This window comes from Apium graveolens, chromosome 1, assembly GCF_009905375.1.
Source record: "Apium graveolens cultivar Ventura chromosome 1, ASM990537v1, whole genome shotgun sequence".
Taxonomy (NCBI): Eukaryota; Viridiplantae; Streptophyta; class Magnoliopsida; order Apiales; family Apiaceae; genus Apium; species Apium graveolens.
Window position 1 is genome coordinate 22,907,771 of NC_133647.1, and position 52,259 is coordinate 22,960,029.

Genomic DNA, 52,259 nt, shown 5'->3' on the forward strand with positions numbered 1-52,259 from the left:
ATTTCAGGAACTTAGTCAATGTCGCGAAAGAAACTTCTGCTTAACCAGTTATAAGGATGAACTTTGAATTTGGAAAGACGGGGATAACAAAGGCACATGTAGGAGAACTAAATATTGTGAGATTGTTGAATACTATCCAACTACGTTAAAAAAAGTTTTGGGTGGTTCGGAACCTACCCGCTTATGTATCCAGGTGACATAGAGCTACAAAATTCTCCTAATGGCTTTGTGTATAGTTAACACAAAACATGTGAGATAGTAGTCAAAAGGCTTTTTATGTATTTCATGGAACAGAGCATAAGATTCTCACTCACTAATTGCAAACATTTTTATAACACATCTGATTAGCAAATTTTGATTCATAGAAATTCTGACAAAAGATCGGTATTTGTTCAGTCAGCAAATCTTGATTCTGCCTCAGTCAGCAAATCCTGATGAACAACAAATCATGATTGCTCCTTTGTTACAAATACACAAAAATAAAATTCATGATTCATTTTGGTTTTGAGGTTTTGCAAAATATCCAGTATAACTTTTATATTTTGAATTTAGACATAAGCTTACATTCTTAGAAATATAATAATTTAATCTTTTGGATTTATACTTTCAAAATTTTAAGATAATACATTGCATAAATTTAAAAATCATAATCACATGTGCTGAGAAAAAGTAGAAAATTATGATTTTGTTATATTTAAAAGTGGAAAAAGTTATTCAAAAGTTATTTTTTAAAGTTTTTAAAAATTTCACAAATTTACATTATTAATTACACCAAAATAGAAAAAACCTTATTAGTCGTACCATATGCATTATTTAACAAACAAATATGTAATTTACGATATTCTTTTAAATTATTCGTTCGAGCACATTTTCTTATCACGATGAAATAATTACATTAATTAAAAAAAATTACTTGCACCATGCGAAGCGGGCAAACCATCATAGTCTAAGGATATTTTCTTATCTAACATGTGGCCTTAATTATTTATATGTGTCACTAAGCTGGTGAGTTAGTGATGACTAATCTAGGTTAATAAAATCATATAAGTGAGGATGGGGTTATTTGGTAAGAGGAGAAAAGAGGGGTAATAAAATAATAATACATAGACAACTAAAACATGAAGATAAATAGGTAGATTTAGGGGAGATTCGCGTGGTGGTACTCTCAGAGAATAATAATCAATACGAGGAGAAGACAAAATCTAGGTTCATTTAGCTGTGAATGGCATTAGAGTGGGTAAAGTACTATACTGAAGAAGTTAATCATTACCTATATCATTCAGAATGGTCTAAATCAGGCAAGTTATTGTTTGTATATCTCCTTGTTTGTCGATTTATACTTGGCTTATTTCGCTAAGTACTATGAACTGATTCTTAATTCATACTTAGCTTTTTCATGATTCTCTGTTCATGAATCTATTCACTGAGCTTAATTTTTTATTAGCATTAATATTTTGTTCAGACAAGTGAAATAAAAGAGGGGGTGCATGTTGATTTCCATAATCTTTGTATCTATTTATTGTTGCAATAGATTATGTATGATATTTATAACTTTGAATTTCTAAAATAGTTGAAGTCAAATTTCAAATATCTTGGTGTTAGTATATACTGAGTTGGACAACTCTAATGTTGTGTTTGTTTGTGGTGAATGAAATGCAATGGAATGGAATGAGATTTTAAGTGGAAAATGATTAAATTTTCTAAAATTTCCATGGTTTCACCCATTCAATTCATAACCACCTACATTATAATTAAACACACCCAATTTGAGATGGAATGCTCCATTCCTTACTAACCCCATATTCTTCACAATTCTTATCATAACAATTTTGTTCATCTAATTATTTTTTCCAAATTTTTCCTCCAACTCCCATTTATTTCCTTTACTTATATCCATTCCATTCCATTCACCCCCAACCAAACACGACCTAAATATTAGAGGCACAATCGCTAAAACTGCGGATGTTTTAGCCAAATTTGGCTTTATTGGTTGGGAGCAATCAATTGGAGAGTTGCATGCAGCGAGGAGCACTACAGTTTGATCACCTGTAGTGAAGTGAGGAGATAAATAGTCTTTATGATCGGAGGATCACTCAGTTACATTTTCTAAAAGAATAAACAAACAAACTTGTATTCCCCCGTGGGAGGGAAAACACTTAAACTATTTAACTTAAGGAGTCTTTGTATGATTGTTTCTTGGCTGAAAAGTACTTTAAATTTCTTGCGATGCTTATAAGATGTACATTTTTAATACATAGAATCTTTCCATTTCGTTTGTAACTTTATCTTCAGAATAGTAACTTGCTGAGCTTTTCCTTATGCTCATATATATTAGTTAAATATGTCCAGCTAAGTTTGATAGAAGTGGGGCATCAACTTAAAGCAATTGAAGGGAGATTACAGAGTACTCTGCCCCGGAGTGTTTTGGTTGCTCAGGTACTAATCTAAGAAGGTATTATATGTGGAAAGATGTAGTACTAGTGTGGTGTAGAATAATTTTTCCAGAGTGTTAGGAATCTTTTGTTTAAGCTGGTCAAATCAATCTTTGTAATGGTATTTGTAATAATAGTTGAATCCATGTGTAAGTATGACTTTTAAGCTTGTGTAATTAGTTTTTTTTCTGAACGATTGTTTGTTTCCTAGAGTTAAAATGGAGATAGGTGTAAGCAAAGAATCGGTGGAAGTTCTGACTTAATCTTTATTACAAACTAATATGACCTTAAATTTATATTCTAAATGAGTAAGTGATGGGGTGTTACTAGTTGGTATCAGAGCCATCCTTTATAGTTCTTAGGATTGAGAAGCCTTGGACTATAAATATATAAAGGAAAGTGATATTTTAGGGCTTAAATCTCAAAGTAGTCACTGAACTCGAGGTCATATATCAAAAAGACCACGCTAGTTATCGGGGACTCATTTGTATCATTATAGTTGTGAGTAATGACGATTCCGATAATTTGACTTGTTGACCTAACAGAATGGTTTGTAACTCCCAGATGGCAGCTGACTAAGTTATACGTATAAATATAATACGTAAATGGCACTTACAGCCGTCAAATTCAAATTGTAAACTAATATTAGATTAATTAACAATTATTTTGCATAGTCTTAAAATGTTTAAATTTTATTTTAAACGAAAAGATTTTTTTTATAAAAAAATTTCTTAATCACTTCTGAAATATAGATTATTTATTAAAATTTAAGTTTTTTTATTTTTAAGTCACAATCTTTCTTTAAAAATTATATATTCTTAAAAAATTAATTTTCTAACACGAGTAATATTTCTATATTTTTTTATTTTGTTAGAAGTTTTTTACTTCATAAATATATATAAAAATTCAATTTTCCCTATAGGAAACTATGAACTGGGCTAATTAAATTTCTGACTATATCAATATATATATATATATATATATTTAAGCTTAAGTACTAATAATTAGTATCAATAAACATCACAAATTATAATTTTGACAGATATATTTATGAAAATATATTGTTAATTTTAAAATAAAATTTAACAGCAAATTGTAAATACAAAGATCATGTATACTTATTGTATACACAGGAAAAATATATGTACATTCTTTTAAGATTAAAATTTTAATCTTCTTGACATAAAAAATTATTAATCATGAAAAGGTTAAGACACTTCATATAGTTCTGTTTCTCTTGAATTGGTAGTAAAGGTTAGTCAAGAATGATTCTAGAAAGAAAATAGATAAATTTTTAGATGGGAATATTGTGTTTTTTAATTTGAGATTTATGTTTTTAGAGATGGGGGAGATGATTATATACATATATCTATATATATTTGTGTGTATTTGTTGAAACAGTTGATTGTGGGGTGATTTGAAACCCATATCATCTTTCACGTGTGTCCACCTGAATTTTTCGTTAAGGTCAAGACACTTCCGTTAAGTCAAACTAACAGGTTTAACGGTGTTGTCATTACTTATAATTATAATGATACATACGAGTCTCCGATAACTGGAGTGAGTTTTTTGATATATGCCTCTCACTTCAGTGACTACTTTGAGATTTAAGCCGATATTTTAGTCTGAAAGTTAAATAGAATATGACAGACTATTTTTTTTAATTTATGATTATTTCCAATAAAATAATTATCCAGTGAGACTAATTGGTTTATCGATCATTATCAGGTTCGGCTCGAGCCCGATAAAAAAAATCAGGCCCGAGCACGAGTTCAACCGAGTCTTAGTTAAAAGCCTGAAACTCGGTTCGTGAAAAGTTCGATAGGCTCAATAAGCCTAAATTGATTTCACCAAATATTTACAAAAATTCTAAATATGATCGATTCGGCCCGAGTTCGATTCGATTAAATATATATAACATAAAAAGTATTGAATATTTAAATAAAAATACATAAAAAAAGAAAAAAATATATAAATAAAAGAGACTCGATAAGCCTCGCGAGCCTTACACGCCGAGTTGAACTACATGTAGTTTAGGGTTTAATCGAGCCGAGTCGAACACTGTTGGGTTCGGCTCGAGCTCGATTAAAAAATTTGGGTTTGAGCTAGAGTTCTACTAAGCCTTATTTTCAAGCTCGAATCTCGGTTCGTGAAAAGTTTGATAAGCTCAATAAGCTCGAATTGATTTCACCAAATACTGATAAAATTTAAAATAATCGATTTGGCTTGAGTTTGATTCGATTATATATAAAAATAAATAAATATTGAATATTTAAAAAATATATAAATAATAAAAAAAGTTATAATTAATAGAGGCTCGATAAGACCCGCAAGTCGTACGAGCCGAGTAGAACTACATGTAATTTGGATTTAATCGAACATTGTCAGGTTCGGCTCGACCTCGATTAAAAAATTCGGGCTCGAGCTCGAATTCGACCGAGCCTTAATTTCAACCTCGAATCTCGGCTCGTAAAAAGTTTGATAGGCTCGATAAGCTCGAAATCTCGAATTTCAGCCAAGAAAACAAGAAAATAAATATTTTCCAGAAGGTCAGCGCGTCCGCGCTGTAGTAGCGTGTGGCCGCGCCGAAGATGCAGAATTGCAGCGCGCCCGCGCTGGTGAAGCGTGCGGCCGCGCCGGGTCGATTTCCAGGAATCCTGTTTCTACTACAATTCTGATTCTCTGGACTTCTAATCTGCATGGGCTTCTATATAATGACAACTTATGATTTTTTTTTATAACAAGACGTACCAGAGCTTAATGAGAAGACGTAAGAAGATCGTATAGCATAATTCAGCCAAGGAGACGAGGATCTAGTTTATTCTTGTGATTCTTTATTTTAAGTTGTAATCTTGGATGATAGTTTTCTTAATTGTTGAACCTATACTCTTGTTTAACGTACTTGGTTTATTATTTATTCAGTATAAAGACTACGTTTATTATACCATACTTTCATCGAAACTCACGTTGATGATGAGTCTGATTATGGGCTAATCGTTATCGTGGGGTTCTAGAGCATTTACTTATGGATTTCTTTAGTTAATTTGTTTCGATACCTTAGTGTGTGGTGATTGTATAATATCCTAGTATTGGTTGTGCTTATTCGTCTTATGAGCGTCGCGAACTTATAAGATAGTGTGTTAATCTCTAATGAATCGAAAGTGAATTTAGGGGTTCAGAACTTGTCATGCTAGCATAGGGTCATGTATTTGATATGCATGATTCGTAGGTAATTTTAACCATCTTACTTGCCCTATGTAATCACGATAGATAACTTGTGCATTAAACCGTTATGTTGTCAAATTCTATAAACATATAGGGTCTCAATATAATTGGTGTTTATTCAGCTTATATCTTTTTTGTGGATGTCTAGTAATAGGGTATTCGTACAACGAAAGTTGGCGTTTACTAGTTCTGTGTTATCTGATTAGTGTCATTACCATTGCATGCTAAGGTTAAGAACAAAAAGGTTATTGAATGAAGTATTTAATGAAGTTAGAATCCTATGTTTGTGTTATATAACTAAATCAACCTTAATTCTCTTAGTTAATATTAATTAGTATAATCTCTTAGTTAATCTTAGTTATAAACAATCCCAATTTGTTATCATATTAGCATTGAATAATAACCATAATATTGTTGCATAAGTACATTGATTAAAGTTAACCTAAACCAGTCTCTGTGGGAACGAACTAGAATTCTATATTACTTGCGATCGCGTATACTTGCGTGAATATTAGTGCATATTTACGTCCTAACAATGAGCTGCGAAGCCCATCAAGCAAATAACATTTGACGGCTCAAAATAATAGTTTTATATCTTTTAAAAAATATACAGTTTAGACATTCTGCACATAACATCTATCACATAGTTACACACAACGTATTCGATAACAAATATCAAAACGATACACACAACATATTCTATAATTCACATAATCAAAATTCTTAATTAATCAATAAGTCTTTAAAATCAAATTCTTTTCTTTAGTCCCACAGTCCTAAAGCACTCATTATGCCACACTTTGCTAGTAACCTGTATCTTATACTTTATGCCACACTTCCCAAGTGACCAGGTTCTTACTCTTATTCGATGGGAGGCTAGTTTACGTCCCTCGTCAAGTGAAACAGAAGCTTGACAAGGTATCGATATGTTCCGGAACGTGCGCAAACTAGTTCTAATTCTATATATCACACTATCCAGTGATCAGATTCTAATTCTTATACATGACTAAGACCGGGGATTTCCAAAAATTTGTTATCTTATTAATCACATATTCATATCATACTTATGATAACTAAACAAATATAGAAGAACATCTAATCACACATAATAAGGCACGTTACACAATATATAGGGAGCAATAAAGAGTCAGTTACGTAATCAAACAGATAATTCATGTTTTAAATATACGAAAGTAACTTACCTCAATCATGCAAACAAATAATTCCCGTTAGATCACATAGTCAATCCTTAGTAACCCATCAAACAAGAAACATCTTAAATCTCGAACATCTCCACGATTTCAATTCTGATCAGATCCATATTTAGCCTTTTAACCCTCTAAACGATGTCTTCTTGAAAAACACGAAACGTGAAAGTTGTAGAGAACGAAAAGACTTTTCAGAAAAGTCCAGAATCAACGAATTCCGATTTACGATAATTTTCTACGAATTTAACAAAACTGCTGATTTTAGGTTTAAAAGCCCTCCAAATTTTAATAACAAAGACTAGGGCACTTACGGACAATTAATTTTAAATCGAAACTAAAATACATACAATTTACTAATCCAAACGTCTATTATAAAGGCTGACTATATATTACGAAAGCACAGCTAAAAGCGGAAGTTTAAAAATCAATCTACTCCAATACTAAGTCCTCGAAGTCCAATCCTATCAACTCAAATCTTAGGCGAAACCTGAAAGTGTAAGTAATGAGCTATACAGCCCAGCAAGAAAACAGTCGATCCAACTAATAGGCCAGGCAACTTGTCCACATATAACAAATAACAATAATATATACGATACGATATATGAAATAAATACTTTTAATAAACTTTCACATTCTTATTCGATGTAGACAATACAAATAATTAAATAACAACAATAATTGAAAACACATAATCAATGCCACGACCACTACAACCCGATAATAACGGTCCTAAATTTTCACAAAACTGTCACAACAATCCGGTGACAACGGTCCTAAGTTCTTATTCGATATTTTCACAAACCATGGCATAAATCACGGATATCAATAAATCTTAATAACAAATTATTATCTTAAGTCCCACAATCCTAAATCACGCCTTATGCTACACTTTGTCAGTGACCGACATTTATACTTTATATCACACTTCCCAAGTAACCGGGTTCTTGTTCTTATTCGATGGGGGGCTAGTTTACGCCCCTCATCAAGTGAATTCGAAGCTTGACAAGGTATCGATGTGTTCCAGAACGTGCGCAAACTAGTTATATATTCTATGTATCACACTATCCAGTGATCGCAATCTTATTCTTACTTATGACTAAGACTGAGGATTTTTTTGAATACGTTTTTTAACATCTACATATCAATTTCATACTTACGATAATCAAAACAAATATTCGAGCACATAAATCAAACAATATAAGATGTGTTACACAACAAAAACGGAGCAACGAATAGTCACTTACCAAAGAGTTAAGAACATGTAAGCAGACAATATATATACGTTACACAAAAACACAGAGCAACGAATAATCACTTACCTCAATCACGCAAATCAAATAATCCACGTTAGAACACACAATCAATCCTTAGTAATCCATCAAACACGAAACATTTAGAATCTTGAAAATCTCCACGATTACAGTCCTGCCCAGATCTGAATATAGCGTTTTTAACCATCTAAACGACGTTTTCTTGAAAAACACGGAGTATGAAAATGGAAGAGAACGAAAGGACCTTTCTAAAAAGTCCAGAACCCACGAATTCTTACTTACAATGAATTAACTATGAATTTTACAAACTACTGATTTTTTTGTAAAAGAGGCTACGAATTTTAAATTTAAAAACGAGAAAGACGAATATGATATATTTATAACGATACAAAAAACCTATTTCTTAACCACCAAGTTATCCATAATAAAATCTTATCCAAATTTTAGGCCCATTAGAATATTCAATTTTTAAATCATAGTCCTTGTTTAATTTTAATACTTATTTTATTATTTTATTATTAATATAATTCTAAAAATTACCGGATATTATAATAATTGAATGATAATTCGAACTGGTGATAGGTACCAAAAATGTCATAAAATTATTGAAACAAAGGATATTTGGAGCATTTTTAATGTGTATCCTTTATTCATACTAAAACACACAATCATCTAGAGAAAGATCTCGAAGTGCAACACAATTTAGCCGCAAAATGTGATGAATTGAGGGATTTCTTGCAACTATGAAGATGTTAGTTTTATTAGTTTTGTACTTTTGTGTAGAATATAGTTTGTAGAGGGCACTTTTTTCTTCAGAAGTTTTTTTTTCATAGACTTTTACTTTTGAAAGATTTTGACGAGACCTTTTTTTGGTGGATTATCTTTTCAAATATTAATGTTTTATTATCTAAATCTTCTGAGGACATCTATGCATGACTTTCGATTAGATGATAAGTTTTGTGATCGTAAGATATGCTCTTATTGTATTTTGGACACAATTATTAATGTGATACCCTTATTTTTGTCATATGCTATTATTGTATTTTGGACACAATTATTAATGTGATACCATTATTTTTGTCAAAAAAAAGAAGTAGCGTACAAAGTTAATGTTTAAGAGTCTCATACAATCCTCAATTTGATATTAATGGTGTAATAACAAATTATAATCACACCAATAATTAATTTATTAGGGATGGTCATCAAACCGCATAAACCGTTTGCACCGCACCGCAAAATGCGGTTTTTAATTTTTTGTGGTGCGATTTAAGTTTTTGACAAACCGCGCAGTGCGGTGGTGGGGTTTGCGGTTTGACATTTTAACATTGTGATTCAAACCGCACCGCACCGCAATTTCATATATATATATATATATATATATATATATATTTATAATATATATAGATATATATATTATAAATTTATTTCTTGTTTAATATAGTTTTGTGTTATAAAACTAGCTTACATATTACAAATTATCGATATATTTTTATTTTTAATCAAAAACATATTATTTTTAGCTTCTTATTAGCTAAATTTTTATTATATTTATAGGTAAATATTATTTTTTTAATAAATAAACCGCACCGCACCGCATTTTTGTGGTGTGGTTTTTGAGATTACGCGGAGCGGGTGCGGTTCCGCACGTGCGGCTTGAGGTTTGAGGAAAAAACTGCACCGTCAGCACCGCGATCACCCTTATAATTTATACCAATGTATATATAAATAGTTACTAGCCTAAAACCCGTGCAATGCACTGTTGTTATAATTAATTGTTATTTTTTTTATTCTATATTAATAATATTTGTTAAATTGTTAAAAGAGTTAGTATGTCTAAATAAGTAAATCCAATATATATTTCGAATAAGAGTTATTTAAAAAAGAACAATATTGCTTACTGATATATATAATTTTACTTATATATATAAATATGTATACAAATAATAATTATGTTCTAATTAAAAGCCAAATTTTAGCCTAACTCAATAGTTCGGATGATCCTTAGACCATCTTCAAGTCATCTTCTATATCTACCCAAATATCATTTCGACATACTGTCCTCGCTTATATATAGTCTAATGTTAGAGATTTCATAATATAAGATAATTATGTCAAAACAATAAATTAAGTATGTGAGTTCAATCAAATAGTTTATATACCGTGCAATATACATATATTTTTTATGTTTATCTTTTTATAAGTATTTTAAGTTTTAATATTTGGTAGATAAATTTTATTTCAATTACAATATATTTTATAATAAAAGATTTCATTAAAATTTATTTTTAAATAAGCAGGCTCATATTTAAGTTAAATAAGCATTCATGATTTATACCAAATTAAGGATTGAAAATTCAAGTACTTATATATAATTAACATTAGGGAAATAATTATTTAATTAACATTAGGGAATTAATTATTTATTGAATTTTTTAAACACTTTAGTTTAATATTATCTAATAATAATATAGAGAAGGGTACATTTGTAATTAAGAATTTGTTTTACGATGATTTGAAGTCTTGAAATTCTTTGTGCCTAAGTTTTCCCGAAATGAAAGGTCTTGTGCTAGTTGTTCTTGTTCACTGGACATGAGTGGTCATAGTATGGATCAATTAAATTAATAAAAGTAGTAGTCGATTAAACAAATAAAAGTAGTAGGCGACTTTGATATAAAATAGTATTATAATTAATAAAGTAATAGAGGAAATTGACTTTAAATTCAATTAATACTAGAATTGATCGACCTAATAATTTTAATTAGAATAATTAAATAAGGATAATTAAATAATTTCAGCAACTACCGACCGACCAACTACCAAACTTTTAATGTTTTGTATATTATAATATAACTAGCATACTTGCTACTATGTTTTGAAGTTTATAATTTTCAAATATATGTTTATTTTTTATTTCAAATAATTTTCACAAAGTGTGGTTGATACTACAGTCGTTAGAAAGAGTTGCATTAGAACTCCATTTGCAACATGGACAGCAAGTGAATGGAGAAGCAGACAACTGAAGAGTGGTGCTTTGATCTCCAAAATGTTCCCAGATTGTAATATAAATTATTTGAGTTTCATTAATAAACCCTAACCAATTCAAAATAAATTATGGAAAATAGAATACAATCACAACACAGCTGCAAAAAAGTTTGATTACACTTGTACAATTCACCTTCTGGAGGCAAGATGATAACAATGAACTTAAGCCTTCTGAAGCTTGACAAATCCACAACAATTTTGCATCCCACTCTACAAAAGTTAAACACAGTGAACTTTATTTGGAGTCCCCTTACCACAAATAAATAAATCATAGTAATACATAAAATGAACTCACACTGATTCCATATATATTTATATAGTAGCTTAAATTAACTGGAAGTGATGGCAATGCATATGAAGGGTAAGACTAAACATTATTCTGAGATGGAAGTACCTCGGTAACTGCGGGTCGAGATCTTACCATTCTATTCCTGTAAAAAGGACAAAAGGGAAAATTAAGATCATTACGATAAAATTACAAGTTGACATCCCAGAATAGAAATTTTAAGAATTTTAGACCAAAATTTATGCAAGTAAATCACTGGAAAAAGTCCACCGAGACTGGCAACTGATTGATCACTCGTGTACTCAGTACTCACCGGAAGGAAATATGCCTCTCAACCACCTTTTGCTGCTCATCATCAAAGGTTATTCATTTTTTACCACAGACAATTGAATCGTCCCCATTCCCTATATTTGTACATTGAAGGAAAATATATATTACAGTCTAAAATTCAATCATACGCAATATAAGGAAAAAATGCATTAAAATCTACCTTGAATAAGGATACTGGATTCTTCAGAATAACAATTTAATCTCCAAAAGACATGCCCATTGATATCTACTAAAATTGGCCTTATTCTAACAGTTTGAGATCTTTCTTTAACTACACGGAGAGAATACATAGTCAGACACATACAAAGATAATAAAAACTTAAAAAACAATTGTAGACCTTAAAAAATGTAAAAGAAAAATAGCCGACCCAATGCCAAATTTACCTAAAAGATATATTGGCAACAGACTTTCAGGCTGTGATTCAGCATTTTATTACACATTTCACAGTATGGTGTTTCTCTCATTCAAGTTATTTTAATAGCTCTAACTTAGAGGCATTTTAAAGGTAAAGAAGAGGTTAAAGTTGCTCATTTTACATTGTATCGGACACAAATCTGGAGTTTAAACTTCCGTCAGTATTTTCAAATTTGTAATTTTAATACCAAGGATCATTTGTTCCCAAAGATACTTAGCAAAAAAATAAAATGTTCCCAAAGATGGAAACAAGAGGTGTTGTATTTGTTGGACCTATAATAATGAAATGTAATAAGTAACAATGTCCAGGTCCTATAATATAGTTTTTACCTAAAATACAGGTAGCAAAGAATGTGCACACAATTAGTAAGGAAGAATATACCTAATCCAGAAAATAATTATTTAGCCTATATAGTATTCATGACATTCAGAAAAGGTCATCTGTAAATCCCAAGTTAATGGCATCAATTACCCATTTAAACTCTGGTAGTTTGTTGAAATAATAAACATACCTTTAGGAACCATGTTCATTGACTTAGCATCTCCTTATGAGCTTGAGCTGCTTCACTCTTGATTCAGCTGACCATTTCGTCATGCTCGGAGATTGAAGGTAAAGCTCCGTCCCTTGCAATAATTACTTCCGTAAGTTGGTCCATCACTTTCTGCTTCAAGCTCTTCTCCTGCAAGTGCAAAGACATTTGAAGTTATCTCCGGTGCACAGGACCAAAAATTTAGGTGATCCACAATGTATTAGTTACCTTATCTTTTGCCGCAAGAAGTTTTTCTTTTGCTGCTTTTGCTTTTTGAGCAAACTTTAGTTCCTGATTGTTAATTCAATCACTTATCCGTTTTTTCTTTGCTGCTTTTGCTTTTTTGAGCAAACTTTAGTTCCTGATTGTATGGTGTTTCTCTCATTCAAGTTAATCTCGATCCTTTCTGTACCCAAGATATTTAAAAGATACTGTGATTTACCGGTCAACGGGTCCGACTCCCCAAAAGGGGCTTCTAACTGTGCATCTTCCTCGAAGTCATTATCTACTAACAAAACATATAATACACGACTTTTATGGGAAAAAATTACTAATTCTTTTGATATCCATGTTTAGGAAAATAATTAGTATTCAATAATCTGAAAACCTGGTTTATTTGTATTTCCATGAAATCAATATATAACAGACCTTTAAAAACTACATAAACAATACTTTTAATAAACACAACACATACATGTAATATTAACTTCATTGTACTTAGTTTATTGGGGAAAAAATGAAACATAAAAGTACCTGTAAATAGTTCTGACTTTGGCAGTGAATTTTCCTCAAAGTCATTTCCTGCTGATAGAGGTTAATACTTTGATAAATATATGCATTAAAAAAATGGAAAATAAACATCAAGAAATACAAACCAGAGTGTAGGTTTCTTTTCCTGTAATCTTCACGCATTTGTGCATCACGCTTTATCCTGCATTTGTCAGCATTAATTCCCAACATACTTTTCTCAGGAATAATCTCTAATTTTTTTTTAAACATTTTAAGGTTAACACTTATAATACCAGGCATTTAAATTATTTCAAAAGACAGTTAAATCTTGTAATACCTCGTCCTCGCGTAATTCCTGTAGCTTTTGGTTATGTTCCAGGTACTTTTTCAAACGATTCCCATTACCAAAAATCCTTTTTTCATCAATTCCGGGTTCAAAATCACTTATTTTATTATCTGGAAGCTTCATGATTTGGTAGTTCTGCCAAGAAAAACATCAAAGCTTAGTTGCGCAGATAAATTGAACAAAGTAAATTTCTGATAATATACTTTAAACTTCAGCCCTTTTTGGTTTTTTTAGAGGTAAAGGGTAGCCGCTGCTAGTCAGAGAAGTTTAAACTTTTTAAAAAGTGTATTATATTTTTTTAAAGATATAATACACTTTTTAAACTGGCTAATGAAATTTTTGAAATCGAGAATCAACTTTCTTTTAATTTATGTTATATTATCTTAAAAACTTTATATTTTTTTATCCGATCATATCTTTTGAACACGAGAAATACTGGTAATCTTATGTAAGAAAAAAAGAATGTTTTCAGAAGACCACAATAACAACTTTAATAAAATATACATTGAAATATTGGTAATCTTATGTAAGAAAAAAAGAATGCTTTCAGAAGACCACAATAACAACTTTAATAAAATATACATTAGCATGACAAGAAAACAATTCCAACAATCTTATGCCCGAGCACCGCAAAATTCAGGTGGGCCTGAGTTTTTATTTCTAACAAATTATATGATTTTCTGTTAATATGTACCCTTCCCTTGCAAGACGACTCTCCCTTATTACCCATGTCGGGGTTGCATTCAGTCGGACTACTATATGTGGCATAATTAATCTACTAAATTTATAGACTAATTATAAATATTGGTAAGCATGGGAAGCATCACTTATTAGTCTAATTATAGAATGTCTCATCAAAATAACCAATGTCAGCATCAACATCATTTATTAGCAAGCATGTTTTGACATAAAATAAGAACCGTGAAAAAGATGCAACACTAAAGCAGATTAGCAATATTGATGCAGAAGATGTAACTTGTAGAAAAGTAATATATATTATCCCGGTTGCATTACTCTTCCGGTATTATTAGTTCAACTGATTATACTGGAAGGTCTTTTCTTTCTTATACACATGAGCAAATAGAAGAACCAAAGTCCTATTGGAGGCCATTTAAGAACTGCTTATGGAGCCCAAAGTTTCTAATCATCGTTAATAAAATGACACTTGTTCTTTGTGTTTAATTTTTATAAACTATTAATACGATGTTCTTCTGCGAAAGGAAACCAATAAAAGAGCGATAGACATTGATATTGCTATAATTTGACTCTTTCCAGCACCGTAAATGTAAGTCACACATATTAATTTGTTCACTCAAAATAAACTTTCTCTATAGAGGACCACGAGCAAATAACTAGGCGAAAATTTGAATGAGCAAATAACTAGGCGAAAATTTGAATTTCTACCAACTTCATACGGTAGTTGGTATATATACAATGTTAAGGCTTAGAATTAAACACTAAAGTTTAATAAATTACATGATGAAAACAGTTGAAACAAACCATCAAACACTTAGAAGTCAACTACAAACACCATACATCAACAATACAATCAAATTCAGTTTAAGTTTCTCAGGGGACTTTTATCAAAAAGGTTCTGACATTGCTAAAACCCCTTACGTAAAACCCATATTTAACCCTCACTTAAAATATCAAAAATAAATCACGGTGTCATTCAATTAAAACAACAACAAAATAGAAAAGTTCACGCTAATGTAACAACTATTTTCATTTTCATTATTAAATAAAGGAAGTACGAATTTAACAAAGAGGCGTCACCTGGAGGTGTGTAAAGAACACTTAAGGGCGTGCAAAGTTGAGAATCTGGCAAAATCAAAAATGTTTTTAGTTGGAGTTCACAGATATGCAAGAGCCGTGCAGGAGTCTCCGGGGTAAGTTTGCAGCCGGATAGGAGAGTCTAGCACATTTGGAATTGGATTGGAGAGTTCGATCAAAAGTGTTCCAGCAAGCTGCGTGCGTTGTTTTGTTTTATTTTTAATAATAATATTTATCATTAAAAAAGAGAGATAATCAAACTAAACAAACCAAACTAACTAAAATAGGGTTTACCAAATTATATCATGTTTCGGTTATTATAGTATAAATAGGAATATATATATATATACCCAAATATCATTTCGACATACCGCCCGCTTATATATAGTTTAATGTTAGAGATTTCATAATATAGGATAATTATGTCAAAACAATAAATTAAGTATGTGAGTTCAATCAAATAGTTTATATCAAGTGCAATACACATGTACTTTTTATGTTTATCTTTTTTTAAGTATTTTAAGTTTTAATATGTGGTAGATAAATTTTATTTTCAATTACAATATATTTTATAATAAAAGATTTCATTAAAATTTATTTTCAAATAAGCAGACTCATACTTAATTTAAATAAGCATACATGATTTATACGAAATTAAGGATTGAAAATTCAAGTATTTATATATAATTAACATTAGGGAAATAATTATTTAATTAACATTAGGGAATTAATTATTTATTGAATTTGTTAAACACTTTAGGTTAATATTATCTAATAATAATATAGAGAAGGGTACATTTGTAATTAAGGATTTGTTTTAGGATAATTTGGAGTCTTGAAATTCTTTGTGCCTCGGTTTTCCCGGAATGAATGGTCTTGTGTTCAGGGGACATGAGTGGCCATAGTATGGATAAATTAAATTAATAAAAATAGTAGGCAATTAAACAAATAAAAGTAGTAGGCGACTTTGATATAAAATAGAATTGAAATTAATAAAGTAATAGAGAAAATTGACTTTAATTTCAATTAAAATTAGAACTAGTAAATAAAGCCGCGCTTCGCGGCGGCGTGTATTTTTTTTAAAAAATTTTGGTATGATTTATTATTATAATTTAGATAAAAAATAATTTGATCCGCCCTCCCGTCAAATATAATACTAATTAGAAAATGCATGCTTTATATATACAACCTTTTCTATTTCGAATATCCTTGGTTAGTATAAAATCGAAAACTTAATTTTATATAAACATGAATGTGTTTTCTAGTTCGAATAGGTTGACACTTAACCTCTCGCATCTCATCTTTATTAAATTATATTACATTTTTTTATAATTCTAAACTACTATTATTTGATTATACGGGTATTTTTAGACCTATAATTTGTTAACAAAATGATCTGAACCCCTCTCATTTATAAATAATGATACCTTTTCTTTAAAATCCGAAGTCGTCTCCTTTATAAATTAATTAGAATACACGCGACTTTTACTCGAATACATGAATATTATAAGAAAAGAGATCGATGACTTGTACATTAATTTCATTCGTGCATACTATTTTTTAAGCCACTAACTCTATTATATTTTATCGCCTTTGACTTTTCACATATCAGGATCTTTCTATCTCATGAGATATTAATATGAATTTATATTACAATTTTGAATAAAAAGTGATTTGAGCTGGCCGGTCTTCCGTCAAACACAAACTGACCAGTAATTGCTTGTTTTCACTATATAAATTGTTTACTTTGAATATCCTTATCTAATATAAAATCAAAAACCTAATTTTAACAAATATGATTGTATTTTCTAATCTAATACGTTGACACTTAACCTCTCGCATTTCATATTTGTTAAATAATAATATATTTTTCTTTAAAAATCCAAACTATTCTCATTTAATTGCGCGTATTTTAGAGATTGATTTAAAAATGATCCCAACCCCTTTTGTTTGTAAATAATTATCCTTTTCTTTTTAAAATTTAAACTTTTGTCCTTTATCTAAGATACATGTGAATTTAACTTTTATATTTATACATGAATTATAAAAAGGAGATATTCAGAACTTATACATTAATTTCATCGGGTGCATAATATTTATAAGCCGCTAAATTTAATCTATTCTACCGCCTTCAACTTTTCACATATCAATATCTACCACAATTTAAATAAAAATTAATTTTAGTCGCCATCCCGTTAAGCACAATACTGATCAAAAATTGCCTATTTCGAATAGATAACTTTATCTAACTCGAATATTCTTATCTAGTATAAAATCGAAAACTTAATTTTATAGAAATATGTATGTGTTTTCTAGTTCGAATATGATGCCACCTAAATTTTCGCATCTCATATTTCTTAAAAAGTAATACATTTTTTTTATAAATCCAAACTACTCTTTTTAGATTATACGTGTACTTTTATACTTATTTTTTTAAAAAAATAATTCGAATCCTTCTTGTTTATCAATTCAATAAAAAAATTTACACAGTATTTTTAAATATAATCGAAATTGAACAAACAGTTAATATATCATTATTCAATCTTTGTTATGACTCAACTATCTTGAGCAATCCACCGTAGATGATAAAAGCCTTTTAAAAAATATTAGGGGCGGTTGCTCAAGAGGAGAGATTATGAATCAGTTTTGAAGTATTACTATTATATTAAACCATGATTTACGTTGTCTTTATAATATCTTTTATATTTTAAGAAAAATTTTAAAGAAAAAAAATCTGAAAAAAATTATAATATCATAAAAATTAATAATCACGTTAATTTGAAACTCAATTAAGTAATAAACAATAAAACAAAAACTTAATCATAATAATATTTTTTATAATCCCACTATTACGCAGAAAATATATTTTTACTATCGATAAAATAATATTTTTTTCATGTATCAAGTTTATTATGTTAAAGAGTTTTAACGGTACTGTACAATTTAGATATGCATATACAATTAGAAAACATACTTTCAAAAAGAACAATAAAAAATTAAGGTTCATCCTGAAAATCTCGTGCAGCTTTGGAACATTAGTTCTAGAATATTAATTCAAGGAAACATGTCCATTGTCCTGCGTATTTCAGAAAAGAAGTTAACCATTGCATATTAATTATTCACGTGGATCGATTAGAAATTATAGAAATTTAAAAATGTATATACTTTTTCGCTTGTTTCTACCTTTTTTATTTATTTTTTTAAGAGTTGGCGTGAGACCCTTGTTCGTTGGTGTTTTTATCAATTAGGTCAATTTTTGTAAAATTGATATCGGGTGACACCTTGTATAGATGATAATTTTATCGATTTGATTCATAGTTATATGTAGATTTGTTTGGCTTTATTTTTTTAGGAAGGATGAAATTTTATTTCAGCATCTGCGATGAGAGAATATTTTAGCAACAAAATTTTAGGCGACAACTATTATACATAATATATATAAATTGTGACACTTATGTTATTTAAAATTAAATGTAAAATTTGTCCAATTCTCGGAGAGCTATAAAAAAGATGAAAATGTTAATTTAATATTTTAGACAGACTTATTGAAGCACATAACCTTATAGTTCAACAAATTTAATATAATTATTATTCTATGTTATTTTAGCCATTTTAGCTAATATCATTGAAAATGCTCTAACTTATATTTTTGCATATAAAACATTTAGGGTAATAATTAAATTAATAAATCTATAAAAAATAGATTCGCCTTTTATTTACTTATGAAAAATAGAACGACCTTTAAAATTCTGGATATCCTAGGAACCGAAAATATTATCAAAGTTATCCTTGGCGTTCTCTAGGGTGGTGGCCCTAAATAGTATAAAATATCACTTCTGAAAATAATAGCCCAAAATGTCAATTCATAACGACACTTAGTTAAACATTTTGATATAATGGTACTTCGTGTACCGTTTTGTTTTTTTAATTTTTTTTACTTTTAGCAAGTAAAACGGTACACTAAACACCGTTAAGTCTATTCCTCTTTTTTTTTTTAAGTTAGATTTGAGATGGTGTTATGTTTTGGAACCCAAAACACTACATCATGTAGCCGCTTTGACCCCAAAACATCACTTTATCTAATGTTTTATACATATAATTTTTTTAATAAAAATTATTTTTAATCTCAAATAAAAAATTATTAATTCCTAAAATACTAAAAAAAATATTTAAATTATTTCTAAAAACCAATAGGGGATTGGTGAATGCTAAAATGTTAAAAATTATTAAAATTAAGTTACACTTTTAAATTTAAAATTGTTTATTTTAAAATTTACATTTTTGGCCCTAAACCCTAGATTAAATTAGGGTTTAGGCTCTAGGGCTTAGGGCCCTAAATCGGTATAAAATTTATTATTATTTTTTTAATATTTCTAAAACCCAAAAGGGGATTGGTGAACCCTAATTATTAAAAATTGTTAAATTTCGGTATAATCTTAAATTTTAAAAATATTAAATAAAAAGAAATACCGAAAAACGTAATATTAAATGATGTTTCCGGACCCCTAAATAATACAACAAAAACAACTCAAATAACAAAAAGAAAAAAAACATAAAATGTTAGTTCATCTAACGTTTTACCATTAAAATGTAAAAAAAAAGTAGCAAAACGGTAATTCGTATACTGTTTTGTCCTGTTTTCAAAATATTACACGATACCCCGTTATAAAGTGACATTTTGGGCCATAATTATGAAAAGTGACAATTTGGACATTTTTTACTAAAATAATGACATTTTGGTCCATCTCTCGTTCTCTACACCGTGAGCTTAATAAACTACGAAATTTTTAAAGAAAACATCGTTAGCAGCCAAATTTCAACCGCAAAATATTCAATGTGATAATAGAAAAACTTAAATTAAAGAAAACTTGTTTTATTACAAACTTTTAAAAACAAATTGGAAGATAATTAAAATCAAATTACCTGTAAAAAAAACTTATGAATAAGAGAGATATGAATATAAGATGTGCAATATTCATATGTAATATGGATGTTAATGAATATATAATATAAAATTAAACAAAAAAACACATCAAATATATGGATTCACCTCAGGCTAAAGCGTTAGCTTGCGTCTTTGTTTACCGGCTGGAAGGTCGAAATGGGAGAATTTTCTCATCAAGAGTCATACGAAAGTAAATTGATTTTAGTGTAAGGATTGACTTGTCTCTGATATTTTTACAGGAGGTATATGTATCCTATTGAATATGGATTTGAACTCTAATTCTCTATTAATTTTAATATATGTTAATAAACATTTTAGTTGTTAATATTTAAAAAAATTTAAATTCTAACAAATTAAGAGAATTAAATTAATATGATCTGCATGCCTGCACCTATGCATATAGTGTTCACCCCTGCTGCGTTCACCTTTTTTATTTTTAATATAAATTCTAACTATTCTGCTCAATAAATTCGAACACCTATTTTATATATAAAATATTTTTAAAGGATACAACTTTTTTTGAACTATTCTCTTCTATAAATTCGAATATTTATTCGACTTCAGATATATTAACACAACAATTTTTTATTATTTTTAAGCATTTGAAATTCTAAAGCTCTAAAAAAAAGAAAAATCGAATAAGACGATGTAGAGCGTCGCCTAATCAGATGCATATCCTCCCTTTCGCAATCCGAATATTAAGAAATTGTAGGACAAAATCATAATTATGAAGAAATTATTTGCAAAACAATTATAAACCATAAATCATTACAATTTTACAAATTAAAGCGATTTGTGCACTTTTTTTTTATCTCATGCCATTAAACTCTTTAACTATATATTTAGAAATTTATTGTCCGGAAAATTATCCTACTTAAGTTACCAAAAGTACACAATACAAAATATAAACCATAACTAAAGATAAGAATCTACTTGCACATGAATCCACCCAAATCGTACAACTACTGAACAGGCCCCAGGAAACTGCCATCCAAGTTGGCAACCATCTGAAACCAATAAAAAACCCTTAGTCTCATATTGAGTATAGTCCCGGCAAAAATACTACCAAATTAACATATAAAAATCACCCAGAATTGAGAAACTAAAATCTTAAAATATTAGAATGAAAACCGATAGAAGTATATACTAAAAATTAGAATGTAATACATACACATCCAGTCATCCATGCATGCTCCTCCTTCTCTTTTTATTTTTCTTATTGTCTTGCACTCTTACTGGTCTAAATCGGCAATCAAAAAAATATCTTAGAAATAAGTATTATTATATAAAAATTACGCACATGCAACATTCATGAATGCTAAATCACATATATATGGATGCTAGATGATTAAATTGGCGAATATATATCAACCAATTTTTTTTTGAGATAATAATTACCGTAGTTGATACTTTGGGCTTGAGAATCATTATATTTACATATATAGGTTGCAGTCGCAGAGTATAAATGTATTTAGAATCCTCGTGGAAAAGTAACTCTTGTCCTTCATAAATTCTAATATCTAAGTACTTCTAGGATCTTAAAAGATATTTTTTATTTTTAATATTTAAAATTTTAAAACTCTATAAAAATTAGAAAAATAAATTGAGACAATATTAGAGCGCCACGTAAACTCCCGCGTATCCTCCTTTATATATATATATTGATTGATCGACCTAATAATTTTAATTAAAATAATTAAATAATAATAATTAAGCAAGTACCGATCGAACAACTACCAAATTTTTAATGTTTCATTTATAATATAGTTATGAATTATATTGTGGGCCGTGCTTTACTTTCAATCATCTTACTCCACTTCATAAAGGATATAAAATAAAATCACAATAAAATCTATTTACTTATTTAGCAAAAAAATTTATATTTTCTTTGATATTTGAAAATTAAAAAACAAAACGAAAACTAAAATACAAAAAGAAAACATATAAATTGAAAACAGGTCTTGTCTATTCGTTTGCAACTAAAACACTCTAATGGAGAAGCAACTCAGCAGTAGCAGATCACGTGACCTCGACAAACTCCTCCTCCGTTCCGGCAATCTCGTCGGTCCCACTTTCGATCCCGGCACTGACGTTAGCCTTTTTTACACTTTTTTCTTTCAGGACTTATGTCAAACACCTTGTGTGCACTGCGTTTTTTGCTCTTGTTTTGTGCTTGAGAGGTTAAAGTTTTTGATTTTTTATTGTTGGGTTTTGTAGTTAAGAAACGATCTTCAAGAGTATGCTAAAGTTTTGGTGGTTGGAGCGGGTGGACTGGGTTGTGAGTTGCTTAAAGATTTGGCCTTTTCAGGGTTTAAGAATCTTGAAGTTATCGATATGGACCGTATTGATGTTTCTAATTTGAATCGTCAGTTTCTGTTCAGGTTTGGTAGTAATGCTTTTTTTTTTCTGTACGTTGTGGAAATTATTGGTTGTTTATGGTTGTAGCAGTTATTCTGCAAGTTACGGAAAAGTAAAATGTACTGTTATTTTAGAAAAGTATAATGTACTTCTATTTTAGATGATCAAAGATTGATTTTTAGACTGAATTAGGTGCCCGTTTGGGAAATCTTAAAATAAGTAACTTATAACTTAAACCGAATAAGTTATTGATAAGTGATAAGTTGATAAATACTTATAAGTTATACAAGTGTTTGGATAATTTAACTTATAAGTTAGATTTTTTTATTTAAATGAACTAAAATAAATAATTTTTAAATATAATTAACTTAATTCTTATATTTTAAGTTAGATTAACATTAAAAAAATATATTTTTTAAAAATAAAATTGATAAAAACGAAAAATCAAAAATAAGTTGTGAAAAAAATTACGTCGTTACTAACATTAAACTTATCAGCTTATAATTTGTAAATTCAACTTATAAGTTGGGTCAACAAACACTCGTCAATAAGTTGTTGCGGGCTTATAAGCCAATAAGTTGGCTTATAAGATTTGCCAAACAGTCCTTCTCTTAAGGTATTGATTATTACTCCTACTTAGTTTCGGAAAGTGTTTAAAGTGAGAACCTACAACTAGATGATAGGGCTATATATGTACAGTTACCATCTAGCGAATAATAATCCATGGTTCAGATTTCTTTTATATCCGTTCCTTTTTTCCTCCGAGTACCTAATAGGATTAATATCCAGCTGGTAGTCTTTCGTGGTATTATTTTGTTGTGTTAGTATATAATTAGTTCGTATGTAATACTTAATATTTTTGTGTATTAATGGATTTTGGAATCCTCAAGAATGATCATTGTTGCAGGTTTCATGATGTCGGAAAGCCAAAGGCCGAGGTGGCAGCACAACGAGTTATGGAAAGAATCAGTGGTGTGAATATTGTGCCACATTTTTGTCGCATTGAGGACAAAGAGCTGGATTTTTACAATGACTTTAGCATTATTGCTCTTGGTCTTGATTCTGTTGAGGCCCGAAGCTACATAAATTCTGTTGCTTGTAGCTTTCTAGGTGAGTATATCATCCTGCAGATTTTCTGCTCAAAATTCTGTCATTGAAACATAGACATTTTATATATTTTCAATTAGTAGAGTCTATTCGTAGTACAATGTTGTGACATAATATTGTATATAAGTTTGACTATGGAGAAATTAGAAAGTAGACGGATATTTTAAGGCTGGAAATGTTGTCAACTAATTGTTGCTTTGATCTCTACATTACTATTTCAGGTATAAATTATATTTTGTGCAACTTTTTCATGGACAGATTGGGCACATATTGATAGAATAATACTTATCTAGTCAATTCCAATATGTATCTCTTCCTTATATAAGCTCTCCTGCACTAGAATATTGTTCTGGACATAATGACATGGGTCATTTGTGTTACTAATGTCTAAATTACCAATTTGGTGTATTACAGAAGATAATGTATTTTCTTCATTAGATTGTTATTAACAACAAAAGAACTTGAAGGATTAAGAAAAAAAGGAATGCTCTATGTCCATAAAATACAGTTAAGATGCACGTGTTGCAAGTCAATTACTATTATGATGTCCTTTCACATCATTTTGATAAAATTATTAGTATTTAAATTTCATGAACCATTTTCTTTCAACAACATTGTGCTTTAGTTTTTCGCCCCTCATCACGTGTTTGTAAATTTAGAGTATGATGCTGATGACAACCCACGAGAGGAAACAATAAAACCTATGGTAGATGGTGGAACTGAAGGGTTTAAGGGCCATGCAAGGGTTATTATGCCTGGGGTTACTCCATGCTTCGAATGTACCATTTGGCTCTTCCCTCCACAAGTCAAGTTTCCTTTATGCACTCTTGCAGAAACCCCTAGAACTGCTGCTCATTGTATTGAGTATGCCCATCTAATTAAGTGGGATGAGGTAGCATACTATGTGTCTGTGTTTTTATCCTTAATACTATAGTCTCCTTTTCAATCTTCCTTTTTTTAAGGAGGCAACTTTAGAAAGATTGCACTATAGTACTATTTTTTCATACTTTCAGGTCCATGATGGTAAAAGTTTTGATCCAGATGACCCGGAACATATGCAATGGATTTATTCAGAGGTTCGTAAGTGCATATATATAGTTATTCTCCTCTTTGCTGTCTAAAATAAGTCTTTTTCGTTATTCCAACATATACTCAAATTAAAGTAGGCTGTGAAGAGAGCTGAGCTTTTTGGCATTCCAGGCGTTACCTATAGTCTTACTCAGGTACGGTTTCAACAGCATTTCACAATCGTTTTCAGAAAAGTATGATCTATGAGATAATGGTACAATTTACATTGAATTCTAATATCGTTTGTATTTGTGTATTACAGGGTGTGGTGAAAAACATCATTCCTGCTATAGCTTCCACTAATGCAATCATATCTGCAGCATGTGCTTTGGAAACTTTGAAGATAGCATCTGGATGCAGTAAAACACTATCAAATTACTTAACGTACGTGAATTTAATTATATCTTCATAGTCATCGTTTCAAAAGGGTTCTCTGACAGAGTAGTTTTCTTTGTGCCCTCACCTTGTAATTGCATCCTTATATCCCTGTTGCATTGATTTGAATTGAGCCCGTGGTGAATCAAGACTTGATCACACAAAGCCCATCGTTTGTCATGTCACTGGATGTCTGAAATGTTTATTTTTCCAATAATTTGTTGGCGAGACAAAGTTTAGTGCATTTTAGAAGTGTAACACTGGTAATCACTGTATCCTACAAAAATTTTGCATGTGTTGACTTTTATATTCGATATTATCTAAGTATGCTATCCTAACTTATTTAGAGAGAGCATCTCGAATCTCCGTTACACCACTTAACTAATTATGCCTTCAAGCTACGACTACTTGTTTTTCTATGTATCTTTGCACCTGAGAGAGAGTGAGAGAGTAAACAAAATTCTTCATTGTTCCATTAGTCTTCCACTTTATGGTAGAAAGTATTTGTAATTTCTTTTTCTCTGGTCAAATATCCTTAATTGTTTCATTAGACTCCACTACAGTTATTTGTAATATCATTTTCTCTTGTCTTTAAAATTTGAAGGGGTTGAGCAAAATTGTTCTTGCTTTTGTCGAGGGATTCATTTTGATATTCCTACTCCTGGAAAGCAAATAAAACCTTCAAATGTTTTCAAATCTTCGCTTGATTTGTTTACAGATATAATGGTGTTGACGGCCTTCATACGAAAGTGACTGAGTTTGAGAAGGACAAGGATTGTCTTGTTTGTGGCCCTGGTATTCTTATCGAGCTGGATAGTACAATTACCTTAAAAAAGGTATTTTGTTTTCGCTCAAATTTTGACATTTCTGGTGATTTATTTCTAGCTAGAGTGCAATTTATCATAAAGTTAACTATGAAAGAACCATTTCATAACCCAAGCAGCTTCTGCTTTTTGGTTCCGGTATAATGCACCTTGTCGTTTGTGAAATACTGACTTTGGGAATGAAACTCTGGCGATACAAGCATTTAAAACTAACAAGTACTATGTGCCATCATAGGCCATGTCCATCTGTGGAATAATTTAAAAAAAAAAACATTTTTGCTCTGGCAGGGCAGGCAATGGCTCTGGAAATTAGATAATAAATATATGATCAGTGATGACAACATGTTATCATAAGATAAAGAGATGAGACTTTTTATGTTACATTTTCTTTTGAATTACATTATGGGATATTGCCCGTGGCCGCGAGTATAGGTATATTCTTGATAAACAAGCTCTCCGATCTATTTTGCACAACCTGTTTACTAGAAGTTTTAGTTTGGAACTGAAAATTATTTTGCAGTCCTTAGTCCCCAAGCATGTTTTTCTGTGTCTTCTTGTTATGAGTAAGTGTCTTACAGAGAATAAACCTACTCTATTACTGTGACTGTTGGATCTGTTGGATGATAATCTCTATTTTTATCCTTTCGTCCGTTTAATTCCAATTTGGTGGATGGCTGTTCTCTTATGCTGTCTTGTCTATAATAGTTTATCGAGCAATTAGAAGATCACCCGAAGCTGCTTTTATCTGGAGTTAGCGTTTCATACAGGGGTAAGAATTTGTACATGCAGGCACCTGCAGTACTAGAAGAGATGACTCGTTTAAACTTGGATAAACCACTGTATGAGCTGATGGATAAATGTGCCAAAGATATTGTCCATGTCACTGGAGCAGCAGGCAAAAGTGGCTCAAAGCAATCATGTTTAAGGAAATTACGAGTTGTTTTCAAGGGAATTGATGGGGTAATCGATATGGATGTTACGAATGACGCATGGAAGTAATACACACTAACCGGTTTCAGACCAAGTTAAATATCTATTCAGCAAAACAATACTTATATTAACATGAGCTTAGTCAAGATCCCGATGCTGCTGAAAATTTCGAGACTTTTAATTGCCTGTGTAATTATTGATGTAGTATGTAAAGAAATTAATTCACATTGATTAAATTAGCCACATTGGTTTCGGGAATGATGATAAGAGATTTTTTTTTTGAACTCCTATTTCTACATATGAGAGTATTTTTCTGTTAATTTATCTTTTTCTCTTTGTAGCTTGTTTGTTTATAATTGTAATTACTTGGCGACTTAGTACTTCAGAACCATCAGAATTTCCCAAAGTCAGAAAGTAAAATCAAAGCAATAAACAGGGATCAAGATTAAAAATCGTGACCCTAGTAATTTTAGCTAGTAATTAGGGGCATCATGTGTTCTGTCTGTATGTTCACTCAAATCACTTTTTTCTGTCACTGTAAGGCTACATGGCAGCATCTGAAAATACGGGTGAATAGGTGATTATGGCTAACTAATATTAGTTTTAAATTTTACCCGATAATAATTTATTGAAATTTTATAAACAGTTCAATAATCTGACAATGATAGTAAGCTGAGATGACTAAATGCAGTGCATAAAATAGTATGCAGAAAAGTAATAAGAACACAGAAGAATTTTAGCCAGGTTCGACCCTTAATCCCCTATGGTCTACGTCCTGGTCTCTTACCAACTTGATACGAGAATATATTATTGAATCACAATAAGTTAACAATTACAAGATATAATAATATATCTCTCTTTATCCCAACTGCTGATAATGGCTTGCTGAAACCCTATTTAAGAACCTGCTCTCTAAGTATTATACTACCCCGTAGTACAAATTCCTCTAGCAAGTACCACTAAACCCTTGTTTCCCTTAACCAACTTATCCAGCAACTAATCAATACAATTTGAATAATACAAATCAATGATAAAATTTACAACTCAAACTATAGACTCTCTAAGATAACAAAACGTGTATATAATTAGAGCTCAAGAGAGTATATTGTTAATCAATAAGTTCAGGGGTTGTGAGTGTTCTTCCTTGCAATTAGTTCGCTTTGAAAATCTGCAAGAATGCTCATATATCAACATACATTAACGTTTGAAACAACCTCAACAAATTACAACGCCTAGAATCTAATTCTACCGTTTTTTATCGTTGGGATGGTTTCCAACGTTCATGTATACGTTAGATAGAAGAGAAACAAAGATGTTCAACGTTCAGGAAAACATCTCTTCTATTTTGTAGAGTATAAAACGTTTTAACAGTTTGTAGAAGATAGAGTTTGATAGAAAAACAAACTCCTGTAATTTAGGAAATCAATTTGAATAAGTTAAAATGATTTATACTTGAGCTCTATATATATAATGCACGTATATTATATTAGAGAAGTCCTTACAACTGATATAAAAGAAGTTCCTATAATATCTCCATGAAATTCGACTTCCTTGTTGAATCTGAATTGTGCATCTTGGCTTGTTGTTATTCTGAATAATGTGATCATAACTTGCTGAGATAGATTATAGTCGTATGACAGCTTGCTGTCATGATACTTAAACAGCAAAGGCATTAAGCTGATATATCCTGCAAACATTCTCAAATACCAACATAATGGCTTGCTGAGTTGTGATCATCAAAACTAAGGAGTTACAATCTCCCCCTTTTTGATGATTATACATCATTAGGAGAATTATAAAAACTCCCCCTAAATCTATGCATATCTCAGAGTTAAGCAATACTTTATAACATATTACTGCAAATAATTAAACTGCAATTAACACAAATGCATATCCAACACAACCAACATAGCAGCATATCATTACATCACCAAGTCTACCAAAAATAAAATAAGTCTTAAACAAAAACAACAATCATAAACCAAGTAGAAAACATAAACCAACAGATAGTCATAGTCTTAAACAAGTCAACAGAAGAGACAAGTCTTAAACAAACATAAGCATAAATCTCCTAAATTTCTCCCCCTTAAAGCATAAAAAAGATTCAGGTTGAGGGCTGATCAGAATTATAAGATAAAAGTAAGCAGCAATAAACAGATAATGGCATGTCAAAATTAATAAATCAAATTAAACACAAATTATGACATTTGTTAGGAATATATGTGCATTAGTTTGATGATATGTTTAACAAAACACTTAAGTAGAAATCTAGTGTTTGTAGCCTCAACGGATAAGACCACTTTGGCTATCCGTTGATGGTGTAGCTTTACTTAGAAATAAGTCTAGTGTTGTAGCACATTTCAGTCTCTGAATTTGAGATATAATTCTTAAATGTTGAGGGAAATTATAAGTCATGTTGACTACTAAAGGATATGCAGATAGGAAGGCCAATTGTAAATATTTCCTGCCTTGTAATTTTGTATAAATGAAATGGTGTCAACGGATAACTTAAAGACCTTCAACGGATGAGAAACAAAGCTTCAACGGATGTCTCTAAAGCTTCAACGGATAACATCCTTCAACGGATGAGTGCATCAACGGATAGAGCTTCAACTGCTAACACATCAACGGATAAAGCCATCAACGGATGAAGGCTTCAACGGATGTTCTGTTAAATAGCAGTTGACAAGTGGTAGTTGTACCTACAAACAGAGGCACATGGGTTGACAGAGACAACTGAGATGTGGTAGCCTATTTCAGGAACATCAGAAAAAGCAGCCGTTCTACTCTAGTATAAAGAGGCAATAGTCAACAATGCACTGGAGTAAAAATGGAGAAGAAACAAGTGGAGAACTTATTTTATTATTGTACTTTTTATCTTTGTCTTCACTTGTAAACTTGGTGTTATATAAACCAAGTAGCAGCTAGTAATTAGAATAGAGTTTTTTCAGAGCTGTTTAGAAAAATCTTGAGAGAAAAATTATCTAGTTTGTACTAGGATGCAGCTGTGATCAACTTCTTGAATCACAGATTTTCTGAAATACCATCTCTGGTGGAACAACAAATCCACCATAAAAGTTTTTAAGGTCTGTTGTGTTCTGTACTTTTGTGTTTGAATATATATCTGTCTGTATTAGCTTAAAGCAATTCACACACTTGTTTATCTTAAACACACAGCCTTTGAAACTGCTCAAAACTTGAAAAAGTTTTGAGATTTACATTCAACCCCCCTTCTGTAAATCTCATTGTTAGTTCACTAGGAATAACAATTGGTATCAGAGCAGGCTCTTGACACACAAAGAGTTTAAAGTTCTTGGAAACTAACAAAGATGAGTAAGAAGGATATTGGAGTAAAAATCCCAGTTCTTGACAAAGACAGTTATCACCATTGGAAGGTGAAAATGCACCTTCATCTACTCTCCCAAGATGAAGGTTATGTAAACTGCATTGAGAATGGTCCTCACATTCCCCACAAAGTAGCCACAGTTGCTACAGCCACAATTATTGTTGGTCAATCCATTCCAAAACCTAGAGCAGAATGGACAATGGAAGACACAGAAGAAGTCCACAAGGATAAGAAGGCTATGAACATTTTGTTTAATGGTCTTGACAAGGATATGTTTGATAATGTGATAAATTGCACAACTGCCAAAGAGGTTTGGGACACAGTTCAGCTACTGTGTGAAGGTACAGAACAAGTAAAAGAAAACAAAATACAGCTTCTCATTCAACAGTATGAGTATTTTCATTTTGAAGAAAATGAATCTTTAAATGACACATTCAATAGATTCCAAAAGCTGTTGAATGGACTGAAGCTGTATGGTAGAGTGTACCAGGTGAAGGATTCAAATCTTAAATTTTTAAGATCCTTGCCAAAGGAATGGAAACCCATGACTGTCTCCTTGAGAAACTCTCAAGATTATAAGGACTTCACTCTTGAAAGATTATATGGAATCTTGAAGACTTATGAACTAGAGCTGGAACAGGATGAGGTATTGGAGAAGGGAAGAAAGAAAGGAGGTTCAGTTGCCTTGGTAGCTGAAAATGAGAAAGAATGCAGACAAGAAACTGTGAGATCAACATTAAACTCCAAAGATGGCACAAGCAAATCAGAATCAAGCAAGGGTAAGGAGCAAGTTGCTGAGAACGAAGACAACTCCAGCCAAGATGACTCTGATGGTATTGATGAGCATCTTGCATTTCTGTCCAGAAGATTTGCAAAGATGAAATTTAAGAAAAACAGTAGAGCCACTAAACCTCATAAGAACATGGTGGACAAATCCAAGTTCAAGTGTTTCAATTGTGGTATAAGTGGACACTTTGCAAGTGAGTGCAGAAAGCCAACTTCTGAAAAGAAGAAATTTGACCAAGTAGATTACAAAAAGAAATATTTTGATCTGCTCAAGCAAAAGGAGAAGGCTTTCATTACTCAAGAAAAAGACTGGGCAGCTGATGGAGAAGAAGAGGATGAAGATGTGGAATATGTCAACTTGGCTCTCATGGCTGATTCTGAGGAAAATGAAGTTAGTTCATCAAGCAACCAGGTAATCACTACTGATTTAACACAGCTTACTAAAGAAGAGTGCAATGATGCTTTTAATGACATGTCTACTGAATTGTATCACTTGCGTGTGTCTCTTAAATCTCTTGCTAAAGAAAATAGTAGGATTAAAGAGAACAATCTGTTTTTAAGTAATAGAAATGTTGTGTTAGAAGATAAGTTGATTGACCTAGAGAAAACTAAGCTACATTGTATATCTGTTGAAAATGAACTAGCTGAATCTGTTAAGAAAGTAGAAATACTTTCTAATCAATTAGAGAGAGAGCAAGAGGTGATTAAAGCCTGGAAGACATCTAGGGATGTTAGTGCTCAAATTGTCAAGGTCCAAGGAATTGAATCATTTTGTGAGACTGCCTGGGATAAAAACAAAAAGAAAATGGAATTAATTGATGGGCTGTCAACGGATGTGGAATCAACGGATGATGAAAATTATCTGTTGAAGGAAGAAAAGGAGCATCCGTTGAAGGTTCCTCAATTAAAACAGGCAGATGTTTCTAAAAGTGAAAATCTAAAGAAACTCAACAAAAAGTTTGGTTCAACTTCCAAGAACTTTGTCAAAGAAGAAGCAAGCACATCCAAAGATTTCAGTAAGGTGAATATAGGACACATGACCTTAGAACAGTTAAAGAATAGGCTCAAAGTGGTTGAGGATAAAAAGGAAACTAAAAGGAAATCTAATAGAAATGGGAAGGTAGGGGTTAACAAACATAACAATTACACACCTGATAAGTATGCTCCTAGAAAAAGCTGTGTGCATTATAGTAGTGTTAATCATCTATCTGCTAATTGCAAATCTATTAAGAAAACTCCCATATCTGTACCCTCTTCCATGCCTAATATGTCTGCATCACCTCTGCATGCTATGCCTGTTATGTCTCAACAGAATCCTTATGCATATTTTGCAAACATGCCATATTTTAATAATCCTTATCTTGCTGCATTTAGTATGCCTCAAATGCCATACAATATGCCTATGTGGAATAACATGTTTGCATAATCCATGTCTTATCAAATTCCAAATGTGCTAAATGATTCTGTGACTAACCCTACACCTCAACCAACTACATCTAAGATCAAGGTTGACTCAAAGTTACCTAAGTCTAAAGATGCAGGAGGTATGAAGTCTAGGAGAAAGGCTAACATGAATGGACCCAAGGAAATTTGGGTACCAAAATCAACTTGATTGATTTTATGGTGTGCAGGGAAACAGAAGAAATCTATGGTACTTGGACAGTGGCTATTCAAGACACATGACAGGAGATTTCTCCCTGCTCACAGAGTTTAAGGAGAGAGATGGCCCTAGCATAACCTTTGGAGATGACAGCAAAGGGTTTACTATGGGATATGGCTTGATTTCAACAAGGAATGTCATCATTGATGAAGTTGCATTAGTTGATGGTCTCAAGCACAACTTACTGAGCATCAGTCAACTATGTGATAGAGGGAATACAATTTCCTTCAATTCTGAAGCCTGTGTTGTCACCAGTAAGAAAGACAACAAAGTGGTTCTAACTGGAGTTAGAAAAGGAAATGTGTACTTAGCTGACTTCAACTCTACTGATGCAGAATCTATTACTTGTCTCTTCAGCAAAGCAAATCCAGTTGAAAGTTGGCTATGGCACAAGAAGCTATCCCATTTGAATTTCAAGACAATGAATGATCTAGTCAAAAAGGACTTAGTTAGAGGAATTCCTCTTGTTGAATTCTCAAGGGATGGTTTGTGTGATGCTTGTCAGAAAGGCAAACAAAGGAAAGCATCATTCAAAAAGAAGCTTGAAACAACAATTGATGAACCATTACAGCTGCTACATATGGATTTGTTTGGACCAGTCAATGTATTGTCAATTGCAAGAAAAAGATATTGCTTAGTGATTGTAGATGATTTCTCAAAGTTTTCATGGGTCTATTTTCTTGGATCAAAGGATGAAGCAAGTGAAATCATTATCAATCACATCAGGCAAGTCAATAATCATCCTGACTTGAAGGTTAGGAATATCAGGAGTGACAATGGAACTGAGTTCAAGAATTTGACAATGAGGCTGTTCTGTGAAGAAAATGGAATCATGCATGAGTTCTCAGCTCCAAGAACACCTCAACAAAATGGGGTAGTTGAAAGAAAGAACAGATCTTTAATTGAGGCTGCTAGAACAATGCTTGAAGAATCAAAGTTACCAACATATTTCTGGGCTGAAGCTGTTAATTGTGCCTACTACACTCAGAATATTTCTTTGATCAATCAAGCTAAAGGCATGACTCCTTATCAGTTGTTCAAGAGAAGAAAACCAACTCTAAACTTTCTTCATGTCTTTGGATGTAAATGCTTTATACTGAGAAATCAATCTGACCATAAAGGGAAGTTTGATGCAAAGGCTGATGAAGGGATATTTGTTGGTTACTCAGCTGGAAAATCTTATAGGGAATCTAAGAACCAACATTGTTATGGAATCTGTACATGTTGTATTTGATGATAAAAAGATTGATGGACTAACAGATGAGGGACACCATGAGAGACTCAAATTTGACAACATTGAGATATATTGTGATGATAGTGAAGAGGAGACTGATGGAGATGACACTTCAAAAGGGATTCAAAACATGCCCTTGGATAATGCATAAAATTCTGCATCCATTGATAGAGGCAATGCAGTATCCGTTGAAAGACATAGTGCATCATCCGTTGAAGTACAAAATGAAGCATCCGTTGATCATAGTTCATCAACGGATAATCGATTTACATCATCAGTTGATAAAACTCCAAGTTCCCTGCAAAGGACCAACAACTCAGGGGGAGTTTCAACTAATCAACACTCTGTCTCACATCATGACAATACTGAGGCCACCTCATCTAGAGTATATCTTCCACCTCAAAGGAAATGGACCAAGAATCATCCCTTTGAACTGATCATTGGTGATGCATCATCTAAAGTGCAAACAAGAAAAGCTACTCAAGATGAATGTCTGTATAGTAGTTTTCTATCTCAGGAGGAACCTAAGAAAGTGGAAGAAGCTTTATTGGATCCAGATTGGATATTAGCTATGCAGGAAGAGCTGAACCAATTTGAGAGAAACAAAGTTTGGAAGCTGGTACCCAAACCAAAGAACAAGAGTCCTATTGACACAAAATGGGTATTCAGAAACAAGATGGATGAAAATGGCATTGTCATAAGGAATAAAGCCAGATTGGTTGCTAAAGGCTATTCTCAACAAGAGGGAATAGATTTTGATGAGACATATGCTCCTGTTGCAAGACTTGAAGCCATCAGAATTTTTCTAGCCTATGCAGCCCATGCCAATTTCAAAGTCTATCAAATGGATGTCAAGAGTGCATTTCTAAATGGGAAATTGGAGGAAGAAGTTTATGTAAGTCAACCTCCAGGGTTTGAAGATCCAAATTTTCCAGACTATGTGTATTATCTGTTGAAAGCACTCTATGGACTGAAGCAAGCACCTAGAGCCTGGTATGAAACCTTATCAAAATTCCTTTTGGAGAATCACTTCACTAGAGGTACTGTTGATAAAACTCTCTTCTTTAGGAATGTTAATGGCTCTAGTATACTTGTTCAAATTTATGTAGATGACATAATATTTGGATCTACAGATGATAAGCTTTGTAAAAAGTTTGCTAAGCTAATGCAAAGTAATTATAAAATGAGCATGATGGGAGAACTAACCTATTTTCTTGGTTTACAAGTTAAACAAGTTAGTGATGGAATTTTCATTAGTCAAACAAAATATATTTATGATCTTTTAAAGAAGTTTGACTTAATAGAATGTTCATCTGCAAAAACTCCCATGGCCACTGCCACCAAACTTGAATTAAATAAGACTGAAAGGTCTGTGGACATTACAAGTTATAGAGGCATGGTTGGTTCACTTTTATATTTAACTGCCAGTAGACCAGATATAATGTTTTCTACATGTCTCTGTGCTAGATTTCAAGCTGACCCTAAAGAATCTCACTTAGTAGCTATTAAAAGAATTTTCAGATATCTCAAGGGGACTCCAAATCTAGGAATTTGGTACCCTAGAGAGTCTGGTTTTGATCTAATTGGCTACTCAGATGCAGACTATGCAGGTTGCAAAATAGACAGGAAAAGTACAACAGGCTCCTGCCAATTCCTGGGAAACAAGCTTGTATCATGGTTTAGCAAAAAGCAAAATTCAGTCTCTACTTCTACAGCTGAGGCTGAATACATTGCTACTGGAAGTTGCTGCTCTCAAGTGTTATGGATGAGGAATCAACTCCTTGATTATGGACTACATGTTGATAGAATTCCTATTTTTTGTGACAACACAAGTGCCATAGCCATAACAGAGAATCCTGTGCAGCACTCAAGGACCAAGCACATTGATATCAAGTACCACTTCATTAGGGAACATGTGATGAAAGGTACAGTGGAACTTCATTTTTTTCCAAGTGAACAACAAATTGCAGACATATTTACCAAGCCACTTGATGAATCAACATTCACAAGATTGGTAAGTGAGCTAGGTATGCTTAATTACTCTTAAAATTCATGTCCTTATTGCAATTTGAATTGAAGCCTGAAATGTATTAGCTGCAAGAACAAGTTTGATTTTTTTTTTTACATAGATTATTCCATCAACGGATATTCCCTATCCGATTGAAAGTCAAAATTGTTCTATCAACGGATGTTCATTATCCGTTGAAAGTCATATACATTTCTGGAATTTTTATCCGTCAACGGATAAAACTGAAGTGCTCTTCAACGGATGACAGTTTACCTTATCCGTTGAAATATCACATCAGTCGATTCAAGTGTTTCACAGCCGTTGATTCTATTGTCTTAACCGTTGATACTCATACATACAACTGTATGTATTTATTTTAAAGGTAGTTTTTAGAATACTTACAGTTTATTCTTAAACGGCTGAAATTCACTTACACATATTTATTGTTTAATCTCTTATTTATGTTTTTTTTGAGAAAGTATATAAGCCCTTCTGATTTTTCATTTTTACTTTACGCTTTCTTGAAATTTCAAAGCTTTTACCATTTTCTCTCTGCAAAACCTTCAAGTTATTCTCTGCAATTTCTACTCACAACAATGGCTCCAGTAGTAAAGATTATGTCTCAATCTGGGTTCATCTATGAGAAGAACAATTTCATAGCTTTGGTAGAAAAGAATGAAGCCCACTCAGATTATCACAAAATGATGGACTTCATCAAAAACTGTAAACTTAGCTATGCAATGCTGGAAGCCCCAACGATTTACTGTGAAGTAGTTGAGGAGATTTGGACAACTGCTGAGTTCAACTCCATAGATATGACTATCTCCTTCACTCTCAAAGGTAAAAATCACTGTGTTAACTGTGATGACTTACTAGCATGTTTTAAATTACCTGAGAACAATGCCATGACACCACACACTGATAATGATGTATCCAGCATGTTAGATTCCATAGGTTATTCTCTTAACTCTGCTAGTTTAGGGAGTATTAAAAGAAAAGGCCTTAGGAAAGAATGGAGTTTTCTTGGGGATGCCTTTATCAAGGTTTTCTCTGGGAAAATTAGCAATTTTGATGCCATAACTTCATCTCTTGTTAATATGCTCTATATGCTTGTTTCTGATAGGTATTTTAATTTTAGCAACTATGTTATGCTAGAATTGGGTACTAGATTAGGTAACAAAGCTAATAGACCTAATAACATCTATTATGCTAGATTCTTTATGTTATTGGCTAACCATGTTGCTGAAGGTTTGGTCATTATGAATGAGAATAATAAACTCAAGTGTTGGGCACAAGAGAAAAGAGTTCTTGCAGATTTATTGAGAATGGATCTCAACAGCACTGTGCCATTGGTATATTTACCAATCATGAATGCACCTCAGGTAGGTGAGGTAATTGCTTCTACAACTCCTACTTCTTCCAACCCCTCTATTTCTTTATCTTCTAGTGTGGCCATGGAATCTGTGACAATGCCCCAACAGATTCCTACCAAGGTCACCAAAACTAAACTTTCAAAATCAAAGACAAAGAAAACCACCTCTGTTGTTTCTCAAAAGAAAACAGTTGTAACACCTACCATTAACCCTGAGGGGAGTGAACAGGGTGTGAGTGGTGAGGGGAGGGGTGAACATCTAAGAAACCCCCAGGATAAGGAAGGAGAGAAAAGTGCTTCCCAAGCTAGCCAAGCCACAGTTTCTCAAAAAGCTGTGGTGGTTGAAAAGGTTACTAGCATATCCCTAGTTGCATCCTCCCAAAAGGATGTAACTATTGAAAATAGTTCCCAACCAGGAACACACAAACGAGGGAGGGACACTAAAGCCAAACACTCACCAACAAAAGCCTTTATTACAAGAAAGAGAGCTAGAACCCAATCTTCTACACAGGGTGCACACACTGCACAGATACATCCATCTGTATCTATGCCTTCTCAAACTCAGTTTGATGTGGCTCCAACAAATGTGGAGTCACAGCCCCATTCTCTCATAATTAACACACATCAATCACCACACACTTCTTCACCATCTCTAGATGTGGATATGTTATTCCCATCAATTCCTGATTCTCCCTCTTTACAACTCAGGGAGGAGCCCCACTCAAATATAGGTGATCATCATCTTTTAGATGATTTGTTGGATCACCCGCAAATTCTTTCAGATGTAATTGAAGGATCTGTGTCACCACAACTCATATCAATCTACACAGATTCAACAGTTATATCACTTTCAATTTCTACTTCTTTTCCTTCTTCAACGGATATCACTCATCCGTTGACAAGTGGTTGTTCTTCAACGGATAAGCTTAACAGCAGTTATCCGTTGATACCATCAGTTTCACCTTCAACAGCTATTCCTCATCCGTTGATAGTCTCTACACACACAACTGAAACAATTCCAAGTGTAGAAGACTTGATTACTGTTCAATCACTTCTAGGACTGAGGGAAGGGAGTGACAATTTGAGTGAGAGGCTGGGTTGCTCCCAGGCAGAAAGGAGAAATAAGGTTGGAGAGACTTCTTTCAAGAATCTAAAACCTATGGTTCTCAAGCCCAACACCAGATCCAGCAAGGACTCCATAAAGAACCCTCTAGACTTTGCTCAGATGAAAGAAGTAGACTTTCCTCTTCCAAAGCCTGATGAAGACAAAGTTTTGGGTACAAGCATCATAAAACACAAGGAGACCATGGATGAGGCAGTAAGGAGAAACATGGCTATTATTTTTAGAGAGGGAAAGAGCATATGTGTGATGCAAGGACATCCCAAATTCTCAATAGCCAAGAGGGAAGAGACCAAAAGGTTAAAGAAAGAAGCTGAAAAACTCAAGGCTGACAAAAGAGCACAAGCAAAGCTTGAACAAAAGCTAAAGTCAAGTCTAGTTGAAAATGAGAAAGGAATTGAAATCAGGGGTGAAGACAAGATTGCAAACTTAGATGAGGTTTTTGGGAGTATATTTGGTGAAAGCATGGAGGAAAAAGAGGAATGGCAGAAGGGAAACAGAAGAAAGGCCAAGGCACATAGAAGGAGTGAAGGCAACACTGAAGAAACTAAATCTCTACCTTCCATACCTGAACCCTTTGTTGCTGATCCCACTAAAAACATCCATGGTGAACCAATCATCCCAAAAGAGGAACCTATTGATTGGGACACCATCAATTGCCTACCTTTTTAACCACTCTTCCAGTACCAAAGAAACAAAAAAGAAAATCCAAATCTACACCTCCCCTAAACTCTAAGAAATTCACTCAAAAACATAAACCTAACCCTAAGCCACCCATTTCTAAAGATGATTATGTTCACATCTGTGACATAAAAGAAATTTCAGACATTGAACTCTATCTGGATGAGCTGGAGGATGTAAGGGGAATTGCTGCTTACAGGCAGCTACCAGAGAGATTGGTGTTCAGATACAAAGGAGCTGGGGAAAGAACATGACCTCTCTACAGGATTCTGAATGAAGGCTACTCTACCTTGATCAGAGTCTTTTCAGCCATACAAAAGGATTCTGGCTTTACCAGGACTGCCAAGACTGAAATTCTCAACAAGATTGCCAACATAAGGAAAACTTGGAGGGAGCCCAATGCTTTGCCCAGAACCTTACTCATTCAAGAAAGGGGAACTACAATTCACAAATCACCTCATTGGTTGATGGAATTCAGAGATGATAAAGGAGTCAAAAGATTTTTCAGACTTGAAGACCAACTCAAGATTGCCAGCAATGAAACTCTCAAAGAAATGCAATCTAAGTTGGATATCAGTGATGAAGATGAAGCTGAATTCTTCAGACAACTCCAACTCCAAATTGAGGAAAATGACAAAGGGCTAGGAAAGAAAACCAGGGATCAAAGAAGAAAAAGATGATTTGCTCAGGCTAGAGGAGCACCCTTGGAAACACTGTAAATCTTCAATTACCTTCTAGTACATACACTTTTGCAGCACTTTTAAATTTCTACTTAGTTTCAGTTCATATATTTGTTAAGTGTTTTGTTATCATCAAGCTAACATTGAATTTATGTCTACAATTCTTATAGACATAAATAGGGGGAGATTGTTAGGAATATATGTGCATTAGTTTGATGATATGTTTAACAAAACACTTAAGTAGAAATCTAGTGTTTGTAGCCTCAACGGATAAGACCACTTTGGCTATCCGTTGATGGTGTAGCTTTACTTAGAAATAAGTCTAGTGTTGTAGCACATTTCAGTCTCTGAATTTGAGATATAATTCTTAAATGTTGAGGGAAATTATAAGTCGTGTTGACTACTAAAGGATATACAGATAGGAAGGCCAATTGTAAATATTTCCTGCCTTGTAATTTTGTATAAATGAAATGGTGTCAACGGATAACTTAAAGACCTTTAACGGATGAGAAACAAAGCTTCAACGGATGTCTCTAAAGCTTCAACGGATAACATCCTTCAACGGATGAGTGCATCAACAGATAGAGCTTCAACTGCTAACACATCAACGGATAAAGCCATCAACGGATGAAGGCTTCAACGGATGTTCTGTTAAATAGCAGTTGACAAGTGGTAGTTGTACCTACAAACAGAGGCACATGGGTTGACAAAGACAACTGAGATGTGGTAGCCTATTTCAGGAACATCAGAAAAAGCAGTCGTTCTACTCTAGTATAAAGAGGCAATAGTCAACAATGCACTGGAGTAAAAATGGAGAAGAAACAAGTGGAGAACTTATTTTATTATTGTACTTTTTATCTTTGTATTCACTTATAAACTTGGTGTTATATAAACCAAGTAGCAGCTAGTAATTAGAATAGAGTTTTTCCAGAGCTGTTTAGAAAAATCTTGAGAGAAAAATTATCTAGTTTGTACTAGGATGCAGCTGTGATCAACTTCTTGAATCACAGATTTTCTGAAATACCATCTCTAGTGGAACAACAAATCCACCAGAAAAGTTTTTAAGGTCTGTTGTGTTCTGTACTTTTGTGTTTGAATATATATTTGTCTGTATTAGCTTAAAGCAATTCACACACTTGTTTATCTTAAACACACAGCCTTTGAAACTGCTCAAAACTTGAAAAAGTTTTGATATTTACATTCAACCCCCCTTCTGTAAATCTCATTGTTAGTTCACTAGGAATAATAGACATTTAATAAACAATCATAATAAGCTAACATGAAAATTGATAGTAAGCTAACATTACCAAATTTCAAAAGATAGTTTGCCATTATACACTGTACATGCCCAGTTCTCTTCGAATGGTAGAAAATCTTGCTTCGCCAAGGGGTTTTGTAAAATTATCTGCCAATTGATATTCAGAGGCACAAAAACTAATTCAATCTTACCTTTGGCAGCATTATCTCTCAAGAAATGATGATGAACATCAATATGTTTTGTTCTTGAGTGATTCACCAGATTCTTTGATATGTTGATGGTGCTAGTATTGTCACAATAGATTGGAACTTTGACACACTTGATTCCAAAATCTCGTAGAGTCTGAATCATCCACAAAATTTGAGAGCAACAGCTACCAGCTGTCAAATACTCACCTTCTGATGTGGATAATGCGACTGAAGTTTGTTTCTTACTTTGCCAAGATACAAGACTTTGTCCTAAGTATGTACAAACACCACTTGTGCTCTTTCTATCAGTTTGACATCCTGCATAATTTTGACTGATGAATATAGATGTCATCCTTTGATTGCTTAATTTGGAGTCCCAAGAAATAGTTGAGCTCACCCATCATGCTCATGTCAAATTCACTGTGCATACACTTAGAAAACCACTCACACATAGAATCATTAGTGGATCTAAAGATTATATTATCTACATATATCTGGACAATCAAAATATCATTACCATTTTGCCTAGTAAATAAAGTAGGATGGATTTTACCTCGAATGAAGCTATTTTTGATCAAAAACTTACTAAGCCTCTTGTACAAAGCCCTTGGTGCTTGCTTTAAGCCATATAATCCCTTCTTGAGCTTGTAGATATAGTCTGGATGATGTTCATGTTCAAAACCAGGGGGTTGCTTAACATAAACTTCCTCTTCCATAAATCCATTAAGAAAAACACTTTTAACATCCATTTGATGTAGCTTGATCTTCTTGTAGCATGCATAAGCAAGAAGCATCCTAATTGATTCCAATCTAGCTACTGAAGCATAAGTTTGATCAAACTCAATGCATTTTTGTTGATTGTATCCTTCTGTCACGAGCCTTGCTTTATTTCGAGTAACAGTACCAAATTCATCCACTTTATTCTTGAAGATCCATTTTGTACCAATGACTGAAGCATTCTTTGGTGGTTTGACAAGTTCCCAAACATCACATCATTCGAATTGATTGAGTTCTTCTTGCATAGTCATGATCCAATTTTCATCTTCGAGTGCTTCTTTGACATTCTTGGGTTCCTCTTGAGCTAGAAATGCAACATAAGCACAAAAATTTGCAGTGCCTTTTCTTGTCTTGAGTCCATCAGTAATATCACCAATAACCTGTCTTGGAAGGTGATTCTTCACTGTCCGTGTAGCTTTTGATAATGAATACTTTGAGATATCTTCATGTGAGGTCTTCCTTATCTTAGATGGAGGAGCTCAGTCTTCACCATCATAGATTGGCATTTTATCATTTGCTCTATTTCCTCTAGGACCATCAAGAGTTATCTTTGTCATCTTTACAATTACATCATCAACTGGAGTAGAAGGTTTTGCTTGATAATTTTCAGAGGCAGTTTCAATTTTAGCTTGTTGTTTTCCAGAATCAGTCTCTATTTCAGCTTGCGGTTTTGGAGTAATCTTCTCTGTTTCAGCTTGCTGTTGTCCAGCTTCACCTGCATCATCTTCCTCGTCTCTTGGAAGATCATTGTTAGGTTCTTGAAAAGTAACATCTATAGATTCTTCAACAATATGCTTAGACAAATTATAAACTCTATAGGTTTTACTATTCATAGAATAACCAAGAAAAATAGCTTCATAAGATTTAGTATCGAATTTACCATCATTACCAATTATCTTGAGCACAAAACACTTTGAGCCAAAAATCTTGAAGTAACTGATGTTGGGCCTCTTTTTCTTTAGCAATTCATATGGAGTCTTGTCCAAAATAGGTCTTATCAAGACTCTATTCAGAATATAGCATGCTGTGTTGACTTCTTCTGCCCAAAAACTTCTAGGTAGCTTGCTTTCTTGTAACAATGTCATTGTTGTCTCTTGCAATGACCTATTCTTTCTTTCTACCACACCATTTTGTTGTGGAGTCCTTGGAGCCGAGAATTCGTGTAATAATCCTCTTTCTTCACAATAAGTAATAAAGTCTTTTTGGAATTCACCACCTCGATCACTCCTTATACCTACAAGCTTTGTATTGAGCTTATTCTCAAGTTACTTAATTAGTTTCTCAAACTCAATAAAAGCAACATCTTTAGTACGAAGAAATAATACCCATGTAAAACGAGAATAATCATCAACAATTACAAAACCATATTGCTTACCTCCAATATTTTTATAAGCTTCTGGACCAAATAAGTCTAAATACAAAAGTTGTAAGGGTTTAGAAGTAGATACCACCTTCTTTGCTTTGTGAGTACTTCTAATTTGCTTGCCTAATTGGCATGCTGAACACACCTCAGTCTTGACATACTTGATTTTGGGTAAACCTCTGACTAGCTTCTTCTTTGAAAGCTTGTTAAGCAAGTCCATATGAGCATGACCCAATCTTATATGCCAAACATAAGGATCCGTGTCTATTGTAGAAAGACAGCAAGCTGTTTTTTGCAACTCAAAGTCCAAAATATATATATTTCCTTCCCTTCTAGAAACTAAGGGGACTTTGTTAGTACCAATAGTAATAATACACTTATCAATACCAAAATCAACCTTATTACCATCATCATATAACTGACTTATACTAAACAGATTATATTTTAGGCCTTTAACATATTGAACTTAATCAATTGAAATGTGTTTATTACATATTTTACCTTTTCCAAGGATTTGAAGAGTTTTGCTATCACCAATAGTCACTCTTCCACCCTTTTCATCTGAAGACTCAAGAATTGTGCTTTGTCTCCATTCATATGTCTAGTACATCCGTTATCCAAGATCCATTGGTACCCAAAGTTTGTTGGGTCCGACATGGTTAGCAGATAAAACATATAAAACATGTAAAACAGATTTCTTTATCCATTTTTGGATAAATCTGGGTTATTTAACTCTGCCAGCCTGATGATAGTAAGTTGTCTTTGTTCTGCCATTCTGACCATAGTAAGCTGTTTTATGTTTATTTCCTCCATGGTATAATTTCTGTCTATTCTGAACTCTGCAATGTTTTTCCAGATGCCCTTTCTTCCCACATCTGTTGCATATCTTCCAAGGCATAGCATAATCATAGGGTATGCCATGTTTTCCTTCATATCTTAGACCTTTGTCCTTCTTGTTTGCATTCATTCCAATTCCTTCTCTGACCAATGGAATATTTGTGTTGTTCATCATTGATTTGAGACTCTCTTCGATCCTCAACTTCCTTTGTGAGCAGATCAATCTTTTCAGCTTGCTGACTTATGATTTCAGCTTGCTGAGATGGTTCTTCTGCTTGATTTGTAGGTTCTGCATTGATTGATTCTCTGAGTTTGAACAGCTCCAAACATTCATCCCTTGCTTCAATCTCCTTCTTTAGCTCTGTGATCTCCATTAATTGAGTCTTATTTCTTTTGAGGAGAATTTTATTGAAGTTTTTCACATGACTGGTTTTAGCTTGAAGATCCTTGATTTCAGCTTGTTTGTCAGCTTGTGTAGGTACCTTCTTGTCAATCCAAGTATCCACTTTTCTCATCAAATCTTGAACCATAGTCTTGAGATAATTATTCTTCTCTTTTAGCTTGCTATTTTCAGCTTTAAGAGAATAATATTCTCCCATCGATACATCCTCACATTCCTGCATGGTTAGTGGTTCCAAAACAATATTTTCAGAAGATAAATTATATTTACAAGAGTTTACCTCACTATGATCTTCTTCTGAATCACTTTCTATGTAGCCACTTTCTGAATTTCCTCGAACAGAATCATCATCAAGTCCAACTAGGGCAAGATTAACAATGTCTCTAATTGAATCATCACTGAAAACCGAGTCATCATCACTCCAAGTCATTAGAGCTTTAGCTTTCTTCTTATCCTTGAAAACAGTTTGTTGTTTTGACTTCAATTTGTAGCATTCCCGCTTATAATGGCCTGGCTTTCCACATTCAAAGCATGTCTGATCTTTAGAATCCTTGTTGACCTTTTTGTTGTTGGAAAATCTGCCTTTATCTCTTTTCAGCATGTTCTTCTTCTCGATCATCTTTAAAGCTAGTTCTTCATCTGATTCATCTTCAGATTCCGGTAAGCTGTCATTAGTGTGAAGAGCTAACTGCTTCAGTTGAGCAACTGGAGCTTGCATAGAACTTGATTGGCTTTCCTTAATTTTGCTTTCAAATTGTTCTAATTCTGCAAAAATAGCCAATTGATCCATAGTATCTATAGTTGGAGAGGATTCCAAAGCGGTTACATTTGGTGTTAGGTCACACAACACTATAGAAGGGGGTTGAATATAGTGTTTATACAATCAAATCGATTTCGAACACAAGTATGTAACAGTAATCAAATATATTCAATATAATAAACTCTGTTATAATAGAACAGTTGTTCTCTCTCAGTGATGAACAATATCACTAAGAGCTGTTAGGTTACAATGTATAATCTTTCTCGTGAATGATAACATATATAGTGTAAACCCTAAGCTGTGTATATATAGTATACAGTTACAAGATATCTTCTAATTGATATGGAATATAATTTTGTCTCATAAAATATATCAATCAGATATTATCTTCTACAAGTCTTCTAGTCTTCTAACTCTTCATACATATCTTCTATTGTTTTAGTCACGATCCTTTCCTGTAAATCAGCTGCTTTCCTTATCTGAAGTATCCGCACTTAAGTCCTGATATAAATCTTGACAGCCTTAAGTTCTGATATAAGTTATGACTTCAGTAAGTTCTAATTTTCGGTAAGTCCTGATATTAAGTTCTGAAACTAAACACAAAAGATTAGACATGACATCACAAATATATCTAACAATCTCCCCCAACTTGTAAATTATGAAAAATATACAAGTTAATAGATTTGATGATGTCAAAAACACTTAAGTACAAATGCAATGAGAGTTTAATTAGACAACTAACTACAACTTACAGTCCTTGTAGCTTTTACCAATCTTACTGAGTCAATATGAATCCAAAATGATTTTTGACAAAGTTTGATATCAGCTTCTCTTCTGTATTCCTCAGGACTTGAGCTAGTGTAGCTTTGACTTGCTTCAATTCTTCACCCTGACTTCCAATCTGGTAGATTGCAGTCCTTAGTGCTGAGATATGATTTCTTTCCGAAACATCACCAAGTCTGATTACTCTTGGATGGGATGAATCTTCATTATAGCATAAACATTTATCTTTAAGAATGACTTCAAGTTTAGCAGAATCCTTCTTCATTGGAATTTCACTTCCATCATCTTTAACTATATTTGGAATGAATTTTGTAACCCTTGATCCAGAAATTCTTGCTTTATCCCTTATGGTCTTCAAGATAAAATTTGACCATCTCCTAGTAATCTCAGACTTTATCTCCAAAAGATAATGAAAGAATTGAAGTTCTTTCAGAGATTTGTTCAGCACATCTGATTCTGAAATTCTATATGTCCTTCCATCTTCAAGAAATAGAATCAGTTTTTCTTTGACCTTACTTTTATCATGAGCATCCAGTACCACTTGAACATATATAACCTTATCAAGGTGTTTCTGTGTAACTTCTTCAAGAGGTTTGTCAGTCAATAAGAATGGATCTCTTGTAAGTACTTCAACTCCTGTCTTGATCTTGGCTTCTTCAGAACCTAATCCAGCTCCGTCTCTTGCTTCTCTGGCTTTCAATCCAACAGTCATGAAATCAGATAGCAGCTGGCTTTTCTTAGGATCTGATGGATTAACATTCTTCCATAGGAGTTTTCTCTTATCAGTAACTATCAATTTATTCAAATCAACTTGAGCACTGCCAGAGGTTGATGTCTTGATGACTTGATCAGAATTTGTTGTTTCTTCCGTAGCTTGCTGTTCTTCACTCTGAACAACTTGAGCTTTGTCAAAGGCTGTCTTGGATTCTTCAGTTATCTTCCTTCTTTTCAGAGTTTCAACAGTTTCATCTATTGCAGCAGCATCATCAAATACTTGAACCAGTTTACATACAGGTTTCATCAGGATTTGAGGAATTTTCATCTCATGTGGCTTTGTTGGTTCATCAATCTTTCCTTTCCCTTTATCCTTGGGATCAACTTGTGATCTTATCTTGGGATTTGAAGCCTCAGAGTTTTCCTTGATCACAATGCCTTTTACCTTAGGCCTTGGAGGTTTCTTTGCATCAGAAGCTGTAGACTTGAAATTTGTCTTCTCAACTGCAAATCTAGCTTCTTCCTCCTTTAAATTCTCTAAATCCATTCCAGGATTATGCTTGAGAAATAGTCTTCTAGCAATTTCTTCATCAAGTGTCTGAATTTTGGGATCTTTATAATAGACTGTAGTCTCCCTTCCCTTGAGCTTCAGAGTTTGCAAGAACTCCTGAGAGTCTTGACTTTCAGCTTAAATCAGAACATCAGAACTTGATATCATATTTTGATTATCAGAACTTGTTATCAGAGCTTGAGCATCTACAGCTTCAGACCTTGTCTTCTTCTGTGTAGAAGATTTGCTAGAGTCGGAAATTAGTTTCCTTGAAGAAACGTTGATGTTTTGCCCTTGACCTTGACATTTTCCCTTGCTAGGGTTTCCCTGGTCAACTTCTTTGTCATCCTTCTTCTTCAGTACTTGACTAGTTGAGCATTTGGACTTCATTACCTTCTCCCCCTTTTTGGCATCATCTGGTAGGATTAAAGATAGAAGAAGTTCTACTGAAGATTGGATTTCATTCAGTTGAGCTTGTTGAGAGGCTTGATTCTGCAGGACCTCAGTCAGTTGGGCCTGTTGCTTTTGTTGAACCTTCTCAATAGCCTCTACTTTCTCATGAATAGGTCTGATAAACTTGTTCTTGTCCAACTTGATCATCAGGTCCAGCTTATCAGAATTTTCTTGTAGCTTATCTACCATAGCATGAGTAATGGAGTGTTGACCTTGAAGGCTTTTAGTACTGAGAGCTGTGACTTGAAGTTAAGATTTAAAGTCAGAGTTTGTCATCAACTCATCAGCTTTAGAGATATTGTCTGATAGAACTTTGGAGCTTGGAACAAAATCAGATTCATTCCACTTCGTGGTCCATTCAATTCCTCTATGAGTTTCTTCCCATGGAACAGGAGCAGCTTGTTCAACAAACTTTTTAATCAATGCCTCATTTCCAAGAACTTGAGATGGAGTGTTAACTGGAGCTGATTCTCCAGAACTTCTAAGAAACTCTTCATCTTCTAACAACACAAGTGTCTGCGTGGCTGTTGGAGATTCTGGTACAACTTCATCTGTTTCCATATCCAGAATGGGAGTATTTGGAACTTCAACATGTAGTGGAGAAACAGGTGGAGTTGTCACTTGTCCTTGTGGAGCTTCCAGAAACAGGACAGAAGGAATGATTAGCCTATGAAGGTCAATTTCAGGACTTAATCCTGAATCTTCAACTTGAACATTTTCTTTGATAGGAGAGACAGGAGGTGTGATCACTGTATCCTGAACAGTGTTTTCAGCCTGAGGTGGAGGTGGAAAAGCTTCAATTACAATTGGTCCTGTTGAGATCAGAGATTCCTGATCCCCTTCCTCAGCTTCATTAGTATCCTCAGATGGGGGTTGTGCCATATTCCTTCCTGCTCTCTGTTTCTTAGATCTCCTGGATGGTGGAGAAACATGATCTGCATCAAAATTTGCAGATCTTTTCCTTTTTTAAATTTCAGACCCTTTAGTTTCTACTGTTACAGGTTCTGATGCCTGAACCTGGACTTGCTCCTCTTCATCATCAGACTCATCCCTTAGAATCATCCTTCTTCTCCTTGGTGGAGATTTAGGAACAGATTTTGCTCTTGTAAGTTTGGGTCTTGATGTTGTAGCAGATGGTTGTGGGTGAGATGATTGTGCAGGTTGGAAATAAGTTCTGATGGTTGGCGGTGGTTGAGGTTGAGAGGATGGAGCTGGTTGTGTATTGGTTGTAGGTGCTGATGGAGATTGAGATGGTGCTAGATCAGGATATATGGTACTGTATGTGTGAAGATCAGCATTTACTAAGAATTGTTTAACTGATTGAGGAATTTGGAGGGGTCTTAGTGTAGTCTTCTTATTATCTGCAGATAATAAGTCAGTGAAAGCCCTTTTGTGTAGCTTAAAGGGATCAATTGTCTCACTATAGTTTTGTGGTGAATCAGGACAATATAAAGTATAAATAAGTTGATAAAATCTAGAAAAATATACTATATTTCTATCTTCTTTCATCCTATCACCAATAAACCCTAAAACAGCACTTGCATAATCAAAATGTGTTTGATTCAAAAGGGTATACCCGATTTGCTGACTCATTATGGGTATAGCATCAAAGTTTGAGCACTTGTTGGCGAAAGCTTTTGTAATACAGTCAAAGAAAAAACTCCATTCCCTCCTGATGTGGGGTCTCTTCAATTATTCCAGCTTTTCCAAAGGCTTTTCATAGCCTAGATTTGCCATCATTTGTTGAAGAGCTGGCTCCTCAACTGATGAATTGAAGGTGTAATTTTCTGGAAAATGTAGTGCTTGTCGACCAGTTGACAAGGTCACCATATGCTCATCCTCCCCTATTGTAAAGATAATACTTGGGGACCCAGCATTTCAACCATCATCATAAACTCTTGACCTCCAAAACTCCAGGATTTGCTTGCCTGAAAGAACCTGGGGTTGGGTCAGTGCATAGCCTATTTCACTTCGAGCAAGAAAGTCTTGGACGAAATGAAGTTCTGAAGGAGCCTCCTCCTTAGAAAGAATGGTCATGTAGTTATTAGGAACAAACTTTGCTCCATCAAAGATTAGATCTTTGGGTGCCATTTCTGTAAAGAAATAAGTGAGAAAATGTGTGTTCACAAGGTGTTTGTTAAAATGCCTGTAAGAAAAAGCTTCAGAGAATATTAGAGAGTGAGAGAGAGAATAAGAGAGTTTAGAAAATAAAAGATAGTAGGTAAAAGATTGTAAAATCTTTTAACTCTCTTATTTATACACTCCATGTGACAACGGTCAATTTTGTGAAGCAGAACAGTCTTTTTACACCTGGCAACATAGAAACAGTCAAAAAGTAATGAGTGGGCACGGTAAACGTGCAGTAATTATTGCTCACATGTTGTTATCAAAACACACACGCAACCCATAAACCAAATGATTATCACTATTTTTATCTCACTTAATTATTTTCTGACAAAATATAACCGTTACAGTAAATACTAAAAATAAGCCAAGTAATTAAGTAATGCCACGTAAGCATTAGAGTTTCCATCAGGATTTGCATCAGAACTTGACTATTATCAGAATTTAACGGTCATCAGAACATGACTTCTGTACTCAAAAAGTGAATGACTGTATCTGTAATTCATCACATAAATACTGACTGGTTTCTTCAGAGTTTAATCATCAGAACTTGTCCTCAAAATTTATGCAAATAATACTTAACTGTTTGTCAAAAACAACTTAATCACCACAGTAATTTTCATCATTCATATGGAGTGAGAGTGTGTGCATTTGCAAATAATCAGATAATGATTATAGTCTGATAAACTTCAGTATATCTTAGAAATAAGGCATAACTAAGAAAAGTGCTTAAAATTTGTCTTTAATTTTGAAGTCTACTATAGAATAAATTTATGCAAGAGTCCACCTCAACTGTTTATGCTCATTTTATGCATCTTTTGTCATTCTTTTTACAGTGGCTTCTCAGTGTAAATGAGTCACAACTGCTATCAAAATTTATGCTATTATCAGAGTATTTCTCCAATAATCAGAGAATGTGAAAAGTCACCAAGAAAAATTTATTTGCTTTTCTAATGCATATAACTTAATACCAGCAATGCACTTGGGTCTTCCCTTTCACATATTTACTCTCAAAGGAGTACCTGACTTCAATATATCTTTTCTTTTGTTTTCTTCAGATAAGTGAGGCTTATCAAGCATGTAGTTCATCCTTAAGATTTACTGACATCAGAATTTGACAGATAAGAAGCAAAAATCTAGTTTGTGACTTAGTAATAAGATACACAGAGTAAATTTGACTAAGATCAAAATCGGAGTTTGCTTGTGTTATGGATTTCCACATAAACAATGTTGTGAATATGTTGTGTACTTGATGATTAACTAAACAAAACATCTAAGTAGATTTTACTTAGTAAAATAATGTAGCACTCGACGGATAAGAATTATAGTCCCGACGGATAACTCATTATAGTCCCGACGGATGATTAACTTATTATCCATCGGGTGAGTAGCTTATGTAATAATAAGTTTGTAGCACAGTGTTGTATGCACCTTTGTATAGAATCTGGAGTAGCATATAAGTCATGTTGACTTTAACTAGATATACAGAATAGGTTGATTAACTGTACATAAGCAATGTCTTGTAATTCTGTATAAGTGAAACGAAGTCAAGTGCCAAAATAGCTACCAACGGATGATTAACAAAGCTTCGACGGATGACCAAAATAGCTACCAACTGATGCTTAACAAAGCTTCGACGGATGATCAAATGACTATCAACGGATGTTTAACATAACAGTCGACGGATGATCAATTAAGTCATCGACGGATGATCTGAAAGTCGACAGATGATCATATCAAGATTCAAACATCAGTTGAACAGTGAAAGCTGACACACAGCCGTTGAGTTGGATACAAGTACACTGTGGAAGCCCATTAACTGGGTAATAGAGGACGAAAAGCAGCAAAGATCAAGACTGTTAGATTTTATATTTGTTCAGTTCTTTTGACTTTGTAATCTTGGTAATATATAAACCAAGAGAGTAGCAAATAGAAAAATAACTGAGATAACTAAGAAACAACAATAGAGAA

At 33.0% G+C, this 52,259-nt stretch overlaps 1 protein-coding gene and 1 long non-coding RNA gene across 7 annotated transcripts; one reads left to right on the forward strand and one right to left on the reverse strand.

Moving 5' to 3' along the window:
* Positions 1 to 11,160: 11,160 nt before the first annotated feature.
* On the reverse strand, positions 11,161 to 15,791 carry LOC141719563 (uncharacterized). Of its 6 annotated transcripts, none has more exons than XR_012574129.1 (10): positions 15,591 to 15,791; positions 13,806 to 13,949; positions 13,615 to 13,670; positions 13,493 to 13,540; positions 12,968 to 13,145; positions 12,722 to 12,889; positions 11,955 to 12,065; positions 11,778 to 11,868; positions 11,573 to 11,609; positions 11,161 to 11,388 (listed from the first exon to the last, which is right to left on the reverse strand). It is a non-coding gene; the product is annotated as an uncharacterized LOC141719563 (long non-coding RNA). The 6 variants fall into 6 exon arrangements; XR_012574132.1 differs by having other exon boundaries at positions 12,968 to 13,218; XR_012574128.1 differs by having other exon boundaries at positions 13,493 to 13,543.
* Positions 15,792 to 22,448: 6,657 nt separating this feature from the next.
* Positions 22,449 to 27,474, forward strand: LOC141661725 (NEDD8-activating enzyme E1 catalytic subunit-like). The gene is made up of 9 exons (XM_074468724.1): positions 22,449 to 22,623; positions 22,750 to 22,913; positions 23,798 to 24,000; positions 24,657 to 24,889; positions 25,011 to 25,073; positions 25,164 to 25,220; positions 25,328 to 25,449; positions 26,159 to 26,276; positions 26,970 to 27,474. Exons 1-9 carry the CDS (start codon positions 22,525 to 22,527, stop codon positions 27,261 to 27,263), a joined length of 1,353 nt encoding a protein of 450 aa, XP_074324825.1. The 5' UTR covers positions 22,449 to 22,524; the 3' UTR covers positions 27,264 to 27,474.
* The last annotated feature ends 24,785 nt before the right edge of the window (positions 27,475 to 52,259 follow it).

Excerpts from the sequence above, each read along its gene's own strand:
- LOC141661725 (XM_074468724.1), top strand. The coding sequence starts at position 22,525 with ATGGAGAAGCAACTCAGCAGTAGCAGATCACGTGACCTCGACAAACTC. Across the intron at positions 25,074-25,163 it reads TGCAATGGATTTATTCAGAG|GCTGTGAAGAGAGCTGAGCT; the intron begins GTTCGTAAGTGC and ends AAATTAAAGTAG. Across the intron at positions 25,450-26,158 it reads ACACTATCAAATTACTTAAC|ATATAATGGTGTTGACGGCC; the intron begins GTACGTGAATTT and ends ATTTGTTTACAG.